The following is a 60,306-nucleotide window of genomic DNA, read 5'->3' as shown; positions in this document are numbered from 1 at the left end:
TCTCATGGGAAAGAAAGCTTGTTTTCCCACACTGACCAGGATATAACCAACCTACATATCTGAGGCTCTGAGTCAAAGCCTGTGAAGTTTTATATTATCAATGACTCAAAGGCAAAGCCCCTTTCCTGAAAGTGACTGTCAATCATTCCCACTTCTGTGCCCTCCTGAAACCTATGCAGCTGTGGTCTCAGGTTGTCTGGATTCTTGCCTTTAAAAGGTAGCTCCACTGGTTCTAACCATCACCTCCATTGCTGAGGTACTGCTGAGGCCAGTCCATCTCCCCCTCCATTGTACACTGCAAACCTTCAAAGAAGTTTTTAAAAAAGTACTCAGGCACAGATCCACCCAGACCAAGATCCTCTAAGTACTCAGACACAGATCCACCCAGATTCCATCTGATCCTCTAAGTGGCCAGGCTTGAGAACGGCTGGCTTTACCTACTTGTGCCCAGTGAGGTGAGCTAGCAAGGGCTACACAGAGCCAAGTAGCCGCACATTAAACTCAGCCTGTCCACACTACTGCCCCACTCAGAGAGTGCAGAAGAGCCCTGTGAAGAGTCACAGGATGAACTGCGCCTGCAGAACACTGGGTAATTAGGAAAGTGTCTCAGAAAATCTGTCTGAAAGGAGTCCCCATCCCCATCTGTGAGCACCCACACAGGAATCTTGGCCTCTCATCCATCTCATCTACCGCAGGGAACAGAGCTGTGCTCCAGCTATTACGTCACCGACCACAAAACACACCCTGCCTCCTGAACGTACAGCCCCTTCCTTCTCTATCCCAGTTAGTACCGACCACATGCTTCCTTCAAGACCTGTAACTTCAAAGTAGTAAAGTGGAAGGGGAAAAGTCATCTAGTGAATTTAATAAATTGAAATACTCCCTATTTCCATGGCTTTAAATATTGAAAGGTTTGGGCCTTTCTCTCTGTGGTCATTTCCCACAGTGATTAAGTTTTAGCTCAGAAGCCTAGAGGTGAGGTGGAAACAAATCAAGGCTCTTTAGGAAAGTGGCAGAAGGAGGGGCGGGGCTGGCGGGGGCTCTTTCTCACTGCAGGAAAGTCTTGCTCTGTGGAAATTACACTCTATAACTCATCTGTGCATTATCAGATCCTGAAACTATGCAAGCTATTCTTCAGCTCTGCAAACCACAGCCAATGGATAGCTGTGCGATATAATAAATACAGCACAAAATAACCCTGTCTATGGACAAATTCTCTCCTACCCATTAAAGACTTTCCGTCCCACTTAGTAGAAACTGACGTTTGCCTTCATTTGCATATTGTTAACAACTTTATATAAATTTGTGCTTTTTAATTTTTTTCTTCTAAACCAGTTATAGTATAATAAAACATGAAAAATATGTTCACTCCTACAGTGCTATGAAATGTCATGACTTTATACTTCCTTGGAAATTACCTTTCAACACCACAAAAAGGCAAGGCCTTTCTAATTGTAAAGGTCAGGACAGAGTCTTCCGAAGTCTCCCCAGTACCAACCCCTGTCTTTTCCTGGCCCCTTCCTCTCTCAAGGAAGCAGTTCACCCCCTAAGATGCTAAACTGCCCCATGTCTTCAAAGCTGGATTCAAGGGCAGGATGTGTTAACGGAGAGGAACTCTTCTCTCTGGAACACTGACTGGGAAGACATCGGATCCTCAGGTCACACTCTTCCACAAGGGCCTGGAGAGGAACTCATAAGTGTCCTCCACCGTCTGTGGGTTAGGAGGCTGTCAGGAACACCTGCAAGTGACGCTTTTCTCAGGACCTCCAAAGACAATGAAAGAGGAAGGGTTCCCCAAATAAACAGACCAAGAACAATGGAGGACTTACAGAATCAACCTAAGTACCGAACAATCACCAGTTATATTTAAAGCTTGGTTCTATCCATCTTTCAGTCACCAAAACTATAATAACTCATCAAGATAAGAAGTGTTAGACCATCATTACCTTGTCACAATGACCAGTGCCCCTCCACACCGTGTTTTCCCTCTGTCTGCATGGTTGTTTTGGCTTTGGTTCTCCCACCCTCTCTGAAGTTACTCTTGCTGCTTTCACAACGTGAGTTCTACCCACCGCCTGGTCGTCACCAGTGAAGCCAACATTTCAGTCTCGGACATCATCTCTCTCCGTAGCTGGTTTAAGTAATGCCACAGGTCCTTCCCCTCTGCCCTCTTAGAATAGTTCCCGTCTAGCTCTCTACCTTCTCCCCGGTGTTCATCCTCTTCTTGTATCACCTCTATTCCTTCCCTAGCCATTAGAGTTATAAGATTTTTCTTTAAGGGGTGGAACCCAGGCCTTTTTACATTATAAACGCATGTATTACAGAGCCAATACCATCAAACTCCAATTTTTTATCTCCATGTGTTATACGTATGTGTGCATAGATACTCTTGCCAGAGATCAATGTCTGGTGTCTGCTTCAATATATTTCCACCCATTTCTCTAGCAGCCTCTCACTGGAAGCTGGTGCTTCCAGGCTCAGCAAGACTGCCTGGAACAAATCATTAGGATCTGCCTGTCTCTACTCCCCCTGTCCCTCAGAGCAGGGTCACAGACACACTCACCATGAGCAGCTTTTGAAGTGAATCCTAACAGTCAAACTCAAGACCTTACACTTGCACAGGACCTGCACCTTTACCCACTGAGCCACCTCCCCGATCCATTATAATTACTTTAAAAATCAGTTTTTTAAAATATCCAATGTTCCCTACACCTCCATCTTTAAGTCCTAATTATCTGGCAAAATCCACAACCCAGATGAACCTAATTATCACTTGCTGCCTGACTTCACCTTGACTGGTAGGAAAACCCCAGACATAGATGGACCAATAGGTACCACTAAAAATCAGTGAAAGCCAGGCTCAATGAGATCCTCAGCTCAAGCTCTGTTCAACTGGTCTCTGGACCTGTGTGAGGGTTAAGGTGAGGAAAACTCTAGAGATGGTTAGTACTCTTTCATGGACTGACATCTCAGACTGAATAGAACAGAGAAAACAAGTCACAGGCAGCATTCATCAGCATCTGACTCTACGCTGCAAACAATGTGGCTAACCAGTCCTTCTGCTACAAACTACCAGGCCTTCCCTGCCATGATGGGATGAATCCCTTCAAAGGGATAAAGCATTTCTTAAATTGCTTCTTGTCAAGAGTTTTGGCCCAGAATTAGCAAAACAATTTGTATTAGCAAAACAATTAGCTAATACAAGGCCATAACCCTACTCAAAGGATATCTAGACAGTTCCTTCCCAGTTCTCAACTCCACTACAAAGTCTCCCTCCTGTCACCTCCAATAACCTCCTCCAATAACCTGTCACCTCCAATAACTTGACTCCAATAACCTCCTCCCTTGTAGTCTGTAAAAAGTTAGTCCCACTTTCACTGAGGACACAAGTGTCTTCGGTGGGAATGTCCTTAACTTCCCACTGCTAAGTCCTCAGAATCACCACAGTGTTGTACATTGCCTGCACATCTGGAAACGACCATGGCCCATCCTCTCCTGCTCTTTGAGGACTGTATACCACCAAGCCCAGTGCTCTGCATATAGGTGTCTTTGACATCTTCAGATCTACCATGTCCTCTCAGGTGTAAGCAAACATTCTTAATGTCTTACATAAATATAGAAGCAAAGAGGAAAAAGAGATGAACCAATGGTTAAGAGAACTTGCCGCCCTGCAGAAAACCTGGCTTTATTTCCAAGTACTTCATGTTACCTCACAAACACATGTAATTCCAATTCAAAGGGATCGCTTTCTTCTGGCCTCCTCAGATGCCAGATGTGCACATAGTAAACAGGCATGCAAGCATTCACATATACCCATAAAGTAAAAATAAATATTATTTTCATAGAAACAAGGAACTAGAGAAATGGTTCAGGCAATAGAGTGTTTGCTATACAAAGGTTAGGACCTGAGTTCAGAGTCCCAGCACCTAAGGAAAAGCATATGCAGTGGCCCACATCTTCAATCCCAGCACTGGGAAGCCGGACACTGACAGATCTCTAAAGCTCATTGACTAGACGACCTAGCTGAGTTTATGAGTTCCAGGATCAGTGAGAAACCCTGGTTCAAAACATAAGATGGTGAGCAATCAAGGGATGTACTAGCCATTAACTCTGCCTCTACACACGTGCACATGCACACACACACACACACATATGCATACACACACAGAAACACACACATATGCATCATACACACACATGCATATACACACACCCATCCATACACACACACACACCACATATACACGTAAACACCAAAAAAATTCTTCAACACTATGTCCTTCATCACTTCTTCCTAGCAAAATCTGCTCCAACCCTCTTTCATTTGATTGACTTGCCCAAGATTTCCATTTTACTACACTAATCGTCCTTCTTGGCTCCTGTAGCTCCCGTAGCTCCTCATCCTTCTCACTCTTTATCTGTGAAATGACCTCAGGGCTTCATCTCAAGCAACCTCCTTTCTCCTCTCCATTTTTTGTCCACATCCTTGACTCTGGGCTTCACCTACCTTCACGCTGATGACTCTCTAATTCAGACCTCCAGCCCTGACCACCTCAGAGCTCTACTCCAAATATCAACCTCTGATCAGCCACCTTAAAATATTTTCATTTCTTCAGAGATATAGCTCAGTGGTAGAACACTTGCCTAGCATACTCATGACTGTAGGTTCAATTTCTAGCATCACACACAGTCACAATAATGGTGGCTTTTCAACTTCCCATTTTAATGGCTGCCACAATTAATCTAGTTAAATAAAATAGAACATTTTAAGCTATCCTCAATAATTCCCTCCCTTCAATCTATGTATTCATTTCATCCTGTATTTTTCTTCCTCTTTATACATCAAGTTAACCCATATATCTCCACTCCTAGTCTAAGCTACTTCCATGCCTCAATTTACCTCTTATTGAATGGCCAATGGTGACATATCAGTCCATGCAAATAGCTTATGTACAAGCATTGGACATGACAGATCATCCAAACACAAAAAGAGGCGAGAACTCCTGGATTGCCACTGGAAAAGAGTCCATTCACTCAACAAATACTTCTTTGACTGAATACATCTCTACTCTGGCCTAGGCAGTGAACTAAGTATGGGCAGAATATCAAAGAATCCTTATCAAAGCCTTCCAATCTAGAAGGTGCTCACAGTCTACGGCAATAATATGCAGCAGGAGGCAGAGCCCTGTAAGCTAAATCCTGGGACAGAGAGAATGATGGGTGAACTTCAAAGGAAGGAGAAACCTCATCCAGTTAGATGATTGGGAAAAGCTCCCTTAGGAAGCCAGTGCCAACATCTAGAGACAGAGCACCTGAGTGAGCACTAACTACTTCTAGGAGGTGATATTCTAGGCAAGGAAATGAAAGCTAGACAATGTATGGAGAAAGGAATCCTATCCCATCCATTGTGGACTAATGAGAGGAGGTGCTAGGTGGGAGATTCATGGAAATTCATGAGAAATTAGCTGAGAGACAGAAACAGCTTCGAATGCAGGAGTGTTCTTGCATAGCTTTGCTTGTAATTTGCTTTTTTAAAATGATTTTCTGTTGTTTAGAGATAGTTTGCACACATGTGCTTCCCAAGGCTTTGTGCATTCGAGTTAACTTCTATTTTGAGATATTAAGACACTGGAGAAGCCTTATCAACAATGTTCAGAGATAAAGACTGAGAGATGGTTAGGAGTGAATGAAGTCATAAAGCCAAAGCCCTCACATTAAATACTGACAACTCTATAAGAAGGGGAGAAATCAGAAAACACACACACTCCCTTGCTCCTGGCAGATAGTGCCACACACCACCTCAGGACTCAAACAGCAAGGGGTTATCACCACACGTATCCTCTTGTCAGTGAGTCTACAAAACTGCCAGTTTAAATAAATGCATTTTGTTTTAGAAATTTACCTTCCCTAAAGCATTTCATCAATGAGCAACCCAGTGGCCTACCTAGAACGAGGAGACCTTCAGGTCTATATCTCTCCATGGAGACATTGGAATGGATAGAGAAAAGGCTACTGTGGTTCTTTAAATAGGAATGGCCCCCATAGGCTCATAGAGTTGAATGCTTGGTCATTAGAGAGTGTCACTTCTAGACAGGGATTAGGAGTGGTTCTTTTGGAGGAAGTATGTCCCAAGAGGTGGGCTTTGGGGTTTCAGACACTCAAGCCAGGCCTAGTGTTTCACTCTCTTCCTGTTTTCTGCTGACCTGGATGTAGAACTTCGGTTATCTCTCCAGCACCATGTCTGTCTGTGCTGCCATGCTTCCCACCATGACAATAATGAACTGAACCTCTGAAACTGTAAGCCAACCACAATCAAATGCTTTCTTTTATAAGAGTTGCCATGGCCATGGTGTCTTTCACAGCAACAGAACACTGACTAAGACAGCCATGTTGATGGCATCTATGTAATTGGTTCCTATAGTCCTATAGTTTCTCACAGTACACTTGAAGATAAACCTGCAAAGACGGGGCTTGTAGCAAATTTACATACTGCTTGGACTGGCCCTAAGAATCCATGTGTAGTAGCTAACAGTCCAGCATTACCTTTACATAAATAACTGTAACTGATTTCTCAGAAGGGAAAAACACATTAAACTTCTCCTTTAAGAATGGCAAGAACATGTGCATATGCCTGTCTTCCTTATTGTAATCACAGAAGAAGAGATATTTATAGCAAGGTCAAGACAGGAAAAAAGAAAGAGAAAACATGGATAAACCTCATAGACAGTATTACTTCTGAGCTTAATCTCTGGTCCAAGCAGAGACTGCAAAGAAAGGGATTGTAACACAATACAGGGAAAATGACAGGGCATGGGAAGTAACTTATCATGTGACTTTTTGGAGAGATATGAACAAATGCCTACTCACCTCTGGCAAAAGCAGTAATGGCAGAAAAAGCAATTCCATCCAAATTTAGCTTGGCAAACTCATAAGTTTATTGAAGCCGCTTTACAGGAAGGCAGGAAGGCGTGCATGCGATTTAAAGGCAACTGCATTGCTGAAAAGTGTGGGGCACCTCAAGTGAGGAAATAAAGGGCGTGGGAGAGATGATCTCTGTCCTGCCAGAGCTCCAAGGCTCTGGGTGAGTGGATGCAGGGGACTGCCGCAAGCTCTCCATGCTGCCCAGGTGGGCATCTGGCTGTGGAAAGCCACAGAACCCCAGTTCAAGGGAAGGGGGTGGAAAGGGAGCAGTCGGGGGTTCCTGGGCTGCACAGAAGCCAGGAACAACAGGTTCTAGCTTTGGGGCATCATAGGATGTTGCTGGACACAGAGGAAGAGCTGAGAACAGGTAGGGGCCCCGGAGGTAGCTCGGTCTGCCCCAGGGTCAAAGAGAAAAGAGGGCAGGAGGAGAAGGCATTGGGTAGTTCCCACCAGGGTGAGAGTCTGGCTAGCTCAGGCTGCTAGCTCTGCTGGTGGCTTGGGTTGGCTGGCAGTGGTGGCTTGAATGCAGGAAGACCTCCTGTGGGAGGTTAGCATAGCTCATTAGAGGGAGACCTGCTCCATGGCGGATCTTGATGATCAGAGATAGTCCATGGTTTGAAGGCATTTATTGAAGAAAGGCAGAGATAGAGATGTGGAGAGAGGGGGGAAGGGAAGGGTAGAAGGAGAGCAAGAGGTAAGAGACAGGAAGAGAGCAAGAGCTTAAGAGAAAGAGAAGGGGCCGAGCAGCCCCTTTTATAGTGGGCTGGGCTACCTTGCTGTTGCCAGGTAACTGTGGGGAGGAGCTTACCTGGCTGTAGCCAGAATACCAGGAGCTTGGAACATTGTCTATGTGACTGATAGCCACAGGATTATAGAGTTGAGGAGTTGATGTGGTGTCAGGCGCTTGTGTCTAGGAGTATAGCTTATGGGTTGGTCCTATGTAGATTTTTCTACTGGGTCTCCCAAGTAAGTCTCGCTCGACCAGAACACACTCCGCCTTTCACGATTCAACAGAAAAGTTCACCCAGCACCAGAGTTAGCTTATGAAAGTGGCATCCAAGGAGGTCCTCAGCTCCACCAGTCTCCTCCTTGCACGCCCCTGCAATCGTTTCCTGCTTCTACAACTTCAGAGTGGAGACTTGTGAGCCTTTTCAATTTCATGAGTTTCCTGCGCCTTGGATGTGTTGTTAGTTTCCTGTGGGTTGTGAGTTCCAATGGGTATGGTTCCTATAGGTTGTGCATCTCTTCTCTCCAGGAGGGAATGTTCCATCTGTAGGAAGTAGATGCATGTGACTGAACAGCACTGTGCAACCACGCCTACTCCTGCATTGGTGACAGAATCATCAGTCACAACATTATTTCTTAAGGAGTCAACAATGTTCTCAAATCATTTCTCAGCAAACCACTCCAAGCCCTAATGCTAGTCAATCAAAGCTGGCCCAAGAGAAAAGCTATCTTTTCTACCCTATAATAAGATTTTAAAACAAAACAAAACAAATACCCCTAGGGTCTGTAGAACTGGATTTCATCCACAAAGCCATTAACAAATTCCCAACTCTTGCCTCAACTTTCCAAGGCTTTGACTGGAAAGAATAACTACTCCAGCCACCTGCCAGGGTTGTACTAAGGCCCAAATGTGACATTCTATAGAAGAACACTTTGAAAACAGTAGGACTCTGTTGAGGTGGGGGACCTCTCTGGGTGGGAGGAGCATACCATGGGACAAACACACTCTTTGGCTTGGGTTAGGTGTCTGCAGCACCACATGGGAAGAGAAGACTGCAGGAGGGGCTCTACAACTCCCTGCTGTCCCTTGTGTTGTTTCTATCCACCCTTCCCTACCCAAAGCAGAGAGTGTGGTCCAGCCAAAATCACTAGCAACCCAGAATGACTTCTATCCAATCCTGTGTTCAAGGAGCTAATGCTATTGGCTTCCTGTAGCTTGTTCTTCCTGAGGGGTTTATGACACTCATGAAACCACAGCTATAGAGGGGAAAAAAAACAATTTACAGCACATTAAACAATTAGCTTCTGAATGGTGCTTTTATATGAATTCCTTTTGTACCTGTAATAGTGCAGGAGCAATGGGGGATCTGGGCAGACAGGACCTAGGAATCAGCCTAAAAGAACAGCTTGGCTAGAAATGCTGAGGGTTTCCTTAGAAAGCAAGAGTTAAATGCTGTTAAAAAGCAAATGAGGGAATAATATGCAGAAAGCAGCATTAGGGAAGTTGTTGCCAAGAGCATCCAAGGAGCAGCACCTGGAAGGTAGGTCCAGATTCCTGCTCCCAGTATGACAATATATAGCTTCTGGTCATTTTATCCTATGATGTGGAGAATGAATTATAGGGGAACTGAGGAAGCAGTTGAATTAGATTAGGAAACCATTTGAATAATGCCAATAGATGAAAATGGCAGCTTCCACCAGAGCAGCAAAGGGAAGGTGTAAATTGGATCAGGGGTGATTCTGGAAACAGCTCTGAGCATGTTTAATGATGGGTCTGGTGCAGGAGGTGACTAGGAGGGAGGAGTTGAGAATCGCTCTAAGGCTTTCTTGCTTGTAGTTGGGACCTAGCAGCATGAGTTGTGGAACACCGGGAGCATGGCTGGAGCGTCACAGCGCTGCCTCGGTGTTGAGAGACTTTTCATCCTGATGCCAAGGATGTGCCATCTTTCCCGATACCACATCTCCAAGGCTCCAATACAGCTACGTGTCCTACAACTGAGCTCCACTCTGACACTACTATGACCCAGGCTCTCAGAGTCCCCAGATTTAAGGGTTCAGCTTCTGGAAGCTACCCTCACTTCAGATGCCATCACCAGGGACATCATCGCTTACTGAAATTTTAAAAGTAATTCTTTTTGACTTGAACTTTGTGCAAGGTGACAAATATGGATCTATTTTCATTTGTCTACATACTGACTGCAGTGTGTTCCTTCTGTTTCTATTTTTATGGAATAGTTTGAGGAGTATTGGTATTAGCTCTTCTTTGAAGGTTTGGTAGAATTCTGCACCAAAGCCATCTGGCCCTAGGCTTTTTTTGGTTGGGAAGTTTTTAATGACTTCTAGTTCCTTAGGAGATATGGGACTATTTAGATAGTTTACCTGTTCTTTATTAAACTTTGGTACCTGGTATCTGTCTAGAAAATCATCTATTTCATCTAGATTTTCCAGTTTTGTTGAGTATAAGCTTTTGTAGTAGAATCTGATGATTTGACCTCCACATAAAATCAATTACACTGAACCTAATAGAAGAGAACGTGGGGAAAAGCCTCAAACTCATTGGCATGGGGGGAAATTTCCTAAAGAGAACTCCGGTGCTCAGGCTCTAAGATCAAGAATTGATAAATGGGACCTCATGAAACTGGAAAGCTTCTGTAAGGCAAAGGACATAGTTAATAGGACAAATCGGCAACCCAGAGATTGGGGGAAAAAAATCTTCACTAACCTCACATCCTATAGAGGACTAATGTCCAAAAGACATAAAGAATTCAATAAGCTAACATCTGAAAAACCAAACAACCCAATCCAAAAAATGGGGTGTGATGGTTTGTATATCCTTGGACCAGGGAGTGGCACCATCTGAAGGTGTGGCCTTGTTGGAATAGGTATGACCTGGTTGGAATGGGTGTGTCACTGTGGGTGTGACCCTAGTTGCCTGGAAGTCAGTCTTCCACTAGCAGCCTTTGGATGAAGACATAGAACTCTCAGCTCTTCCTGTGCCATGCCTGCCTGGATACTGCCATGCTCCCACCTTGATGATAATGGACTGAACCTCTGAATCTGTAAGCCAGCCCCAATTAAATGTTGTTTTTTATAAGACTTGCCTTGGTCATGGTGTCTGTTCACAGCAGTAAAACCCTAACTAAGACATGGGGTATAGAGCTAAACAGAGAATTCACAACAGAGGAATCTCGAATGGCCAAGAAACACTTAGAAATGTTCAAAGTCCTTAGTCATCAGGGAAATGCTAATTCAAAATGACCCTGAGATTCCACATTACATCAATCAGAATGGCTAAGATCAAAACTCAGGTGACAGCACATGTTGGTGAGGATGTAGAGAAAGAGGAACACTCCTCCATTGCTGGTGAGATTGCAAGCTGGTACAACCACTCTGGAAATCAATCTGGAGGTTCCTCAGAAAATTGGAAACAGAACTACCTGAAGACCCACCTCTGCCATTCTTGGCCATATACTCAGAAGGTTTCCCACCACATCACAGGGGCACATGCTCCACTATATTCATAGTGACCTTATTTGTGATAGCCAGAAGCTGGAAACAACCCAGATGTCCCACAACAGAAGAATGGATACAGAAAATGTGATTCATTTACCCAATGGAATACTATTCAGCTATTAAGAATGAGGACATCATAAGTTTTGCAGGCAAATGAATAAAACTAGAAAATATTATCCTGACTAAGGTAACTCAGACCCAGAAGGACATGTGTGATATGTACTCACTAATAAGTGGGTATTAGTCAAAAAAGTACACAATACCCAGGATACAATCCACAGAACTAAAGAAGGTTAACAAGCAGAAGGGCCAAAGTGAGGATGCCTCAATCCTACTTGGGAGGGAGAAGAAAATCATGGGAGACAAAGGGATGGAGAGACCTGGGTGGGAGGGGGAGGGAAAAGGGGGAACATGATCTGTTATTGGGGGGTGAGGGACCCAAGAGAAGCCCTGAGGGCCAGTAGAATGAATGGAAATATGCAACTTCGAGGGGTGGGAGGTAGGGGGACCTGCTAGAAAGTACCAGAGACCTGGGAGGTGAGAGCCTCTCAGGACTCAAAGGGAAGGACCTTAGATGAGATGCCCAACAGTAGAGAAGGGAACTCATAGAGTCCACCTCCAGTAGAAAAACAGGGCATCAAGTGGAGGGATGGGGTTGACATCCCACAGCCAAAAACGCTGACCCAGAATTGTTCCTGTCTAAAAGAAGTGCAGGGACAAAAATGGAGAAGAGACTGAGGGAAAGGAGGTCCAGTGACAGACCCAAATTGGGATCCAACTCTAGGGAAGGCTCCAAGGCCTGACAGTATTATTGATGCTACGGTGTGTCTACAAATAGGAGCCTAGCATGACTGCCCTCCAAGACGCCCAACAAGCAGCTGACTGAGACAGAAGCAGATACTTACACCCAACCATTGGACTGAAGCTGGGGACCCGTGTGATTGAAATAGGGAAAGGCTGGAAGAACCTGAGGAGGAGGAGGAGGGCAACCCCATAAGAAGACCAGAAGTCTCAATGAACCTGGACCCCTGAGATCTTTCAGAAACTGAGCCACCAACCAGCAGCATACATGAGCTGGTCTAAGGCCCCCAACACATATACAGCAGAGAGTTGCCTGGTCTGGTCTCAGTGGGAGAAGATGCACTACAAGAAGATGTACCCTCAAGAGACTTGAGGCCCCAGGGAGTTGGGAGGCCTGGTGTCAGGTGGGGCATCCTCTTGACAAGTGATAGGAGGAATGGGATGAGGAACTGTGAGAGGGTAGACCAGGAGAGGGGCAACACCTAGACTGTAAAATAAATAAATAAATAAATAAATAAATAAATAAATGTAATAATAATTTTAAAAAGTAATACTTTTTTCTTTATCCTGACTAGCTCTCAAATGAGACAGAAACTATAAGATTTATTTAATCAAGCTTTATGGCGCACTAGCTGAGCAGTAGTGATATATCTTATTCCTCTAAGCTAACCTGGCTACCTCCCAGCCAAAATCCCCAAGATACTCACATTTTATTACTGGTCTGGCTGTCTGCTCCAGAGGTGTTCCTCTTCTCAACCCTCTCCTCCTGGCAGATCCTCTTTTCTCCAGCCCCCAACCCCCTTCCCCAGGTTGAGAAGCCCAACCCTATTCTCTCCTTTGTTCATCCATTGCCTGACCAGCTTTTATTGACAAATCAGAGATAATTGGGGAGCAATGTTTACATAGCATTGAGGCAGGAGATTCTTAGAATAAGCATTACAGTACCATGTCCAGATTGCAACCAGATAGGTGGGGCAGAGATACGAGCATTTGAATAATACAGGGATATTCTTTACACAGTGCACACTAACTTTATGCTTTCAATCAACCAGTGACAGTCAGGTCACCAGTGCCTATGATGAACAGGTTAGAAATCAGGGATCCCCACTGTCTCCCTGATTCATGTCTTCCTTATATTTTCCATGTATTATAAAGGATCCAAATGTTCAAGCAGATAACGAGGTAGGCAGGACAGGGTAAAAAGAGTGTTCTGTCCACTGTACAGTTAGGGTGTGCCAATGTCTTGGCAGTTAGAGAGCTGCACTACTTAACAGGGGATATAGGTGGTGTGGTCTTGTTGAAGAAAGATCACTGGGGGGTGGACTTTGGGGTTTCAAATGTTCATGTCAGGTCCAGTCCCCTCACCCCACCCCACCCATGCCCCCACTATTCCACCCCCTCACCCCCCACCCGCTGCCTGGGGATCTGGATGGAGAATCTCCAAACTCCTTCCCCAGCACCACACATGCCTGAGTGCCACCATGCTGCTCGCTGTGATGATAACAAACTGAACCTTTGAATCGGTAAGACACTCCCAATGAAATGTTTTCCTTTGTTTTCCTTTCCAGGGTCACAGTGGCCTCTTCACAGCAATAGAACACTGACTAAGACACTGACAGAAGGCCAATGAAACCATTGCACCCAGCTCTAGCTAGTGAGCATGCATGTGTTGGGATTACGGGGCAGGAGTGTGGGTGACACTGGAGCAGCTCTGTCCTCTAGAAGCCCATCCAAACGTGCAGGACAGCTCCTCCCCAAAACTGCATTGCAAAAGACTCCTGCCTAACTTGCAGGCAGCTTACCAAAGAGTCTCCTCTCTCCCTGAAATTGCTTACTACATATATGACCTCAGTGAGGGGGTCTCATGAGTTCTATAAGTTCTGTGCATCTCCTTCCCTCTAGAAGGGAAAGTTTCAATTCTGAGCAAGGTAGCTACCTAATAGCCTCTGGGAAGCGATGGACCCTGCTCAGACTCCAGCCATGCTGTCAGGATGGCCCATCTGGCTGCACCCAAGGCTCCTACTTTTTCAAATGTAGAAAGTTAAAGCACCACATTTTTTTCTAAATAAGTCTACGCTTGTTTTTTTTTTCACAAATAACTCATTAAAATGAAAATCCAAAATACTTCCATGTTAATATTTCTGGCCCCCAGCCAAGCCCTTCAGATGTAGAAGTACAATTATCAGCTAGAACTTACACACAGAGACATACAGAGAGAGAGGGGAGGAGAGGGAGAGGGAAAGGGAGAGGGAGAGGGAAACAGAGGGGGAGAGGGGGAAGGGAGAGGGAGGGGGAGGGGGGGAGAAGAGAACATAAATCATTAACTCATCTAGTTTACTGAAATATTTGTCTCTTTTAAGTTTCCTCATCTTTTACTAGGTGAAGTAGTTTTAATTTATTTGTATTGAAGACTTCTTGAGAAGGTATTTTTAATGCAGCAATCTTAATAAAGCCCAACTTTTTTGGAGTTCCTTCAGCATGATTCTCTTGGTTTACACAGCTGACGTAACCCTAATCAAAATGAACCAAGTCTCAGGTACCCGAAGCCATTATCGACATTTCCTCTGCAGATCATAAGCAACTACTCTCCCAAGGACTCCCACTAGAGGAGCAGGTCCAGGAGCACTAGAACTGCATGTGATGTGAGAAAGGGTTTTATAAAGCAGAAATCAGTCTTCACAATCGCTCTATGAGCAATGAGCATACACTCCCAGTGAGGACCATCACAGCTGTTCACTGCACACTTGGTATCAGCCACACCTTGCTTAGAAGCTTTATGTGCCTCAAACAACCGAGTTAACCCCTCACAGTACTTTGCTAGGTAGGTATATACCCCATATTATCAGTAGGAAATGCCCTCTGATAGGGGTTAAATCATTATCAATATCACAGTGCTCCTGAGGGGTGGAACTCAGATCACCCAGTAAAATAGTACATGAAATATACAAGCAATGCAGTTGCAACAAGAGCTCTCACTCTGACTCATGGGAGCTTTTCTGCAGAGGTAGAGGCTTAGCCTTAGAGGTGGTCATACACAGCTGCTATGACTACAGTTCAAGCAGGTTCGCCTACAGAAGCACACACACACAGAAAGAGAGAGAGAGAGAGAGAGAGAGAGAGAGAGAGAGAGAGAGAGAGAGAGAGAGAGAGAGAGAGAGATCAGTTAATGTAGCCACCTGGAATCCATCGAGACTGTGGTACAAAGAGGCCAGGCAACATCTCAACCTGTTAACTTATTATTATCTATGATGCAGGCTCACAGGCTATATATATATATATAATGTGTGTGTGTCTGTACACAGTATGCATGCATGTATGTTCACATGACTATGGAAACCAGAGATAAGTGATGGGTATCTTCCTCTGCCACTCCCCACCGTATTTTTAGGATAAGGTCTCTCATTAAACCTGGATCTCACCAGTGGCCATCTGGGCCTTGAGCTCTAAGATTCTCACTGTCTCTACCTTATACCTTACCCCATCACTTGAATTACAGTTATATACAACTACACTTATATCAAGTTGACACAGCTTGAATCATCTGAGAGGAGGGAATATAAGGGAAAAAGCCTCCATAAGATCATGTTGTAGGCAAGCCTCTAGGGCATTTCCTTAATTAGTGGTTGATGGCAGAGCCCAGTCCATTGTAGGTGTGGCCATTTCCTAAACTGGTGATGCTGGGCTCTATAGCCAAGCAGGATGAAGAAACTATAAGGAGCAGGCCAGTAAGCAGCATCCCCCTCATGGCCTCTGCATCAGCTCCTACCTCCAGTTTCCTGCCCTGTCTGAGTTCCTGTCCTGACTTGCTCCAATTATGAACCGCAATTTGAAAGTGTAAGCCAAGTAAATTCTTTCCTTGCCAAGTTGCTTTGGTCATGGTGTTTAATCATAGCAACCATAACCCTAACTAGGACAACCCAGCATGTATGTGGGTGCTGAAACCCCAAATTCAGTTCTTCATGCTTGTGTGACAGGCTTTTCATTAATGGAGCCATCTCTCCACCCCATGATGAAAGTTTTACAGAATTCGGAATGTAGGAACTCATGGAAGCTTGCACTATGACTCAAGAAAAAAGCCAAGGCAGTGTGTATCAGGGTTGGATTCCTGCATGGAGCTCCTGAGAGAACCATGCATGAGGCTGTGAAGGTGGATCCTAAGTTTCTGTGGAGACTCAGAATTTGGGAGATGCCAGGAAGATGAGATGTATCCTGAGGAAAGGGCAGATATCAAGTGGAGCTATCCCAAAAAGGAAAGAACATGCTACAGGTAACTAGCAAAGCCCATTGGAGCCCAGATGATGCTACCCCAGTCCCCAAGTGAACACAATCAAACCAATATATTTCCTACTGTCCAAAATAATACATATCTATTTCACCCAACCAAAGACAGCTTTCTAATGATGCACTACAAGCAGAAGAGTTTGGCTTTTGACTACATCAAACCTCCTTGCTTGCTTTAGAATAGTGTCCTGCCTTCATCCTTGCACAGGCATAAGGCCTTCTGAAGACCTGTGCTTGTTGTTAAAGGAGCAATCTGCCCTAAAATGTCAAGCCTGACTTCTGTCTCTGAGGAAAGAGAGGAGGTGCTGGCAGTTTGGGGTAGCTATTACCCACTGCCACCCCAGCCTGTGCCTGTAGATTCCCGAGTAGACCCTGTTCCTGTCCCAAAGCAGGGAACAGACATAGCAGCTTCATGCCCCCATCTCACATTCCGTCTTTCTCCTTTAGGGCTCTGATAATGATTTTTGCCTAAGACACCCAAGAAAGATAACGATTATGTTAGTAAATATATCCTACAGTTTCCACCAGAGAGCTTAATTCTGGAGAATACAAAAGACACAGAGAACACAAAGTTTATAGACACATTGAGGTCTCTAAGAGAACGTGTGCGTGTGTGTGTGTGTGTGTGTGTGTGTGTGTGTGTGTGTGTAACACCTTGTAATCACCTGCTATGATGAACCTTATCTTAGTCCACTCCAGCTGATATGACAGATTGAGCCATTTATAAACAGTAGCGATGTATGGCTTAACATTCTAGAGGTCAGGAAATCTATGAGTGATTGTTCAGAAAGTCCTGAATCTCATATATCATATCTTCTAGATCTCTTCACATGATGGAAAGGCGAACAAAGCTCCTTGGAGTGATTTCACAGGGACTCTGACCCATAAGCACCTCCAAAGGCCCCAGCCTGTAAGTGCTCCTGGGTTAGAGATTAGTTGTCAACACTCAGCTCAAGAGGGAATACCAACATTCAGACAGCACTTTCCACTGGCTATGACACCTCCACCTTCTCCTCCCCAAACAAGAAAATACTCTCTTGGGACTGGAAAGAGAGGTCAATGGGTAGAAAACTCAAGAGAATCTGAGTTCAATACCCAGAAGCAACTTTAAAAAGCCACATGTGGCAGTGTGTACTTGTAATTCCAGCACCAGTGAAGTGGACCAGATCTCTGGGGCTCACTAGTAAGCCTGAGCCAGCTTGGTGATTTCCAGACCGGTGAGAGACTCTGTCTCAAAGAACAAGATGGAAGGGAAATGACACCAGTCGTTGTCCTCTGACGTCTACCTACAGACATACACACACACACTTACACCCATATGCATACACATATACACACACATACACATGTTTATATGCACACAGAGAGAATCAACTCTTTAGAGACGCTAAGGTATCTATTTTCTTACTGATTATTAATTCAGCTGCATGTATCTATTTCTAACTCCAGTCTTTATGTCACATTAACAACTGCTTCTACTTTTTCCCACTTTTCTCTCTAAAATGTGTTTGTATCTACTGTTTGAGAGGAGATGAATGCTCATTTCATTGGCTGAATTGAAGAGCAGAAACATTGCCTTAAGCCACAGTGATCGCCAACTCCTGATTGGTTCTGTGCACACTGAGGGGTCAAGCCTATGGTACAAAGTGAGGCATTGCTGCACTGTACAGGAAATTCTTCCCCACAAATTCGCTAGCCCTTCTGTGAGGGTTAATTTTGTTGGTTTTATCAACTATGCACAAGGTAGAGTCATCTGAGAAAAAAGAAACAACCTTAACTGAGAAAATACCTCCCTCAGATTGAGCCATAGGCAAGCCTGTGGGCATGTTCTTGATTGACGACATGTAGTCATTCATTCTGTCAGTTCTGTTTTTCTAGAGAACCCTGATGAATACCACCCCCCCCCACTGCGTTCCTTTTGGTTATAGTGTTTATCACCACAGTATAAAGCAAACTTAGGATTCCTTCCCTATCTACTCTATGTATGTGTGCACATATGCATGCTTCAATGTAGAGAGACTATAAAAACCATGTGAAACCAGACATAGCTATGTATACCTTTAATCCCAGAACTTGAGAGGCAGAAGCAGGCTGATCTCTTGAGTTTGAAGCCAGCCCAGTCTTCAGAGTGAGTTCTAGGGCAGCCCCAGCTATAGAGGAAAACCCTATCTCAAAAAAAAAAAAATCAAAAGCAGAAAAAAAGAAAAACCATGTGCATATATAAGCACATTTGCAGTTTCTGGCTATTATTTTGATACTTGCTGTAACAAAGTCTCAGTTTCCTACATTATGTTAGGAAAGACTGAGCTGAAGGGCAGGGGTGTGGTCCATATGGTAGAGTGCCTGCCTAGGATGCCAAGAGCCCTGGGTTCAATCCTCAGCACTGTAGAAACCAGGTGTGGTTTATATATGCACACCTATAACCCCAGTGCTCAAGATGTAGAAACAGATGGATCAGAAGAGAAGGCCATCCTCAGCTACACAAGCAATTCAAAGCCAGCCTGGGAGATATAAGACCCTGGATGGGGCTGAGTTAAAATCTGAATCATCATTAGGCAAATGGATGGAACTAGAAAATACCATCCTGAGTGAGGTAACCCAATCTCAAAAGAACACACATGGTATGCACTCACTGATAAGTGGATATTGGCCCAAAAGTTCGGAACACCCAAGATATAATTCACAGACCACATGAAGCTCAAGAAGAAGGAAGACCAAAATGTGGGTGCTTCAGTCCTTCTTAGAAGGGGTAACAAATATGGAGGAAAAGTGTGGAGCAGAGACTGAAGGAAAGGCCATCCAGACACTGCCCCACCTGAGGATTCATCCCATACACAGTCACCAAACCCAGACACTATTGTGGATGCCAAGAAGTGCATGCTGACAGGAGCCTGATATAGTTGTCTCCTGAGAGGCTCTGCCAGAGCCTGACATATACAGATGCAGATGCTTGCAGCCAACCATTGAACTGATCATGGGGTCCCCAGTGGAAGAATTAGAGAAAGGACTGAAGGAGCTGAAGAGGTTTGCAACCCCATAGGAAGAACAACAATATCAACCAACCAGAGATACCAGAGTCTAAACCACCAACCAAGGAGTACACATGGAGGGACCCACAGCTCTAGCCATATGTGTAGCAGAGGATGGCCTTGTCGGGCATCAATGGGAGGAGAGGGCCTTGGTTCCATGAAGATTCCATGTCCCAGTGTAGGGGAATACAAGGGCAGGGAGGCAGGAGCGGGTGGGTGGGTGGGGGCACACCCTTATAGAAGCAGAAGGAGGGGGGATGGGATAGGGATTTTCTGGGGTGGGGAATCAGGAAAGGGGATAACATTTGAAATGTAGATAAATAAAATATCCAATAAAAAATTCGAATCATCAGAATAGTACTTTGAAGAGTCTTATTTGGTGGGTTAGGAGTTAAACTTGACTGGTACCAACAAGCCTTGTACCTTGACTGAAGTCTCCCTCCCAGAAAAGTAGTTATGTGGAGGCAGATGTGGGGGTTAAGACAAACATTTCCAGCCTTGAAGTTAAGCATGCCACTTGTTTTGCAGTTGTGTTCACTCTGACAACCCTGATAGACAAACAGTCGGGGAAGCTGAGTATAGGGAAAAGAAATTGCCGTTTGGCATTTTCTGTGCCTGGCACCCTCCAGGAGCAAACAGCCCATCCTTATTCTGCACGCGCTTCCTGCCGCGGGATCTTTATTTAGTTCTCTCTAAAGTTCAGCAGTATTCTAATTCTTTCTCGGAGTCGCCAAAATTCTAAACCACTCCATACGTGACAGATTTCTGAATTAATCCTCAAGTTCTCAAAATATAAATAAACCCCCCAGCCACAGCAGAAAACCCGGCAGCTTTGTTGGGTGCCCTTTCTGAGACCGGAGCACTGCGCCATCAAAGTCAAAAAGTCATCACAAGTAGTGTCACTGAGTGTGCTGGTACATGCCTGTATGCCCAATACTCAGGAGCCCGAGGCCAGAGGGTGCGGATGCTAGGCTGGCATGATGACAAAGGGAGACCCTGCTTCAGAATCAATCAATCAATCAATCAATCAATAAACAAATACATAGAATGCAAGAAGCCTTAGATTTACAAAAACCCTCCCAAATCTTCCTCCCTGAGTCTGATGCAATGATGTAGAAACCTAACAAATGTCATTTTAAAAAATGTGTATTTATTAATGAGTTCCTGGGTCTTCCCCACTCCTGCCAGCTAGGAACTGGCTCAAAAAGCAGGGCTCTCATTGGAGTGATGTCAACAACATTTCTCCAGAGCTGGGGGGATGGCTCAGTCAGTGAATCTCTTGCCTCAAAAGCACAGGGATTTGGGTTCAATCCCCGAGACCCATGTTTAAAATGCCAGACAGAGCCAGACAGAGCCAGACAGATCCCTGGAACTCACTCACCAGACAGACTAATGAATGCACTTGGCAAGCTGTGAGCTAGTAAGAGAGACTGTCATATCAGAGACAGAGACAGAGAGACAGAGAGAGAGAGAGAGAGAGAGAGAGAGAGAGAGAGAGAGAGAGAGAGAGAGAGAGAATATATGTAAATGTATATAGATAGTCCTGAGGTTGTCCTCTGGCCTCACACACAAATGCGTGCATGCAAAACACACACACACACACACTTATACACACACATGATAAACAAGAGCAAAAACTCTCTGGGCTTGGGCCCAGAGAGGGCAAAACTGCAGCAAACACTAAGTGGCTTTGAATGTTTTGGATAACGTAATGTTTTTAACTCTCACACATGTGGAAATTAAGCAACTCAAAGCTATTTATTTGGCCTGTAAGGTTTGATGTTGTTACTTGGCTTTTGGATTTTTTTAAAAGACTTATTAACTTACTTATATGTGTATTTGTAAGATATAAGTTCATGTGTGCAAGGTACATGGGCCTATTTGGATGGACACCAAAGAGAATAAAATCCCTCAAAACTGGAGTCAGGTAGAAGGGTAAACACTGTGGCTGCTAAGCAATGGATCCTGCTCCTAGCTGTAGTTTTATATGGAAAGAAATTAGGCAACTCTGTATCTATTCTAGGTATGATTGAGAATGCTTCCAAAGTGAACTCTTTTTATCCCTACCCATTGGCCAGTCTCTCCTAACAAAATGTGATGCTTTCGTTCACTAGACACAACCTGCTCTTGCAGGCTGGCCCTCACACTCCATGCATGGGAAGTCTTATCATTGCTGTACAGTTTCTTCCTTGTAAAGAGGAAAACGCACACATGACCCATTACTTCCTGCTCAGGAGAGCAATTCATGGACCAAAGGACTCTCTCACATGGCTCCTAATTCAGTTTGTTTCTTTTAGATTCTTTTATTTCCTGGTGGTACCAAGGGTGTTGTATTAGTCAGGGTTCTCTAAAGGAACAGAACTAACAGAGTGAATATACACTTAAAGAGGATTTATTATGTTGACTTACAGGATGTGTCTCATGGTTCAACAATGGCTGTCTCCTACTGGAGACACTGGGAGTTCCATAGTTGTCCATCCACAAGGCTGGACGTAATTCCCAGTCTAAAGAATTCCTGGGACGCTACTGGTCCTTAGCAGTAGGACTAGGTCAAGGTACAAACATTGTGAATTTTTATAAAACATATTTTACTCAGAGAGCTAAAGAGTAAAATTATGTTATGACTTCCTTTGTAGGAAACCGAATCAAGCAGCTCATCTTCTTGATGAAGAGCATGCTTGTATGTGTTCAGCCCTGGTGATGGAGAGCATGCTTATACGTGTTCAGTGCTGGTGATAAAGCATCCTTCTACGGAGAGCATGATTGTACGTGTTCAGCGTTGGTGATGGAGCATCCTCCTAATAACAGGCTTGGCTGAGGTAACGAGTGACGGCATGTGTGCTAAGTATCATTCAGGGACCCAAGACCAATGCCTATCGCTGCTCTAGAAAATCAGATTTGAGCTCAGCTCAAAACCAAGGCCTTAGGTGAACTGCAGCTTGCCTTTCCTGTTTCTTATTCTCATTTCATTATTAATAGATTTTGATATTTTCATACTTAAACTAAGTATTTGACAATTTCCTACGTGTAGATAATGCATTCTGGTTACTAGCTAATTGTCTTCAATGAAAAAGTTTAGGAAACACATCCATAAGTTCCCAAATTTAATATATTTTTTATTTTTAAAAATTAATTTTATTTGATGATTAGCATTTAATCTAGAACCTTATTAGGATTATAGGTTACAATTATAACCTTATATAATTATAAACATATAAAATATAATTTTATATATTTTATAAAATTTATATGCGTTATATGCAATATGTTATATATTATTTACATAAAATACAAATCATAGAATATAATTATAATGATATAGGATCATAAAGTTAAAATTTTGCTTGAGGCTACCCTAATTCTGAAGTGTCCCCACCATCAGCTTACCCCACAGATACCTGCTAATAAGTTTGGCTTACCTCCTTCAGATGAGCTAGATTTATTTTGTTTGTTCTTTATCTTGTGTTAACACCTGGTTTGTGCATAGCATGCTCTTAACAAGGAGATGGAAAGCTGAAAATGGAATATGAACCTTCATGTCTGAAACCAAACTTCACATCACCCAACCTAAAATCACAGCAGGCTTTCTGTCGTTTGTTTTTCTGCTTGCAAAGCCCCTGCACGTATGCAGCCCACATTGGAGCTAGATGTCACCCCTAACTCCTTCCCTCTCATTATTAAATTATTAATTAATGATATGATTACTAAGCCATTATTAATGATAATAATGTTTATTTAATAATTAATATTATTATTAAGTCATTTCTACTGATTAACACTTTTGCTTTATTATACTGCTATGCATTTGGAGCAAGTAAGGAAAAGACTGCTCACATACCCTGACGAATGTAACAAATCAAACTGCCAAACTGAAACATATAAAACTGAAAGGTGGAAAACTGGAGGGAATGGAAGAGAGCTGGAAAGATGGCCCAGTGGTTAAGAGCCCTAGCTGCCCTCCCAGAGGACCAGAGTTCAATTCCCAGTACCCACATGGAGGCTTAAGGCTCTCTGAGACTCCAGTTCCAGGTGGTACATCATACACACACACACAGGCAAAACACCCATGTAAGTTTGTTGTTTGTTTTAAGTAATGGGTTTTATATAATCTGTCCTTAATATTTTAAAAGAAACTTAAGTTGACTTTTTAAAAATCAAAGTTGAATACAGAATAGTTAGTGACATGTTTTTAAATTAAAAACAACTTTAGTACTAGAAGCTGAGGCAGGAGGACTGCTGACAAGTTTGAGGCTAGCCTGGGCTATATAGAGAATTTGAGATCAACTCCTTCTCAAAAAGGCAAATGGAAAATGAAGAAGTTTTAAAATGTGAATTTATCACTGGCAGTTTCATAGTCTCACTCACTGCCCCCCCACCCCACCCCCACCTTCCCCTCTGTCTTGGGAAACTTTCCAGTGGAAACTCTCAAGAGGTATTGACTCCCTATAGATTTTCAGAAATGTTGAAAGACGGCATAAAGAAAAGGGGACCTTTGGGTATTGTGTAAGATCATTTCTAAAAGTCTAGTTCATCAAAACAGCATCTTCATCTTGTAGTCTGTGCCCACAGTTTTCCCCAAGCCATGCCTGCAAAAGGAAAACCACATACGTATTCCCCCAGAGGCATGCACCCAGAGCCGGTACAGCTTTGTGTAAGCTGATAATAAAGTGGGTCACCCCCAGAGCATGCATCTGTCTTGCTTCGCTACAGAGAGCACCTCCAAGGATATGAAGATGAGTGTAATGTTATCCTTCCCTAGAGAAATCTGCAGGCGTGTAAGGCTCCACGTATCAATTTCAAATGACTCTATAATGTTATAAACGCATTAATCGTCCCACAAGAACACAGACAGACGTGAGTCCCTGTTCCGCCCGAGAAAGCTAGCCAGGGAGTCATCTCACACGAAATGGTGTGCTGCTCTTCACTCTCTGGAGCTTCGCATCAGCCAAGTGTCCTTGTCAGTGGAATCCAGAGGCACTCTCCAGCACTCCTCCACTGAGAAAGCTCCTTCTTCATGCCACTCCTCTGCCTGGGCGTGTGTGTGTGTGTGTGTGTGTGTGTGTGTGTGTGTGCGTGTGTGTGTGTGTGTGTGTGTGTGTGTGTGTGTGTGTGATCACTGCACCAAGCATTTATTGAGCATCTATCCTGTGAAAGCTTTTCTTTTTCTTTACATAGTTCTTAGAAAGAAATATATATATATATATATATATATATATATATATATATATATATATGTATATATTGTTTGTTTGTTTGTTGTTTTTTTGAGACAGGGTTTCTCTGTGGCTGTCCTGGCACTCACTTTGTAGACCAGGCTGGCCTCAAACTCAGAAATCCGCCTGCCTCTGCCTCCCAAGTGCTGGAATTAAAGGCGTGAGCCACCACTGCCCGACAGCAAGAAATATATTTTGCTATCCTTACTCAATGATGTAGTCACGGATATAGTCCAAGATGACAAGTTCCTGGTCCAAGTCACAGCAAGGATGTGACTGTGCTCAGTTTCCACACCAGGCTGCTCTGCTCACTGTGCCTACTCCCCCTTACAGAGCTGGCCTGCCTGCAAGTTCCTGATGTACTAATTTTGTGCATGAAATATCAATATTTTGTTTGGCTAGGAATATGACCTAGGAGAAGGTCATTTCTTGATGATGAAATTATAGATTTTTTATACACCTCTCTTTCCACTTTTGCATGTTTAAAATGGTTTTGCTCTGAACATGTATTATTTATAAAAGAGAAATTGTAAATTACATATTTATTTCTACTGAAAAAGCACACATGAAAATACATATACCAGAGCAGTCAATGCAGGGACTCATAACTAGCCAAAGTGCTGAGGCCAAGTGATTGTTGAATGATTAGACATAAGTAGGAAATTTACATTAACTCTTCACCCTCGTGACTTGGGGAAAATCTCAGAAAAAAAAAAAACACACACAGAAGATGGGGCAAGAAGAATGTAAGAGCTGGAAGGTGGGTAGGAGATCTGTGAAATGGTGTCTTCTTCTGGTCATGATATGGCCACTGTACTGAAGAACAGCAGTGTGTCCACCTGCCCAAGATCAAGACCACCAACATTCCAGCATCGATGGACAAGGGAAGGGGCTGATGAAGCTCCACTTCTACCCAAGAAGTTACTGGCAGTTGATGGCTGCTGGCAAGAACTGAGAGTGAAGTTATATTTCTTCTGGGATCTGGCCCCTGTAATGTTCTGGTGTAGGCTTTCTGTATGCCAGTGAATGGCACCTGTAGTGGTTTGGATGAAAATGGCCCCCACAGGTTCATAGGGAGTGGCACTATTGAGTGTGGCCTTGTTGGAAGAAGTGTGTCACTGGAGATGGGCTTTGAGGTTTCTAGTGCTCAAGCCAGGCCCAGTGTCACTCTCCCTTCCTGCTGCCTGCTGATCCAGATGTAGAACTCTTGGCTCCTTCGTCAGCACAATCTGTCACATGTTGCCATACTTCCTGACATGACGATAGTGGACTACACTTTTGAAACTGTAAGTCAGTCCCAATTAAATGTTTTCCTTCTTAAAGGTTGCCATGGTCAATGTCTCTTCACTGCAATAGAAATCCTAACTAGGACAGCCCCACACCCACATGCATGCAGACAGCACTATTTGGACTCTGTGAGTTATAGAGGAGGGGGAGGAGGAGGAGAGTTGACTTGCACATGGAGGTCCAGGGTGAGATTAGCCCTGATTCACAAAGCTGGAGTACAACTTTAGGCCGAAGTGGTGTGCCAGAAGCCAAGAACCAGGAGACCAGTGAAAGCCACCCTCCCCTGGTCATTTGCTCTGTACTAGGCAGAGGATGAAAAGAGACAGCACTTCCCATCACTCTATGAAGGAGCACGTCTCAGACCTTTCTGCAGAGTGCCCCTCCTCTGTTGGGGAAGCTATCAGAAGCCATCTCAGAGAACTCTATTTGACATTTTCAACTCCCCTTTTGATTTCCACTCTGTTTCTAAGAGGTCTTTTTCAAAATCTACGTGAGTTCATTAAATGCTCCTAGGACTAGTCGAATTTGAAGAGAAAAGAAAAATCAGTAACTTGAGCGGACTATGGCAATCCTTTCTTGTGCAATTGCCACTTCAAGAGGCTGAGGGTTCGTCTTCCTCATCATTTTCCAGGAGCTGGCACTCACAGAGGAGACAGATCTTATTTAAGGTAAAAATAAAATAAAATAAAAGCCAGTAAACAGACCAATTTATGTTCCCAAGAAGCAGCAAATGTCAGAGGCGGGGAGCAGTTAAGATTATCTGAAAGTGAGCAGGGTATTCTGTCTCCCAGGCTACTTCTCAGAGTCTATCTGCTGATAAAGGACTGCAGTGAGAGAGGACCTCAACCTTGTACATGTGCAAAGTCAGTAGGGACTCAGGTGAGAGGGTATCTCAGCATCCCAGGAAACAACTGAAAAGGCAGGCACTGTATCCAAAAATAGGGATGCTGCTGGTGGTAGACCAGCCAGCCCTGGGGCAGGGTGAAGCTCTTGCTAAGCAGACTACAACCTGAGCCTCAGGGGCTGGCAAAGTGGGTCACATTCCCCACCCCGACCAGGATGATACAGGTAGGGAAGGAGACACACCGTAGGAGACACGAAACACGAGGTAGCTTGTCTTCCTCTTTTGTGACAGTTTAGAGTTCAGTGTCCAGCGAGGGAAAAGAGATCCAGTGGCAGGCAGCAGTCAGAGGCAATTCTTGCCCACATGAAGACCAAGCTGCACCTCTGCTACAAATGTGCAGAGGGCCTAGGCCCAGCCCTCTGCATGCTCTTTGGTTGGTAATTCAGTCTCTGTGAGCCCCATGGCTCCAGCTTAGTTGACTCTGTAGGTCTCTTGTGCTGTCCTTGACCCCTCTGGCTGGCTCAATCCTATTCCCTACTCTTCCAAAAGACTCCCCAAGCTCTTCCTAATTGGGCCTCAGTGGGAGAGGATGCACTTAGACCTGCTTTGTCCCAGGGAGGGATGGTACCCAAGGAGAAGAGGAGAGGATAATGGGAGAAGGAAATTTGTGAGTGTGTGACTGAGAGGAGAGGAGGGGGGCTGCCATTGGGTATAAAATGAATAGAAAGAGAGAGAGAGAGAGAGAGAGAGAGAGAGAGAGAGAGAGAGAGAGAGAAGAGTTCAATGTCCATATTTCTAGGAACACAATTTTGGTTTCGTCAAGGCAGGAGGTATATGTATGTGCTCACGGAGTGTGTGCCTTCTGCACTCTCCACCTTAGTTTTTTAGACATTGAACCTAAAGTTCACTGATTGGCTAAATATGATGGCCAATAAGCTCCAGGTATCTGTCTGTTTGGGTGCCAGGCATAACTGGGATTATGACTTGCACTGCCATGCCCAGCTTTTCAGGTCTACTTTTAATGGTGGTTCTTAAATGCTTAACCTTCTTTGTAGCCCACCACCCACCAGAGATAGGGGGGGGAGGGGAGAGAGTGGACCTGTTTTGAAAGGTTCTTTGGAGCAACTCCTGTCTGTGTTGTCTGAAAATTGGCAGTTCAGTTCGCAGGTTAGCAGTGGCAGCTCGATCCACTTGGAAACACTTCATGGATAGATCAGCAGCCCAGTTCGGTAGAGTCAGGATAGCAAACATGATCAGCAGTGGTGGCACTACCTAGCAGAGACAGCCAGGCCTCAACCTCAGCACAAGTCAGCAGGGGGGACCAGCAGGAATTCTCAGCTATGCCTCTCTCAGAGAATCAAATAGAAGACAACAAGATAAACAAGTGTTGCACAGCTAGCTCTATAAGCAAGCCTAGCTCAGCATCCATCACTGTCTATTTACACTTTCTCCAAACATCACGTGTCCTCCATGGGTCTTGCCTCAGCATGTGTGTCTGTCTCAGCTGACATCACTCTGCAAATCAGCCCAAGTTTGCAGAAGCAGCAAGAAACTACGCAAACCACCAGAAGCTGTTTGGTGTGTTTCTCTCTGTGGAGTCCCAACAAATGCAGCTCAACTACACAATGTAAGGTGAACCAAGACATGCATGTGTCATCAGCAAGGAGTCCCTCATCATGTGTCCTTTCATGTGCTTGCTTTAGTAGCACAGACTCTCTCCTGTGTCTGCTTCAGTTAAACATTCCTTCACGAATCTGCCTTAGCCTTTCACCTGTATCCACTTCAGAAAAACACTCCTTCATGTGTTTGCCTCAGAAAAACACCATCCAGCATAACTGACTTTCCAAAGAACCCTTAAGTTTCCATTTCACAGAACGCAGGGCCTCATACTTACACAGTAAGCACTTTACTGATTGAGCTGCCTCCCAAGCCCAGTAGGAATGAAGTGTGTGTGTGTGTGTACATGTCTGTGTGTTTGCTGAAGCTAAAACACATTCTCCCTCCATGAGCCATAGCCTCAGGAGAACAAGCGTGAGGTATCAGGGCCAACCCATAACCATGAGCTCCTGGGGACATCCTGTGCACTGTCAGTCTCTCTGCTCAGAGGTCCCACACAGGAACTGAGACACTTTTCTCCCAGTTCCTGTGACTATCTCCAGAGTGATGACAGTTCCTTGGGGATGGCCTCTTGTCTTCTTGCTTTCTGACATCTCTGTCAAGATCCCTCTTTCCTGCTTCTCAGGGTAGAAAGGTGACCATGTGGGTGAGTCTCCCTGCAATGCTGCCTTTGTCCCACGAAGCAGGTCTCCCTGCTCTCTCTCACAGAAAGAGGCCCGTCTATGCCCAAACCATAGCATGGTGTGCTGCTTACGTGCCATGATTTCAAATATTTACCTGTGTTGACTCAAAGTGGTGCAGAGTGTGAAATCTGCTATTAGTGATGTTCTCTGCAACACTGCACAGTTAAATGTACTTTGTAAGAAAAAAATCCAGAACTAGACAACAGTTCACATGGTTATTAGAGTGGCCAATTCATTGTCTAGGCTATGCTTGATAACTGTGTGGGAGCCTGGCAGTGAGGGAATCAAGAGTACTCAGGACTTCTGCCACATCATAGAAGACCTGAGGTCCAGCCAGTTCCTCTCAGCTGACGAACACACATGCTTAGAGATCCATGAGATAGGGCTGAAAGATTCCGTATAGGCAACACCAACTATAGGTCTCGTGTTTAAGTGTATGGAACCCTCTTCACTCTTGCCTACCCATGGTCCCTCATTTCTGGCCTCTGTGTCTACCCTTCCTTGAAATATCCTTCAGCTATTCCTCAACCTATTCCTTGTTCTTTTTAGGATCTAGTCTCCCCTTTAACAGAAGTGAGATGAGTTATAATTTGTATCTTTATATTTACATATATTTGTATATTTGTTTCCATCACACAAAGTCATCTCAAATGGATTTTAAGTGAATTATGGATATCTTATAGGGCTGGAAGATGATGGGTTAATAGGTAAAGTAAATGCCATACAAGTGAAAGGACCTGAGTTCAAATCCCCAGAACCTATTTAAAAGCCAAACACAGTAACTTACACCCAATTACAACTTAAAATTGCACTAGAATCCCAAGGCTCTTACAGTGAGATGAGGGTTGTGGGGGACACAGGGAAATTCATTGAAGCTCAGGGGCCAGTTAGCCTGGAATACACAAGAGCAACCAACAAAGAGAACCTGTATCAAGCAAGGACCTCTGACCACCATAGGTGCTCTGTGGTATCTGGACAGGCACAAACATAAAGATGAAGAAAAACTGGTAGGTAACAGTTCCTTGTTTTCACCAAGCTCATTGAAACTGGCGTGGAAACATGTGGAGAGTAAGACTGCAGCAATCAACTAATTGTTTAAAGACTGGTTGCTCTTTCTGAAGGAGGAGACTTGGAAAGAGCGGACCTTTAACTGTTAGACTTGGGAGTCAGAACACTTACACTCAGATCCGGCAAGCTGCTTGTTCTTTCTCAGCTTTGGTTCTCTCGTCTCTAAAATGGGAATAATGACATCTCTTTCAGAGTTCTAAATGACGCAATGAACATAAAGGAATGTAACAGAAACTTTTTTAAGTTTTCTCCTCTCTTCCTCCTGATCAAAGTAGCCATAGTTCTGATTTTGAAAGCAGAGAGATCCGCCTTTGTTTTAGTCAAGGATTCCAGGACTGTGTACATCAGGGTGACTTACTGTGTGGACAGTTGGTTCTAAGGCCACAGTGAGAGGACAGATAACCTGGTTGAAAATGCCTACTCAAGGTGTATTACGCCTCCTGCTGTCTTTACTTATAGAAAAGCTCGCCTGAATATTTAAACTCATCTCCTCTCTGATTCATTCATATAATAGGGATTAAGTGGACTATTAGACAAAAGAGTGGAATTGTGGGAATGCAGATCTGATCCTGCCCTCTGGGGATGCTTATATGACACTAGACACCAGAGTCAGAGCAAAGCCTCATTCACCTCAGGCTCAGCTCGGATGGATGGATAGATGGACGGCCAAAGTCAGCACTGTGTAGACCTTGTGTTTTTCTAAACTGGACAAACCAGGTTTGACTTAACCTTTTTATCTTACTTTTAAAAATCAACATGTTTATTGCTTATACATCTCACGGATTGACTCCTATCTTGTGGATTCAGACTGCCATACAAAATATCACAGACTGAATGGCTGTTAACAGCCCTATCTTCTGTCTCATTGTCCTTGAGGTCATGAAATCTAAACCCAAAGTTCTGTGTTGCTTTGGTTTCCTGTGAAGATCCTCTCCCTAGTTTTCCAACAGTGCCTTCCCATTGTCCCCCTCACTCTTGGAGAGCAGATGAGCTCTGGTCTCTCCCCCTTCTCAGGACTCTAATCTCATCACCAGTGTCTACTGGTCCATTCAATCATCTCATCTATGCTTAATTAACTTCCAAAGGCTCGTGTAAATATCACACTGGAAGTTAGGGTTTCTATGAATGCACAAATTTAGGAGGACCCAGTTCCTTAACACAATAGCTCATTACTCAATAAAGAACAAACTAAAACTTCCAGGGAATTTTTTTCTAATGATTAGGTCATTTTAAAATACTATAGGAAAGAAAGGCTCTTAGAAGACAAAAACTAAAGTAAAATAAATTGAAGTTTCATGAAGAATTCAGAACCAAGAGTGGCAAATTCTAATATCAATCCTGAAATAAATTCTGCTGGACTTTGGTGAGTATAAAAAGGAGGCACTGGGGCTGGGTGTGGTGGTGCACGCCTTTAATTCCAGCACTCGGGAGGCAGAGGCAGGCAAATTTCTGAGTTCAAGGCCAGCCTGGTATACAAAACCTGGAAACCCTGTCTCAAAAAACAAACAAACAAAAAGGAGGCACTGGCTGATTCTCAGGTCACTCTCCTCTCTGCTAGTCCAGTGTCGTCAGTCGTCATGGCAATAACCATGAGGAGCTGTAATTAGAGACTCTGTGCAGTCACCTACCTCTCCTCATACTCTCTAGATTTGCCTGAAGAGACTAGCAGTTGTTTTCACTCAAGCCTGCCCCATCCACCAGGGAGACCACTGTCCTCCCTCTGCCCCACCTCTGTCATCTTAGTGTAAGGGTCCAGGATTCTGAAGCTTGTAGAGTTCTATGGTCAGCAACCAGCACGCATCCCACATGATAAAGAGAAAAAACGGAAATCAGATTCTTCAGGGGATACTTTGGGCTTGGAAAAACAAAAACATAACCTCCACCTAGTTATTCTTATGTAGGGGAAACTCCCTAGGAGTTTGCAGAGACTTGAGCTTAAGAGATGGCTAGCAGTTAACAGTATTGGATACTCTTCCTGAGGTCCTGAGTTCAATTCCCAGCACCAACTTGGTGGTTCACAACTGGCAGCAACTCCAGTTCCAGGTAATCTGGCACCCTCTTCTGGCCACTGTGGCCACTGCATGCATGAAGTGCACTGATACACATGCAGGCAAAACACCCAAACATAAGATAAAAGCTGAAAAGAAACTACAAAAATGAGAGAGAGGGAGAGGGGGGGGAGATAGGAAAAAGAGAAGAAGAGACGAGATACACAAATTAAAAAGGAAGAATGAATGAGTGAATGAATTATCAGAGACTTATATTCAAGCCCAGAATGTAAAACGATTGCCTTCATAGTCCAAATGCTACAATGTCTCAATAGTTAACAAGATGATGCTGTAGTGCTGCTCTTGACACACACAGGATTTTCTCTCTGGGATTCTGCAACTGAGTGATTCAGCTGCAGTCAGAAAGTTGCACCCACAGAATCCAAAGAACAGAAAGTTCTGGAAGCCTTAGCTGGAGGGAGAGTCTTTGTGGGGTGTGATGTGGCTGCCCCGGTTCCTCTCTGTGCTTGTTGCAGATAACCTTGATCTCAGTTGGGGTTTTAATGGAGGTAGACTGGTAATGAAGGGGAAAATAACTTCTCTCCCTGCCCCTGCTGATTCCTATTAGCTGTGTGTGAGTTTGTGTTCTTTTCCGATGTTTACTTAAAAGACATCATAAATGTTAGCTGGAGACCAAAGCTAGCAAGAATGGCAGCCACAGAATAATGAAGAACCAAGATTAGACATCTGAGGAAAACATTTTACCTTTATGCAAGTACCCTTAGCAGCCACACCATCTGTTGCAGTGCATGCTGGGAAAACAGCTGGGGAGGGGACCCTTCTTCCCTTTCTGTGAACACTACCTATGCCTCCGTTTTGCCGCTGTATGATGAAGCTATGAGTGGAAACTGGATCCAAAGGTAAAATTACAAGTTGCTTGCAAAATGCAAACGTATACAGCTGCCATTTTTGAGCATCGAGCACCTGACAAGCCCAGGGCCACATGCCCTGTCTCACACTGTTCTCACGGCACTGTGAAAGGCAGGCTTGCCTCCAGTTTACAGGCAGGAGAGCTCAGAGAGGGTAGTCTATCTTCCCAAAGTCACTCAGTTGGTCTGTGGCAGACACCTGGTCCTGAAAGATTTCTATCTTTGTTTGTCTCTCTACCCAGTAAGCAGGGAGCATAGGTACTGGTATAGATACTGAAGAGGTAGGAAGACAGCCTCCAATAGGTTCTGGTTTATATAACCAATCCCAGTCCATATGTTGAAGCCCTAACCTCCAATGTGACTGTATATGGGAGATGGGACTTTCATGGAGGTGGGGTAAAGTAATATGGAATAAGGGAACAGGGCTTTTAATGCTATGAAGAGACACTGTGACCACTGCGACTCTTATAAAGGAAAGCATAATTGGAGCTGGCTTACAGTTTCAGAGATTTCATCCATTATCATCATGGTGGGAAGTATGGCAGCATGCAGACAGACATCGTGCTGGAGAAGGAGTACAGAGTTCCCTGTCTGGATCCTCAAGCAGCAGGCAGAGTGTGACACCGGTCCTGGCTTGAGCATTTGAAACCTCAAGTCCCACCCCCAGGGACATTCTTCCTCCAACAAGGTCACACTACTCCAACAAAGCCACACCTCCTCACAGTGCCACTCCCTATGGGGGCCATTTTCAGTCAAACCACCACAGTTTAGGTGGGTCCAATAAGATTAGTGTCCTCACAAAAAGACACGAGGAGACACTAGAGAGCTTGCAGAGTCTCTGAGAGGAACACAAGCAAAGATGGTGTGAAGACACCAAGGGAAGGCCATCCACATGCAGGCGAGGACAGCCCTCACGAGGAGCTGCCTATTGTCACAGAGCAGCTGGTGCTCAGCTCAAAGTCACACCTCAGTTGTGTACTTGCCTTTTCTCTGGCATGGCCTTGTGAGCCCTTTATTTTGGTTTGGTAGCTATGTATTTCATTTTTTCTTTTTTATTTGCATATAATAATTATATATAATAATGGGTTTCTTAGGAGTTTTCACGAACTACTATAATGTATTTTGATCTCATCTGCCCCTGTCACCCTGACTTGTCCCTCTCGCACCGCTGCAGCCCCTCTTCCTCATCGCAGATGCTCCCCCTTTCTATTTTCATGGGGGAAGGGCATGCTTTTCTTTTGTTGTCTTCCTTTTGGTTTGGGTGGCCAATCGTATTTCTTTCATTCATTGCACGTGCATGTGTATGAGCTCTGTGTACGTCTATCTGTGCATTCATCTTCACATGTGTGTGCAAAGGCACATGTGTGTGCAAAGGCACATGCCCAAAGTTGAAGTCAAGTGTCCTCCTCCATGTTGTCATTTCTTTAATTAGGTATTTTCTTCATTTACATTTCCAATGCTATCCCAAAAGTCCCCCATACCCCCCACCACTCCCCTACCCACCCATTCCCACTTCTTGGCCCTGGCGTTCCCCTGTACTGAGGCATATAAAGTTTGCAAGACCAATGGGCCTCTCTTTCCAATGATGGCCGACTAGGCCATCTTCTGATACATATGCAGCTAGAGACACGAGCTCCGGGGGTACTGCTTAGTTCATATTGTTGTTCCACCTATAGGGTTGCAGACCCCTTTAGCTTCTTGGGTACTTTCTCTAGCTCCTCCATTGGGGGCCCTGTGTTCCATCCAATAGCTGACTATGAACATACACTTCTGTGTTTGCTAGGCCCTGGCATAGTCTCACAAGAGACAGCTATATCAGGGTCCTTTCAGCAAAATCTTGCTGGTGTATGCAATGGTGTCTGAGTTTGGTGTCTGTATGTGGGATGGACATGCCCCAAGGTGGGACAGTCTCTAGATGGCCTTCCTTTAGCCTATGCTCCTTTTTTTGTTGTTCCTGTATTTCCTTCAGACAGGAACAATTCTGGATTAAAAATTTTGAGATGGGTGAGTGGCCCCTTCTCTCAACTGAGGGCTATGCCTATCTACTGGAAGTTGTCTCTTCAGGTTCTATCTCCCCTCTGTTAGGTATTTCAGCTAATGTCATTCCCACTGAGTCTTGGGAGCCTCTCACTTCCCTGGCATCTGGGACTTTCTAGTAGTCCCCCCAATTCCCTGCCCCCAACTGCTACATATCTCTATTTATTCTTCTGGCCTTCTGGACGTCTCTCCTGTCACTTCCCATACCTGAACCTGAACCCCTTTTCTCTCCTCCTCCCCTTTCCCACCCAGGACCCTCCCTCTTTCTACCTCCCATGATTATTTTTCCCCTTCTAAGTGGGATTGAAATATCTACACACTGGCCTTCTTTCCTATTAAGCTTCATATGGTCTGTGAGTTATAGATGCTCCAACATATAACAAGGGCACATGCTTTACTATGTCCATAGCAGCCTTATTTATAATAGACAGAAGCTGGAAACAACCCAGATGTCCCTCAGTGTAAGAATGGATAGAGAAAATGTGATACATTTACACAATGGAGTACTACTCAGCTATTACAAATGATGACTTCTCTCTTTTTCGTGACACCTCCTAGGCGGTCAGCTGTGTCAAGATGAAGCTGAACATCTCCTTCCCTGCCAATGACTGTCAGAAACTCATTGAAGTGGATGACGAACGCAAGCTCCACACACTCTATGAGAAGCGCATGGCCACAGAAGTTGCTGCTGACGCTCTTGGTGAAGAGTGGAAGGGTTATGTGGTCCAGATCAGCGGTGGGAATGACAAGCAAGGGTTTCCCATGAAGCACGGTGTTCTGACCCATGGCAGAGTGCGCCTGCTGTTGAATAGGGGGCATTCCTGTTACAGACCAAGGAGAACTGGAGAGAGGGAGTGCAAGTCTGTTCGTGGATGCATTATGGACGCTAATCTAAGTGTTCTCAACTTGGTTATTGTAAAGAAAGGAGAGAAGGATATTCCTGGACTGACAGATACTACTGTGTCTCATCGGTTAAGACCTAAAAGAGCTAGTAGAATCTGAAAGTTTTTAATCTCTCCAAAGAAGATGATGTCTGTCAGTATGTTGTCAGGAAGCCCTTAAACAAAGAAGGTAAGAAGCCCAGGACCAAAGCACCCAAGATTCAACGCCTTGTTACTCCACGTGTCCTGCAACACAAACTCCGATGTATTGCTCTGAAGAAACAACGCACTAAGAAAAACAAAGAGGAGGCTGCAGAATACACTAAACTGTTGGTCAAGAGAATGAAGGAAGCCAAAGAAAAACTCCAGTAACAGATTGCCAAGAGACGTAGGCTGTCCTTGCTGAGAGCTTCTACTTCTAAGTCTGAGTCCAGTCAAAAATAAGTCTTTAAAAGTAACAAATAAATAATGACATTGAAAAAAAGATGATGACTTCATGAATTTTGCAAGCAAATGGATGGAACTAGAAAATATCTTCCTGAGTGAGGTAACCCAGACCCAAAAGGACATGCATGGTATGTACTCGCTGCCAAGCTTCTAAGACAGCATCCCACCTCACTCCACTACTTCCTTCAGTTCTTACATCCTCCCCACCCCCTCTTCAGTGATGTCCCCCAAGCTTTAGTAGGGATGATATACATGTTCAAAGAGTTCCTCAAGCTAGAGATGGCTGAGATTGTCTCACCAGGCAAGGCAGGTGGCTTTCCTGTGGTGGCTTTCCCGTGGTGGATTGAGCACCATTCAGGACTGGTGTGGCATTATCAGATGCCATTCCCTAGTTCCTAGTCAAAGGCCCAAGGTCACTCCCAGGTGGTCCCTGGTGCAGTGGTTTGAGGGCCCCTTCAATAAGACCCCTAGTGATGCGGTGTCAGTGGGGGATTCCTTGCCCTCTTCAAAGAGAAATCATTAAAGTCAGTCAAGATTTTTCTTACTCCTCTATTTAAAACTTTTGAATGTTTCCCTGTTACAATGAGAATAAAATCTAAACCTCTTTCCATAACCACAGCGGCTGCCTCACCCCCCCTCCCCCCTCCTTGCTATCTATTGTATAGCAAGGACACCATTCCAAGGAGCTAGTTAGAAAGATATCATCTCAGGTCACATGATAAAACTAGCAAATCAGAATCTTTGTTTTAGCAGGACCCCAAGATGACTGATGTGCACAAGGAGCTTGAGAAGCACTGATACAAAGCACCTCCAGTTTCCTCCAGTCCTGGCCGCTGTTGTTTCGCTTCCTCTGTATGCTGCCTTAGCTGGTCTGTGAAGAAGGCAAGCATTTCCAGCTCTGGGTTCTACTTAAAATGCTGTCCCTCCAAGACCCTCACGTGTTTATTCCCTCTCCTAATTTAGGTTTTTTCTCTTTTCTTACTCCCTTAAGATGTCTCTAAGTATCCTAAAACAACTGCCCACTCTCCCACTGAAGGCACACATTATCCTCCTTTCCTGCTTTACTCTCTTAGTGTTATATATTTGTTTCTGGATTTTTACTTTATGTTATTATATAAGCTCTGTCTGAATAGGAAATGGTTTTGTTCACTGTTAGAATCCTGGTGCTTTCAGAGTTTGGGGGATATGGTAGATATTTGATACTCTCTGTGTGAACTAATGAGTGAACAGACGAGGTTGGAAGAGGCCATGCATCTCCTCACTACTGAATCGAATCTGCTTTATCTGAACTCAGAAACTTTGCAGAAACAACATCAGCTTACTCTGCAAACATGGACTGAGGTCCCTTTGCCACAACTGCACACTTCTTATCTCTTTCACTTGGATAAGAGTATACAGCCAAACAGATTGTAAATTCACAGAGCCATCCATGGTTGAGAGCAAGCATTTACAGAGTGAGCGTCTACATTTCTCAACAAAAACCTCACCTTCTTGCCCTGCATAGATATTGATCTCTGGCTACAGCTTTTTCATTTTTTGCAGTTTTAACAGTTATCTTCTTTATTGTTTGAGCAGCCACAGAGTTGAAATAATAAAATATAAAAGGCATATAAAGGAAAAGACTATCTCCTCCTCCTTTTCTCCTCCCCGATTACAATCAATGATACCTGGTTCTCAGAAAGACTGTATCTGGTTCTGTTCATTTTCCTACCGAAGGGTAGAAAACTATAAGCTCACATCTTCATCTTAAGTTCATTTTACTTTACAAGTTAACATGAAAACCACTAAAAACCAATATTGAAGAAGAGTCTCCCTTCTTCCAGGTGTCCATAGTTTTCACTTGCATGAGTCTGTGATCATTATTTACCAGTCAGCTCCCTTTTGTCAAACAGTTAAGCTGGTTGAAGAACTCTAAGAATACAAACAGAGCTTCCTGGAAGTCTTCCATGGTCGACACACACAGTACTTGCCCTTCATCACACAAGATTGCCATTTGTGTGATACACATCCTTTAACTTTCACATTTTTCCAACCAGCAGCCATTTCTCCCCTCGTACCCATTTTCTTGTCTTTTCATTGGTTTTCTTTGCTTTCATCCCTGCCTGAATGGTGTAGCTACCTGAACCAGAGCCATCAACATTCTGGTTTGCACTGAGGAATAAAACCATGTGTCACCATCTGAAGCAGCGAACCTGAAGTGGCTGCGTACTCCCTGCTACCGTCTTCTGTCTGCTGAGGGAGGGCTCAGATCCTATGTGACTTTGCTCCTGGACTTTTTTTTTCAAAAAGGCAGAAAACAATAACAACAAAAAACTGGTTTCACTATAAAGTCCAAACTAGCTTGGAACTCACAATCCTCCTGTCTCAGTTCCCAGGCTCTGGAGAATCTGGATGTCTACATACCTTGAGAACTTTTATTTTCCAGCTTTTTGATACTGCAACATGACATGATCTACAAGTGTGCTGGGCCACAATTGTTGCTATCCTGGGATCCATAAAGCCTGTGAGAGGCAGGTTGGCTCTGCTTTATGTCCTCCTATTTATACAGCCATCATTTGGGTGGGCATTTTCATCCCCACATCAGCGTTGAGATTCAGAGAGCTTCAGCTACATGTCCAGGAGAACAGCTAACAAAGCCAGACTTAAATTATTCCATTTCTTAGACCACAGTGCATGCTTTCTCTCCTGACACACACACACACACACACACACACACACACACACACACACACACACTGCTACATTGTGATTAAACTGAGCTGGGAAGCTAACTCCTGTTTTAGCATCATTTCTTCTGGAAGCATAAGTGACCTGTGTAAAATAACTTATCTAGGATTCTGTAACGCTGGATTTGTTCACTCCTTTTATAAATCTTCTATCTCTTGATGTCTTTTCTATTTTTGGCACTGCTAAGGATTGAACCCATGGTCTTGAACATGCTAGGCAAGTACTCTAGCAATGCCTCTAGCCCTTTGCTACCTCTTATCAACCTACTGAGCATTGTGCAAATTAAGAGGAAGGATTCTGTAAATTCTTGTTGGATCTTAAACCATGTCTTGTTACTATCCACTGTTGTGGTGTGTCAGTCAGTGTTCCATTGCTGCGAAGAGAGACTATGATGATGGTAAAGAAGCATTTAATTGGGGGCTGCCTTATGGTTCAAATGCTTAGTCCATTACTGTCATGGCAGGTAGCATGGTAACACACAGGCATACATGGTGCTGGAGAGGTAGCTGAGAGATCTACATCCGGATCCAAAGACAGCAGGAAAAGAACACCACCAGGACTGGCTTGATTGAGCATTTGAAACCTCAAAGCCCACCCCCAGTGACACACTTCCTCCAACAAGGCCACACCCCCTAATCCCCGTCAAGTAGCACCAATTCTTAATGACCAAGCATTCAAGTACATAAGCCTATGGGGTCCATTCCTATTCAAAACACCACAATTGTTTTATTACTAACCACTTAGATTTGTTAAATAGATCCTTATGAATCAAGGCATCTTTGTCGATCGTGTGTTATCTGCAATGGGTGAGAGCATTTTCTTCCACAGCAAACCGGTCATTAGCCGAGCCGGTCACATTGCTTTGAAAGCACTCCTTGCATGAATGCTGAAACTTGATTCTAAAAGCAAGGATCCAGCCTGGATTCCCTCTGTTCCTGAATCCCTCAGATCAAGTATGTGTCAAAGTCTATTTAAATTGCCCTCATGCCCACTGCCCCATCCTCCTCCAGCTATGCTCTCCTGTCTGGACAAATATTCTTTTCCCTCCACTCTGGATCCATCATTCCTGTCAAGTCTATAGCTCTGAGCACAACTACTGAATATTCATGTGCTTTCTGCTGTCGCTGCTTCTCACTCTGGTTGTAGCCTCACTCACCTTCTGTGTCATAAATATTTGGGACAAATATTTGTATAGTGGAAAAAAATGCTTCAATTTAAAACTGTGTTGTCTAGAGGATACCCCCAAGCCATCTGATTCAAGCCTTTCCTTGCTAAGCAGTATCTGGTACACTCTGCCACACTATTTCCAGCTCTGATCGTCATCCTTGAGTTGCTGTAGAACATGTGTTAGTATTTCTACTCTTCACATTCTCTTTTGAACTAGTTAGAACATCTGCCAATTTCCCTCCCTGCATAAGTTAAATCTTTAATACATATTCATTATAGCTTCATAAGAATCATGATTTACTCTTTTTAAAATTTTGTCTTTTAACACATTCTTTTCCCATTGCCTACTTGCATTACACAGTACTTCGGTCATCTCTGTAGAAGGAAGTACCTGGGTGCTGACCATAACAGCTAACATGCCTTGGCTCACTACAGTCTTTGACTAGCTCCCCTTAGCAATGGTTTTTTCTTTGTAAGAACTTTTTATAATAGTGAAAACACGTGTCTTTGTAAATTGGTAAACCACTAGTTATTTTAAGAATTTTATACGCTTACTCACTAAAGCCATGATTCATTGGTTTTCTGTATATTCACAGAGTTGTGCAGCCACCACTACAACTAGCTCTACTTACCTACTCCAGAAGAAAGTCCCTTCTAAATCCCGGGAAAACACTAATCTACTTCCTGTCTTGGTGGCTTTCCTTGCTGTAGACATGTCATATAAGGTGAATTATTTGCTTCACTCACTTAACATGTTTTCAGAATCAGCCCATGTTGTTATAAGTATGTGCCCTTCATTTCTTTTTACAACCAAATTAAATCATATTTTATAGATATACTTCATTTATTTATCCACTAATCAATTGAATACTTGGTGTTTTCCACTGTTTAGCTACCATGAGTAATGCTGACGAGAACCTTCATATACAAATTTCTCCATGGGTAGTTTCTCTTGGACATGTAGCTTCACTGTCAGACTGTTTTCCAAGGTTACTGTTTATCTTCATTGTCAACACGCACATGTACATACACACATACCCATACACCACACACACACACACACACACACACACACGAGGGGTTCTAATTTATCTATTTGTCAGTTGTTAACACTTGTCATTTTGGAGGCTTGTAACTGGAATCTGGATGGGATTGTACAGTTTACATGATTAGTTTTCTGAAAAGTACAGTTTTTGAGACGCCTTCTGGAATACTTTGGAAGGAAGGTGAAGTTGTTCTGGGGCTCTCCTTTGTGGACTCATGCCAGTATCTTTCCTGTTTCCTTCCTGACTTGTCAAGAAGATACTGTCCTTCACCAGTACAGGACCACCATTGTCTGTAGAGGCTCCATTTTCCCTATACTCTTGTGAGACACTAAGGGAAAGGAATTGGCCTCGTGATCACTTTAAATACCATTTTAGAACCATATAATTGATGTGTATCTGAGTTTTTGCTCTTTCTGAGCTAGACATGATCATCCAGGTTTATGTTTACTCCAGGTAGAATCTCACAGCTCCACACCCAGCACACAGGTTATGCAGTGGGTTGAGGGGGATGGGATGCTGTGGATATAGGAGAAATCAGGGAAAGGAGCAGGAATGTTTATGATCAAAGTACATGGACTGAATTACAGAATTACCAAGATATTAGTAAAGAATATATTTTCAAAAAACACAGTCTCAGTCTCAAAAGAAAAATATATACACTAAGTTATCATCTAATGTACAGATAAGGGCACAACCCACACATGGCTGCAAAGCTTGAGTAACTTTGAATCCCTGACATTAAGAACTGCCCTAGCGATACAGATGGAGCAGAGACTGAGGGAATAGCCAACCAATGACTGGCCCAACTTGAGAACCATCCCATGTGTGAGAGAGAGAGAGACACTATTAGTGATACTCTGCTATGCTTTCAGACAGGCACCTAGCATAACTGTCTCCTGGGAGGCTTCATCCAGCAGCAGATGGAGATGCAGAGACCCACAGCCAAACTTCGGGTGGAGCTCAGGGAGTCTTATGAAAGAGTGAGGGATAGAAGTAAGCAAGTCAGTGGGGTCAAGGACACCACACGAAGACCCACAGAATCAACTAACCTGGGACCATGGGGGTTCACGGAGCCTGGGACAGCAATCAGGAAGAGTGCAGGAGCTGGATCTAGAGCCCCTACAAATTGTAGCAGATGTTAGGCTTAGTCTTCACGTGGGTGCCCTAACAAGTGAAGCTGGGGCTGTCTCAGTCTGTGTTCCCTGCCATTGGATCCCCTTCCCCCTACCTCAACTGCATGATTGGGCGTCAGTGGGAGAGCATGTGCCTAGTCCTGCTGGCTCTAGTTGTCCCAGGGTGGGTGGTAACCAAGGGGGACCCCCCCTTTCCCCGGGCCAATGCGGGGAGGAACTTATAAGGGCAGGACTGGGAGGAGAGGAGGGTTGGGTGCTGTAATTGAGATGTAAAGTAAATAAAAAGAAAAACATTAAAAAAAAAAAAAAAAAGAACTGCCCTAACAATTCTAAGCTATATTTATAATCAGTTTGCCATGTGAGAGGGGAAACTTTTGTTTTAGCTCTGAGTATTATACCTCATGGTAGCTGCCTCTGACCCCCAAATACATGCATGCATGCTTCCTGGCCCACGTCTGAACTCCCCAAGTGAAGCTCTGCCCACCATCTCAACCATTATAGACATCTGTAATAACCACACACATTAGATTTCCTTACACTCAGCTTTTTATTATTTTTCTATGACTTAATACAATAACTTTCACCAGGGCAAATTTACTTCCAGTCTTATTTGAAGAATTTCATGGATATTTATCTTTCATGAGGATTTCCTTCAAGAGCATTTTCCTAATTTTTGAAGTGACTAATAAACAAAAAGACAGTATTTATGACACTGAGTGACTCAGCATATATGCACTTGTTCAGCTGGTTTTCTTGAGCCAGAGTCTTGCTTTGGATGACCTGATAATAGCTATGTAAACTAGATATAACCTAGGTGTCCTGATAAATAGGGTTAGGAATTCATGCAAATCCTATTGTCTTAGCCTCCTGAGTGCTCATCTTTCTGATATGTACACACACACACACACACACACACACACACACACACACACATACACACACACACACACAACCAACATAAAAGTCAATCTAACATCATTGTAACATAATTTAATACCTCTTATATATCAATTTTTAAAGCAATATATAAATTGTCAAGTCTCCCTTTGTTGACCTTGTCAGGATCCTAACATTATCAAAGCTCTATCCAGGAGTTCGTTCCCAACTTCTAGGCTACAGAGGTCACTAAAGCCTCAGCTTCTTATGTCACTGGGGGTCAGTTGTTTCTGGTTTTCTTTCTTAGTATCAATGAACATCTTCACTCTCATTATGCTGGGTTATTTTAACAAAGACAACAAATTATTAGTGGCCCAAACTCCTTCATAACTGAGCGAACATACTGTGGTGATTTGAATAGGTTTGCCCCCTATAGACTCATGTGTTTGAATGTTTGGCCCATGGGGAATAGCACTATTAGAAGGTGTGGCCTTGTTGGAGAATATATAGCTTTGTTGGAAAAGCTTTGGAGGTAAGGTTTGAGTTCTCCTATGCTCTAGCTCTTCCCAACATGGGACAATCTTTTTCTGCTGCTTTGGGTAAAAATGTAGAACACTCAGCTCTGTCTCCAGCACCATGCTGGCCTGTATGCTGTATGCTTCCCATCATGATGATAATGGACTAAACCTCTGGAACAGTAAGCTAACTTCAATTAAATGTTTTCCTTTATGAGAGTTACCTTGGTCATGGTGTCTCTTCACAGCAATAAATCCTAAGACACATATGTACAAAAGTTATTTTTCCTACAAATACATCTGAACACACAGTGTTAGAATAAGATATCAGAGTGGTGGGTTCTGTGAAGGAGGAGCTCAAGATAGATGCAGCTTGTTCCACATATGTCCTTTCCTTTCACTCAGTACTGGTAACAAAGAGTCAAAGAAAACTAATGAACATAATTGCAGTCCCTACTTCCCCTTAAATTGGTATAAGAGTTAATTGGCTCACTTCAGTCTTTTATTTAGGCTAAAACTGACAATTCCTGTATTCCACACTAAATTTACTTACTTGCTCTATAGAAATGAGCCTAGCAATGGCTTTGTCTGAAAAACTAGTTTCCATTAAAAGGACCATCTCTCTTAAATGTAGTATCTTCATTTTATGAAAATTAAACATGCACAGAATTAGCATTTATTTCATTAGATGTAGTGTGAATGCACCACAGTGATCCAAGAAAACCGTCTTCACAACTAAAAATAGCAAGTGCCTCACTTACAGACACAGCCGAATGTCTGAGAGCTGAGATAGAAACAATCTGTTTGGGGTGCAGAGACAAGCCTTCCAGACCACTTCAAAACTTAGGGAAATTCTACATTTTCATGTTCGCAGGAAACAGGCTTATACAGAAATAGTGCTGTTGTACTCCACTGTGAACTCACTCAACCAGGAAAGCCTCAGGGAAGGTTGGTGACACCACAGCACCCTAACAGCACTTAGAAAGCAATTCTTGTTTGCTTTTACTGCAGACGTGCCTTACCTGACATCATACTGGAGGCTCTCTAGGACAAAGGTTTGTAAGGTTTAAAGTTGTCAGCATCCATCCTTATCCTATGCATTATCTTTTATAAAGATTTTTTTAATTTTATATGTGATGTTTATATATATACATATATATACATATATACATATATACATATGCATATATATATACATAATTTTTCATATATGTAATCCACACCAAGATTGTCATATCTCAGGGCTGGAGAGATGGCTGAGCAGTTAAGATCACTTGCTGCCTTTGCAGAGGAACCAGGTTCAGTTTCCAGCATCCATGTGGTACTTTCCAAACATGCAGTTCTAGGGAAACTGGTACCCTACTGCCCTCTGTAGGCACTGCACAGGCATTTCACACTTATAGGCAATGAATGTAAAGCTCACACACATTAGAAAACAAGTCTTGACGGCCGGCCACCGTCCGGACCAGAGGACAGGTGTCCGCCTGGCTTGGGAGGCGGCCTCAGCCTCAGCAGCAGCGGTCGCCATCTGGGTTCCGGGACTCAGCAGAACTTAGGAAATTAGTCTGAACAGGTTAGAGGGTGCACCAGAGAACCGGACAGCTTCTGGGACTGGCAGAAGCACAGAGCCGCTGAGGCAGCACCCTTGGCGGGCCGCAGACGGCCGGCCACCGTCCGGACCAGAGGACAGGTGTCCGCCTGGCTCGGGAGACGGCCTCAGCCTCAGGAGCAGCGGTCACCATCTTGGTTCCAGGACTCCCTGGAACTTAGGAATTTAGTCTGCACAGGTGAGAGTCTGCACCACAGAAGCTGACAGCTTCTAGGAACTGCCAAAGCAACACAGCTTCTGAGAGAGGCCCTGTTTTGGGCCTTCTTCTTCTACCAGGAGGAGGTCCAAAAACAAGATATCTGCGCACCTTCCCTGTAAGAGAGCTTGCCAGCAGAGAGTGCTCTGAGCACTGAAACTCAGAGGAGAGAATCTGTCTCCCAGGTCTGCTGAGAGACGGTAACAGAATCACCAGAAGAACAATCTCTAAACAGAGTCAACTATAACTACTAACTCCAGAGATTACCAGATGACGAAAGGTAAACGTAGGAATCCTACTAACAGGAACCAAGACCACTCACCATCATCAGAACCCAGCACTCCCACTTCGCCCAGTCCAGGGCACTCCAACACACCCAAAAACCTAGACCTAGATTTAAAAGCATATCTCATGATGATGGTAGAGGACATCAAGAAGGACTTTAATAAATCACTTAAAGAAATACAGGAGAACACTGCTAAAGAGTTACAAGTCCTTAAAGAAAAACAGGAAAACACAATCAAACAGGTAGAAGTCCTTACAGAAAAAGAGGAAAAAACATACAAACAGGTGATGGAAATGAACAAAACCATACTAGACCTAAAAAGGGAAGTAGAAACAATAAAGAAAACTCAAAGTGAAGCAACACTGGAGATAGAAACCCTAGGAAAGAAATCTGGAACCATAGATTTGAGCATCAGCAACAGAATACAAGAGATGGAAGAGAGAATCTCAGGTGCAGAAGATTCCATAGAGAACATCAGCACAACAATCAAAGAAAATGGAAAATGCAAAAAGATCCTAACTCAAAATATCCAGGAAATCCAGGACACAATGAGAAGACCAAACCTACGGATAATAGGAGTGGATGAGAATGAAGATTTTCAACTCAAAGGACCAGCAAACATCTTCAACAAAATTATTGAAGAAAACTTCCCAAATATAAAGAAAGAGATACCTATGAACATACAAGAAGCCTACAGAACTCCAAATAGACTGGACCAGAAAAGAAATTCCTCCCGACACATAATAATCAGAACAACAAATGCACTAAATAAAGATAGAATACTAAAAGCGGTAAGGGAAAAAGGTCAAGTAACATACAAAGGCAAGCCTATCAGAATTACACCAGATTTTTCACCAGAGACTATGAAAGCCAGAAGAGCCTGGACAGATGTTATACAGACACTAAGAGAACACAAATTCCAGCCCAGGCTACTATACCCAGCCAAACTCTCAATTACCATAGATGGAGAAACCAAAGTATTCCACGACAAAACCAAATTCACACATTATCTCTCCACGAATCCAGCCCTTCAAAGGTTAATAACAGAAAAAAAACCAATACAAGAACGGGAACAATGCCCTAGAAAAAACAAGAAGGTAATCCCTCAACAAACCTAAAAGAAGACAGCCACAAGAACAGAATGCCAACTTTAACAACAAAAATAACAGGAAGCAACAATTACTTTTCCTTAATATCTCTTAACATCAATGGTCTCAACTCCCCAATAAAAAGACATAGACTAACAAACTGGCTACACAAACAAGACCCAACATTTTGCTGTTTACAGGAGACACATCTCAGAGAAAAAGATAGACACTACCTCAGAATAAAAGGCTGGAAAACAATTTTCCAAGCAAATGGTATGAAGAAACAAGCTGGAGTAGCCATCCTAATATCTGATAAGATTGACTTCCAACCCAAAGTCATCAAAAAAGACAAGGAGGGGCACTTTGTTCTCATCAAAGGTAAAATCCTCCAAGAGGAACTCTCAATTCTGAATATCTATGCGCCAAATACAAGGGCAGCCACATTCATTAAAGAAACTTTAGTAAAGCTCAAAGCACACATTGCACCTCACACAATAATAGTGGGAGACTTCAACACACCACTTTCACCAATGGACAGATCATGGAAACAGAAACTAAACAGGGACACAGTGAAACTAACAGAAGTGATGAAACAAATGGATCTGACAGATATCTACAGAACATTTTATCCTAAAACAAAAGGATATACCTTCTTCTCAGCACCTCATGGTACCTTCTCCAAAATTGACCACATAATAGGTCACAAAACAGGCCTCAACAGATTCAAAAATATTGAAATTGTCCCATGTATCCTATCAGATCACCATGCACTAAGGCTGATCTTCAATAACAAAAAAAAAATAACAGAAAGCCAACACTCACGTGGAAACTGAACAACACTCTTCTCAATGATACCTTGGTCAAGGAAGGAATAAAGAAAGAAATTAAAGACTTTTTAGAGTTTAATGAAAATGAAGCCACAACGTACCCAAACCTTTGGGACACGATGAAAGCATTTCTAAGAGGGAAACTCATAGCTCTGAGTGCCTCCATGAAGAAACGGGAGAGAGCACATACTAGCAGCTTGACAACACATCTAAAAGCTCTAGAAAAAAAGGAAGCAAATTCACCCAAGAGGAGTAGACGGCAGGAAATAATCAAACTCAGGGGTGAAATCAACCAAGTGGAAACAAGAAGAACTATTCAAAGAATTAACCAAACGAGGAGTTGGTTCTTTGAGAAAATCAACAAGATAGATAAACCCTTAGCTAGACTCACTAGAGGGCACAGAGACAAAATCCTAATTAACAAAATCAGAACTGAAAAGGGAGACATAACAACAGATCCTGAAGAAATCCAAAACACCATCAGATCCTTCTACAAAAGGCTATACTCAACAAAACTGGAAAACCTGGACGAAATGGACAAATTTCTGGACAGATACCAGGTACCAAAGTTGAATCAGGATCAAGTTGACCTTCTAAACAGTCCCATATCCCCTAAAGAAATAGAAGCAGTTATAAATAGTCTCCCAGCCAAAAAAAGCCCAGGACCAGACGGGTTTAGTGCAGAGTTCTATCAGACCTTCAAAGAAGATCTAATTCCAGTTCTGCACAAACTTTTTCACAAGATAGAAGTAGAAAGTACTCTACCCAACTCATTTTATGAAGCCACTATTACTCTGATACCTAAACCACAGAAAGATCCAACAAAGATAGAGAACTTCAGACCAATTTCTCTTATGAATATCGATGCAAAAATCCTCAATAAAATTCTCGCTAACCGAATCCAAGAACACATTAAAGCAATCATCCATCCTGACCAAGTAGGTTTTATTCCAGGAATGCAGGGATGGTTTAATATACGAAAATCCATCAATGTAATCCACTATATAAACAAACTCAAAGACAAAAACCACATGATCATCTCGTTGGATGCAGAAAAAGCATTTGACAAGATCCAACACCCATTCATGATAAAAGTTCTGGAAAGATCAGGAATTCAAGGCCCATACCTAAACATGATAAAAGCAATCTACAGCAAACCAGTAGCCAACATCAAAGTAAATGGAGAGAAGCTGGAAGCAATCCCACTAAAATCAGGGACTAGACAAGGCTGCCCACTTTCTCCCTACCTTTTCAACATAGTACTTGAAGTATTAGCCAGAGCAATTCGACAACAAAAGGAGATCAAGGGGATACAAATTGGAAAGGAGGAAGTCAAAATATCACTTTTTGCAGATGATATGATAGTATATATAAGTGACCCTAAAAATTCCACCAGAGAACTCCTAAACCTGATAAACAGCTTCGGTGAAGTAGCTGGATATAAAATTAACTCAAACAAGTCAATGGCCTTTCTCTACACAAAGAATAAACAGGCTGAGAAAGAAATTAGGGAAACAACACCCTTCTCAATAGTCACAAATAATATAAAATATCTCGGCGTGACTCTAACTAAGGAAGTGAAAGATCTGTATGATAAAAACTTCAAGTCTCTGAAGAAAGAAATTAAAGAAGATCTCAGAAGATGGAAAGATCTCCCATGCTCATGGATTGGCAGGATCAATATTGTAAAAATGGCTATCTTGCCAAAAGCAATCTACAGATTCAATACAATCCCCATCAAAATTCCAACTCAATTCTTCAACGAATTAGAAGGAGCAATTTGCAAATTCATCTGGAATAACAAAAAACCTAGGATAGCAAAAACTCTTCTCAAGGATAAAAGAACCTCTGGTGGAATCACCATGCCTGACCTAAAGCTTTACTACAGAGCAATTGTGGTAAAAACTGCATGGTACTGGTATAGAGACAGACAAGTAGACCAATGGAATAGAATTGAAGACCCAGAAATGAACCCACACACCTATGGTCACTTGATCTTTGACAAGGGAGCTAAAACCATCCAGTGGAAGAAAGACAGCATTTTCAACAAATGGTGCTGGCACAACTGGTTGTTATCATGTAGAAGAATGCGAATCGATCCATACTTATCTCCTTGTACTAAGGTCAAATCTAAATGGATCAAAGAACTTCACATAAAACCAGAGACACTGAAACTTAAAGAGGAGAAAGTGGGGAAAAGCCTTGAAGATATGGGCACAGGGGAAAAATTCCTGAACAGAACAGCAATGGCTTGTGCTGTAAGATCGAGAATTGACAAATGGGACCTAATGAAACTCCAAAGTTTCTGCAAGGCAAAAGACACCGTCAATAAGACAAAGAGACCACCAACAGATTGGGAAAGGATCTTTACCTATCCTAAATCAGATAGGGGACTAATATCCAACATATATAAAGAACTCAAGAAGGTGGACTTCAGAAAATCAAACAACCCCATTAAAAAATGGGGCTCAGAACTGAACAAAGAATTCTCACCTGAGGAATACCGAATGGCAGAGAAGCACCTGAAAAAATGTTCAACATCCTTAATCATCAGGGAAATGCAAATCAAAACAACCCTGAGATTCCACCTCACACCAGTCAGAATGGCTAAGATCAAAAATTCAGGTGACAGCAGATGCTGGCGAGGATGTGGAGAAAGAGGAACACTCCTCCATTGTTGGTGGGATTGCAGGCTTGTACAACCACTCTGGAAATCCGTCTGGCGGTTCCTCAGAAAATTGGACATAGTACTACCGGAGGATCCAGCAATACCTCTCCTGGGCATATATCCAGAAGATGCCCCAACTGGTAAGAAGGACACATGCTCCACTATGTTCATAGCAGCCTTATTTATAATAGCCAGAAGCTGGAAAGAACCCAGATGCCCCTCAACAGAGGAATGGATACAGAAAATGTGGTACATCTACACAATGGAGTACTACTCAGCTATTAAAAAGAATGAATTTATGAAATTCCTAGCCAAATGGATGGACCTGGAGGGCATCATCCTGAGTGAGGTAACACATTCACAAAGGAACTCACACAATATGTACTCACTGATAAGTGGATATTAGCCCAAAAACTTAGGATACCCAAGATATAAGACACAATTTGTTAAACGCATGAAACTCAAGAAGAATGAAGAAGAAAGTGTGGACACTGTGCCCCTTCTTGGAATTGGGAACAAAACACCCATGGAAAGAGTTACAGAGACAAAGTTTGGAGCTGAGATGAAAGGATGGACCATGTAGAGACTGCCTTATCCAGGGATCCACCCCATAATCAGCATCCAAACGCTGACACCATTGCATACACTAGCAAGCTTTTGCTGAAAGGACCCAGATGTAGCTGTCTCTTGTGAGACTATGCCAGGGCCTAGCAAACACAGAAGTGGATGCTCACAGTCAGCTAATGGATGGATCACAGGGCTCCCAATGGAGGAGCTAGAGAAAGAACCCAAGGAGCTAAAGGGATCTGCAACCCTATAGGTGGAACAACATTATGAACTAACCAGTACCCCGGAGCTCTTGACTCTAGCTGCATATGTATCAAAAGATGGCCTAGTCGGCCATCACTGGAAAGAGAGGCCCATTGGACACACAAACTTTATATGCCCCAGAACAGGGGAACGCCAGGACCAAAAAGGGGGAGTGGGTGGGTAGGGGAGTGGGGGTGGGTGGGTATGGGGGACTTTTTGGTATAGCATTGGAAATGTAAATGAGCTAAATACCTAATAAAAAATGAAAAAAAAAAAAAGAAAACAAGTCTTAAAAGAATCTTGTATCTCATGCCTCACTCTTCTTCCTCCATGTGGCATGGTGCAGGGGAAAGGCTGGTGTCCATCCCATCTTGTACACCATCCCACTAAATGCTATGTAGCCTTCCATTGGAAAATACAGAATATTACAGACTTCATAAAGTCCTCAGCCTGAACACAGGAGACTAGGTAGAGGCAGCTAAATAGGGTGGTCTTTGACTTTGCCACAGACAAGAACCAGGGCAACAAAGGCAAAGTTGACCTCTAAACAGAGTGCTGGGAGAATGCTGTCAACCAGCCAGTAAAGGGAGGCAGCATGGAGAGACAGAAGGGCAACCTAAAGAAGGAACGCCAGCCCACCTCCTCAGCAACCCATCCTGTCAGGAAAAGCTCAGAGAAGAAGCCAACAGGAACCCCCATCCAAATAGCAGAATCCAGCCTATTGCCTGGTCCTCACAGGCCTTACCTCCACTTTGGGGATCTGTCTTGTCTAAGAGTGACAGCTCTGCAGTAAACAAGGAACTTGTACTGTGCCAATCCCAAAGCCAAGAATCTAAACTGAAACAACTGCCACCAATATAGATGTCATCCTGTCTTAACAGTTGGTAGCTGACCCTCTGATGTTGTCAGAAGCCATTGGTCCAGTACATACCTCACTATGTAGATGACATCCTTCAGCTTCTAAAACAAAGGCTACCATCACCATAAGCCTGAGTCATGCTTGCCTTTGTCCATTTGGAACTATCATCCCCAGGCCACAGCTGGAACTGGAGATCCTAGTTAAAAAATCCCAGTTTCACTCCTACCTATCCATCAGGAGGTGGGAAAGTTTGAGATGCATATCCTACAGCTTGAGGATTGTGGCTGTCAACACTGCAAACTCCAGCATCAGCCTTTTCTTCTGTGCACATTCTCACCCACCTCCTAAAATCCCAGGATCATAGATACCAAAGATATAAGACATACCATCACCCACACCCAACCCAAGGACCATATCCACATGACCTCCACCTCCAGGGGCAGGCATCCAGCTCCGTAAGCGCAGGTGCTACCTGCATGTGTCATGAGGGACATAGGGAAGGTTCCTCCATGGCCCAACAGCTGATGCTGCCAAAAGCCCTGGCCCACTTGTTTTGTCCACTGGAGACTGAGAAAGGTATCATCAGCGGCCCACAGATCTGAGAAAGTGGCTTCCAGGGCTACCAAACCCAAAGTCTAGAACTATCTCTGTGGGACCTAAGAGAGGTTTTCTTCTACATTTTACAATCTTGAGATTCATGGTTAATGATGGCACAGATTCCAGTATCACCTGTGCTCATCCATCAGAACATGAAAAGACCTGAATCCACCCAGTATCCACTGAACTATGGATTCTGGAGCCACTGGTGCAGGGGTCACCAGCACTCATCCTGGGGTCCTAAGGAAGGTTTGTCTCACATTTTGTGGCTCAAAAAAACTGGCTTGTTGGTGTCTCAATACTTGATGTCACTTACATATGCCCCATAAGACCTGGGAACAGCATTTGGCACTAATGTGATGATAACTGCTACCACAACTCCAGTACCATCGGTACAGAACTCTGTGGGGCCTGCAAATGTGTACCTTTGAAATTTCATATCCACTGCATGAACTATCTTTGTAAACCCCTGCAGTCTAGACTTTTGAGATACTCATAAACCCTGCTAATATTAAAGTATTTTTAAAAACCACAAATCCTACACTTTTGAATTTCCCTATAGCCAAAATCAAAGCACCTACTCAAATGGCACCATCAAGTGACATCATGTTCTATGTAAACACCATCAAATGACATCATATTCTATGTAAACAACAACAAACCATTTTCCTACCAAAGTTATTCCTTTAAAAAGGAGAAGCTGAATGTTATACAGACCATGCAGACATCAATACAGGGACACAAGACATGAACTATGACATTCCCAAAGGAAAATAGTAATTCTCTAGGAATAGTTCTAAACTTGAGGGAAGTCTATGAAATTCTCAAAACAGAATAAAAAACAATGACCCTAGAGACACAGGAGAATTCAGTAAGACAACACCAAAAATAAAATGAGGGAAAAAAATCAAAGGTGAGTGGAAAATCCACCAGAGATCCAGAAGTCATTAAAAAAAAAATTAAACAGAATTCTTAGAGCTAAAACTTCAGTGAATGAAATAAGAAGCACAAGGAGAGCTTCCAAGATAGGCCACACCAAGGAAGAGAAAGAAATTCTGAACCAGAAGATGGATCTTTTAAATTATCCAGTTATTGAGACAAAGGGCAAAGAAGAAAACAGAATGAAGAAGCTACCAGACTTATGACCCATTACGAAGCAAACTGGAATTTCAGTGCAGGAATTCCAGAGGTGACAAAAAGGAGGAAAGTCTCCAAGAAACGATCTTCATGAACCAAACACCCAAACATTCCAAAACTCCAAATACAAATGCACATTTAGATGTAAGATGCTTAAAGGACCAACTAGGTTCAACCAAAGCAGACAATATATATATATATATATATATATATATATATATATATATATATACATACATATATATATGTGTGTGTGTGTGCGCGCGCGCGCGTGCGTGTGTGTATATATATATATATATACATATATATACATACATACATATTATAGTAAAATATCAAAAAATAATCTTAAAACTAGCAAGAGAGGGTATTAAGTCCATAGAAGAGAGAATTCCATTAGACTTCCATCAGAAAACAGTCAGGAGAAAATGGGATGACACAGCAAGGGTCCTGAAAGGGGGGGGGGGGGAATCTCCAACAAAATAATCAAAATAAGTGAGGAGGTTGGGCATTGTGGTGCATTCCTTTAGTCCCAGCACTTGGGAGGCAGAGGCAGGCAAGTCTCTGAGATTGAGGCCAGCCTGGTCTATGTGGTAAGTTCTAGAATAGGCAGGGCTATACAGAGAAACCCTGTCTCAAAAAAGAGAGAGAGAGAGAGAGAGAGAGAGACAGAGAGACAGAGAGACAGAGAGACAGAGAGACAGAGAGAAGAAAGGAAAGGAAAGGAAAGGAAAGGAAAGGAAAGGAAAGGAAAGGAAAGGAAAGGAAAGGAAAGGAAAGGAGGAAAGAAAGAAGAAAAGAAAAGAAAAGAAAAGAAAAGAAAAGAAAAGAAAAGAAAAGAAAAGAAAAGAAAAGAGAAGAGAAGAGAAGAGAAGAAAAGAAAAGAAAAGAGAAGAAATGAAAAGAAAAGAAAAGAAAAGAAAAGAGGAAAAGTAGAAAATCAAACAAAGTCCAAAAAGCAAAAAGGAGATACAGAAGGAATAAAGACTTTTTCATCAAACCCAGTTCTTTGACCATCGTAGGTAAATGATCACTGAACATATCTCAAGTCTCCAAAGTACACTTTAAAATCAATGATTGTATCAGGGCCTGAAGTTACTAACTGATAAAAGCTATCGATGGCCACCAGGTTCAGATTGCCATGTTATAAACCACATCTTTTCCCAATTTGCAAAAATTCAGTGAAATTTTGTTCAGATCACTACTTAATTTGTTCAGATCACTACTTAGTAACCAATTTGATAAACCCTCCAAGCATAACCTTAAACAAGCTAAAAAAAAAAAAAAAAAAAAAAAAAAACAACAGGGCGAAATGGGATTAATTAATGCAGATAAAGATTATTGTTTAAAGTTTTTAGAACATTTCATAGCAGCTCACAGGATATTACCTAGGTTTTCTCCTAAAACCAAGTGCCATTCCATATTTATCACCATAGCCAAAGCGTAGGCAGGGGTTAGAAAAGATGCAGTGGAAATAAGATTTTATGAATCACAATCAGATTGCAGCTGATGATGCAAGCGGTGACTCAGGCAAGTACCAGCATCGTGACCAAGACCGCGCCTGCACTTCTTATGTGCCGTTCATCATAGCGCTTGTGAGATGAAGTTACCAGCTGATGGCCAGAAATGGAGCCACTATCAGATAAAAATGAATCAGGATGCTCAAGTCAGAAAAGGCAAATAAATATCAAAGCATTAACCTGCACAGTACCTGGGGAGTTATGAGAGCTTGGTGGTAGCAACTGAGACATATCTCAGCATGGAGTTTTTTAACAAATAGTTTACATCCCCCAAAATACCTGTTGTAACCAAAAATATAATTCTGCAGCAATTTTCTCTAAAGTAACTAATCATGGCAACAAGCAAGAAGGAGGAAGAGAGACTGGAAAGGGAGACTGAGGATTCCTCAGGCAGGTATGCAAAAGCACCAGTCTATGACTTCAAGAAAATGCCTTCCTGGCCAGCCAGTATCTCTAAAGCCAGAAACACTCAACTGCAGAAGAGCTGGGCAAAAATCATGTGGCTCTTTTCACCCTCTACCGATGCTGTGAGCTTACTGTCCAGAATTCTTTTCTGTAGAGCAACAGAGGCCCCCAGTGTTTGTTCTTGTCTCCACCACTTGTACTCTCTAACACCAAACTACTTGGGAAAGAGATTTCTTCACCTTGTGCCCAAATCCCAAGAACTTTCATGAAGTGGAAATGTCTAGCTCTTTGGAAAGTTCAGTTTATGTCAAATAATGTTTTGCTGAGGCACACAGGTGAAAGGATGTCTTGCTAAAGCAGACACATGAAAGGCTGTTTTCCTGAAGCAGACAGGTAAAAGGATGTTTGGATATAGCAGACACATGAAAGGACTCTTGATGAAGGTGTACAAATATGACCCCACGGACAGTGGGGGATGAGCCCTGAGCTTTGGCTTGGTTTGCTGTGCCTTGCTATTCTTTGATAACGACCCACATGAATTGGTTTGCCTTACATTGTATTGTTGAGCTTAACCTGTGATAATGCTACCATTGAGAGAAACTCTCCCAAGAACTGCTCGTGAGGTTCCTGCAGCAGCTTGTTGCCTCTGCAGCCTCACCCTAGGCTGGTTGGAAAGCCTGGCAGTTTGTTCAGGTTGAACTTGAGCTGCCTGGTGCTTGCTTGCTGAAAGGATTGGACTGCAGCTGCTGGTTCATGCCTGGTGTCTGCCTACCTAGACAACTGGTCTGCAGCTGCTGAGTCATGACTCAACAGGACTGAACTGCTACCAAAGAAAATCCAGCTTGTCCCCAAAGAACTACTGCTGAATAGGTCCAATTACCCACTTTCCTAATAACTTTTTCTTCCACTACCTCTGCTGGGTGGTGGGCTAGAGGAGAGGTTGAACCCTTATTAAAAGAATGTTGCAGGGGACTAATATCCAATATATACAAAGAACTCAAGAAGATGGACTCCAGAAAAACAAATAACCCTATTAAAAATGGGGCACAGAGCTAAGCAAAGAATTCTCAACTGAGGAATACCAAATGGCTGAGAAGCACCTGAAAAAAAAATGTTCAACATCCTGATGTAATGGAAATGATTACATCAGAGAAATGGAAATCAAAACAACCCTGAGATTCCACCTCACACCAGTCAGAATGGCCAAGATCAAAAATTCAGGTACAGCAGTTGCTGGCAAGAATGTGGAGAAAGAGGAACACTCCTCCATTTCTGGTGGGACTGCAAGCTGGTACAACCACTCTGGAAATCAGTCTGGCGGTTCCTCAGAAAATTGGACATAGTACTACAGGAATATCCAGCAATACCTCTCCTGGGCATATACCCAGAAGATGTTCCAACATGTAATAAGGACACATGTTCCACTATGTTCATAGCAGACTTATTTATAATAGCCAGAAGCTGGAAAGAACCCAGATGTCCCTCAACAAAGAAATGGATACAGAAAATGTGGTACATTTACACAATGGAGTGCTACTCAGCAATTAAAAACAATGAATTTATGAAATTCCTAGGCAAATGAATGCATCTGGAGAATATCATCCTGAGTGAGGTAACCCAGTCACAAAAGAACTCACATAATATGCACTCACTGTAAGTGGATAGTAGCCCAGAAACTTAGACTACCCAAAATACAATTTACAAAACACATGAAACTCAAGAAAAAGGAAGATCAAAATGTGGATACTTCGTTCCTTCTTAGAATGGGGAACAAAATGCCCATAGAAGGAGTTACAGAGTAAAAGTTTGGAGCTGAGACAGAAGAAAGGACCATCCAGATACTGCCCCCACCCAGGGATCCATTCCATATATAACCACCAAACCCAGACACTATTGCATATGCCAGCAAGGACCCTAAAAAGGACCCTGATATAGCTATTTTTTGTGAGGCTATGCCAGTGCCTGGCAAATACAGAAGTGGATGCTCACGGTCATCTATTGGATGGAACACAGGGCCCCTAAAGAAGGAGCTAGAGAAAGTACCCAAGGAGCTAAAGGGGTCGGCAACCCTATAGGAGGAACAACAATATGAACTAACCAGTACCTCCAGAGCTTGTGTCTCTAGCTGCATATGTAGCAGAGGATGGCCTAGTCGGCCATCAATGGGAAGAGAGGCCCTTGGTCTTGTGAAGATCATATGCCCCAGTACAGGGGAATGCCAGGGTCAGGAAGTGGGAGTGGGTAGGTTGGGGAGCAGGGTGGGGGGTGGTATAGGGGGCTTTGGGGATAGCATTTGAAATGTAAATGAAGAAAATATCTAAAAAAGGGAAAAAAAGAAAAGAAAAAATGAAAAAAAAAAATGAAATAAAAAAGAATGTTGCAAAAAAATTCATGCCTACATTTTCCCTGTGAACTGCTATGGAAAATCCATTTTCACATACACACTAGCAAACACTTCTCCTTTAAAAATACTTAAAATTGGACATCCCTCCTGAGACACACACACACACACACACACACACACACACACACACACACACACACACAGTTATTCTAATAGGCCGTCTTATTAACTGACTATACTATTGGATTGTTTTCTATTATTTTATTTTCCTATAAGTAAGGAAAATTGAGAGATGGTGGTATTCTAATATAAACTTTTTTAAGGGAAAAATTTTAAAAAACTTATTTTTTTAATAAAATAGATTTTAACTGGGTAGATTGTACCTCCTTTAAACACTGCTTATCTTTAACATCCTGTTCACCTTGGCCCAATTTGGTGAGTCCCACCTGCTCCACTCTCAGCATCCAGCCTTGCTCGCCCAGGTTACACATCCTGTGCTCTGGTCCATGAGGGTAGCTCTCATTCCTCATCAAGGAAGCTTCTTTTTGCCATAGATGCAAACCATTAGAGAAAGCCACAATTGTTCAAAACACAGAGAACTACTGACTGTGGTATACCTGCCCCCAACTGGTACATGTGCAACATGTACCAGGGTTCAGGGAACACTACAACAAAGGGAGTGAAAGACTGTATGTCACAGGAGATATACATGTGTGATCTATGTGCACAGAAAAGCTGTGCCCATAAAATCCACACAATCCAGTTGCCTAAACAAGACCTAAACTTGGCTAGTACCAGTTGCAATACTGACATGACAAGATGGATGGGGCCATCCCTCTGGGCCCCATCCCTAGATGACGAGCTACAGGCAATTAATGACTGGTCAAAGAGGGAGAATTAGTCTTCTTCAAGGTTGAGCACCTTAATTTGTTATCTAATACCAGGCAGTCAGCCCTAAAATCATATATATGCAGACAACAGTGAAAGAACTCAGCAGGTTGCACTTATGTGTTTACTTATTCATGTATAAATAAGCAAAAATAATAATTAAGAGAGGTTTATGAGGAAGGGAATGGTTTAAATACAATGCACATATATGAAAATTTAAAAATAAAAACTATTTTTCACAAGTAAACAGTAAGTCTAAAGCCTATTCTTAAACATTTGATGGTATAATTATTAAAAGAATAAAGATGGGAACAAGTTTATTCTTAAGGGGACTTGACTATTACAAATTAGCCTTTGGTCAAAGGCTCAAATTAATCTTCCCACTTATTCATTCAAAAAAGTTACTGAATGCCTTCTTACACACAAGCTCAATATCTTTTTTTTTATTAGGTATTTTCCTCATTTACATTTCCAATGCTATCCCAAAAGTCCCCCATACCCTCCCCCACACTCCCCTACCCACCCATTCCCACTTTTTGGCCCTGGCGTTCCCCTGTACTGGGGCATATAAAGTTTGCGTGTCCAATGGCAGGCTCAATATCTCAACACAGTTACACTTACAGAGATGGAGAATTTATCATAAAATCACACCAAAAAAAATTTACTTGCAATGAGTTTTGAGTGTACAGAAAGTCTGAATGTCCATAACTATCTTAAATCCTCCTGAAAGTTCTTAATAGCATTCCAAACAGCTCCTTACATATGCATACTGCAGACCAACCTTTTGACCTGGCTACTGTTGAGTAAGAAAGTCACGTTCAAGTCAGGAACTGTGGTAGAGAATTTTGGGCAATAAATGAAACAGATAACCAATACATAAGTCCTTAGAGAGTCTTCCCAGGCACAGTGCTTGGTTATGTATTCCTTTAGATATTAATGAAGGATGTGTTTACGCTCCTCGTCCTCCTCCAACAAACAAATCAAATCTGTTCTCACTCAAACACCCACTGCTTCAACTTCCTGGGCCTGGGCCGGGCTCAGATACCACGGGGTTAGAGCGACACCTGGTGACCATCGGCAACCTCACACAAATCCATTCTACATCTCAAAAAGCAAAAAAAGAAACAAACCAAATAAACCAAAACCAACCAAGCAAACAAAGCAAACAAAACAAAAATTCTGTTAATCAAAAATCTCTCAAATTACAACTGAAGCATGGATGTCCTGCTCTAGGGAGTAATCTGGAGAGAGCTTAGAGGAGCTATGAGAAAAACAGTCCAAAAAACGGAGGGGGATAACATGATACCCAGGGCAACACTGGCAATAGCAGAAGCCTGGGGTGG

At 43.1% G+C, this 60,306-nt stretch overlaps 1 pseudogene; it reads left to right on the top strand.

Annotated features, from left to right (window-relative positions):
• Positions 1–16,068: 16,068 nt before the first annotated feature.
• Positions 16,069–36,262, top strand: Gm5305 (annotated as a pseudogene).
• The last annotated feature ends 24,044 nt before the right edge of the window (positions 36,263–60,306 follow it).

This window comes from Mus musculus, chromosome 6 (genome assembly GCF_000001635.26).
Source record: "Mus musculus strain C57BL/6J chromosome 6, GRCm38.p6 C57BL/6J".
NCBI lineage: Eukaryota > Metazoa > Chordata > Mammalia > Rodentia > Muridae > Mus > Mus musculus.
This window is presented reverse-complemented; position numbering and strand designations above follow the sequence as displayed.